The sequence below is a fragment of the Eleutherodactylus coqui genome, chromosome 5 (genome assembly GCF_035609145.1).
Source record: "Eleutherodactylus coqui strain aEleCoq1 chromosome 5, aEleCoq1.hap1, whole genome shotgun sequence".
Classification (NCBI taxonomy): domain Eukaryota; kingdom Metazoa; phylum Chordata; class Amphibia; order Anura; family Eleutherodactylidae; genus Eleutherodactylus; species Eleutherodactylus coqui.
Window position 1 is genome coordinate 252,385,542 of NC_089841.1, and position 64,782 is coordinate 252,450,323.

Consider the following 64,782-nt stretch of genomic DNA (forward strand, 5'->3'; position numbering starts at 1 on the left):
TTCACACGAACGTATATCGGCTCGGTTTTCACGCCGAGCCGATATACGTCGTCCTCATCTGCAGAGGTGGGGAGGATGGAAGAGCCAGGAGCAGGAAATAAGCTCCCGCCCCCTCTCTGCCTCCTCTCCACCCCTCTGCACTATTTGCAATGAAAGAAGGCGGAACAGGGGTGGGGCTAAGTTCCGAGAATTAGCCCCGCCCCCGCAAATAGTGCATAGGGGCGGAGAGGAGGCAGAGAGGGGGCGGGAACTCAGTTCCTGCTCCTGGCTTTTCCATCCTCCCCCCCTGCAGATGAGGACGACGTATATCGGCTCGGCGTGAAAACCCAGCCGATATACATTCGTGGGAATCCAGCCTCAAATGTGATGACAGTTTCCCTTTAATAATCATAGTCAGCTACTATTCTTTAATTGTGAGGCTTCTTGGAGAAGCGTCGACCAGCATGTTCTTAGTTATATCAAACAGGTCTGCTGCTCTGCCCTGTCTGTTATCTGAGTTTGTATTTATTTTGCTCCATCATCTCTGGAGTGAACAGTTCCTGACTCCTGCCCCCAGCTGAAGGCTGTTTGCCAATCACCCCACTATATAGCTCTCTCAGATCTGGTATCCAGTGCTTCCAGGTTGTTGTAGTCCTATGATGGCTCGTGGCTGCTGCTCCTTCAGTACCTCTGTGACAACTGATCTCGAGTCTGCTAAAGCTGTAAGCTACTTGTGCTTTATCCAGACCGTCTGTTCCTGCTGGCATCCTCGGTTGCTGTTTCTGCTTGGTACGCCCTGTTCTGATTAGCACCTTGACAGGATTATTCACCACCCAGGTTCCAGCTCGGGGCCATCCTTGTCAGGACGATTACTCCGCTCTGTTAGGCAGGGACTTTATTACCCCACTCCAGCTCAGGTCTAGCTCAGTCCCAGTCTTTGCCTCATACCAAGCTACGCGCCGAGGAGTGAGCATCCGGTTTCTGGGTTGGCTGTCAGTCCTGACAGATGGTTTCCCCTGGTTGGAGGGACAACACAGTGGTTCCGCACCCAAATACATAACACATGTTTACCAATAGCACGTTCTACTCATTAGCTAAGACAAAATGAAACAAAGATGTAACCAAAAACCATGAATTCTGCAGTGCATATGACCTCTACAGATTAAAATGTTACGCACATAAATTCTTGAAAGTGCTTGATTGAAACTTTGAAACTATAAAAGATTTCCTTCATGGAACCTCCTGTGTAGGATGGTGAACCCAATTTGGGGGGCAGTATTGTAAAAATAACAGGTTATCTAATTTTCAATCAGCTGTCCTTATAATCCGCGTAAAGCATTCTACGTAATAACACACTGAAAGAACCTCTTTAGGCACATTTGAGACCCATAAATTATGGTAAAGAGGGAACCCACAAATATAATAACCAGCTCCCCAGGACCCCCGACCCTTGTGCATAATAACATAGTTAATGTGGCTCTATAACGTTACATTTTTGCATGGTGGGATTATTACTTGAATAACAACTGGAAACAGCTAATTCAGGCGACAGTCGGCCCATGAACACCCAGCCACTGACAGGGCACTGAGCAAGAAACCACGCACCTGCCCGAGCAGCTAGGTTTTTTAGCAAAGCTATAAACCAAGCAACTATCAGCCTGTGTGAGCACTATGAACGACTGCCTGCTTGCAGTGAATGGAGGCATCCAGAACTCTCTACCCGCTCCACCTCTTCTCGGAATAACTATTGCTCCTGTGTGAAGAAAGCACAGGTCTGACAGTCTGTGGGACAGCCCTTATCTGCCTGATGGTTGTCACACCAAAAAGGGGCCTTAAGGTACTGTTGGGTTTCCTTTTAGATTGCAAAAGAGCTTGTTATAAATACCCAAGTTAACCCTTTCCAATCCATTTATTTTTTCTCATTCATTCTCCCCAGCTCCAAATAAATTGGAGCTAGTGAGAATGGATGAGAAAAAATACATTTTCCCTGCACCCTCCTGAACTGACAGAGTTCAGGAGATTTAACAGAGGCAGTGAAGTCCAACTAGTTTGGAAAGAACTGACTATGTGGACCCTAGACCGAAAAATATAATAAAATATAGCTTTTATTAAAGAAATAACTAAAAGGAAGAACATACACACATAAATCTAGATCCAGGAAAACCCATGGAACCGATAAAAATATATTGATACCACTGTCCATAAACAGTAATAGACCGGTCAGTCTGAGTATCGTTATGACTCAGCCATTTAGTGTATTCGGTCTCTTTGCAGAATCTGACAGGATTATCAGAATCTATTGTATACACGTCAACCTAATCAGGAGATGAAAAAGTGACATAAGTCCGACAGTTGGATGTTACAGAACGTGACCCAAAATCCAGAGATCAGGTTCGGTGATGTATACGTCGTTCACATCGAGAAAATAAGCTATGCCGGACCACTAAAAATTGTAAGCGTAACCCAGTCCGACAGTTGGATGTTACAGAACGTGACCCAAACTCCAGAGATCAGGTTCGGTGATGTATACGTCGTTCACATCGAGAAAATAAGCTATGCCGGACCACAAAAAATTGTAAGCGTAACCCAACGCGTTTCTCCCACAACGTGGGTTCATCAGGGGTTTCAATACGCAAAAAATGGTACTTTACTGGTTTAATGACTCCCAGTCAGAAATCGGATAGTGGTACAAAAATAAAAAATTGATGAAGCCTCAATGTCCAGCACTGTCAAATAAATGACACACTGGATATAGAGGGATCAATCAGAGTAGAACTGTCATTTCCACTGGTGACAATTATATTACTAGATAGATCATTGTCGCCATATAAGATAAATGAACTGACAGGACTACGAGAACCCTACTACTACAATGGTAGAAATAAGAGTAGGGTACAGGTAAGAAAAATTTCTACCCTTTAAGCGAGAGAAAATTATAATTTCTCAGGGATAATAGTCTGATAATACAATAGATTCTGATAATCCTGTCAGATTCTGCAAAGAGACCGAATACACTAAATGGCTGAGTCATAACGATACTCAGACTGACCGGTCTATTACTGTTTATGGACAGTGGTATCAATATATTTTTATCGGTTCCATGGGTTTTCCTGGATCTAGATTTATGTGTGTATGTTCTTCCTTTTAGTTATTTCTTTAATAAAAGCTATATTTTATTATATTTTTCGGTCTAGGGTCCACATAGTCAGTTCTTGACAGAGTTCAGGAGGGTGCGGGTGCTCACTGCACTGTGGGGGGACCTGTTTACCTGTCCGGCGTCTTTCGCATTCTCCCTTCTGCCTCCCGACTCGGCGATCATGTGACTGCTGGGGCCAGGTGGCACCCAGCGGTCACATGATCACCGGGCCGGGAGGCAGAAGGAGAATGCGGAAGTATTACTTCCGCATTCGCCCCACAGTACAGGCTCCCGACTCGGCGTGCATGTGACCGCTGGGGGTCAGGTAACGCCGGCAGTCACATGATTGCCGGCCGGAATCTCTGTGCCTTACATAGCGCTAATTGAGTACTAAGTAATGTGTAAAGGAGAAGGCAGAAAGGGTTAAAACCCCTTTCTGCCTTCTCCTCGGGGTCCTTGATGAGGAGTGCATCTCCACCTGATGTGTCTGATGATCGGGTGCACTGCATTCAGTGTCGGACCTGTCCCAACATCGGAACTGTGGAGGGAAATGATGATGTCGGGGCAGGCCCGACATTGGATTGGAAAGGGTTAAATTGCAACGTCCGGGGAGATAAGGGGTAGATAAGGATTTTGTCACGGGTGGCTCTACCATCTCCTCCGATGAGGGTAGCTCGGGACAAGTTACTGCTGGGGAAGGTCACAGGGAAAAAGTAACCAGGAGTTACCTTGAAGATCTTTGTTACTTGTGACACCACCATTCCATCCCCTGCGGTGAATCTCGATGGTGAAATAACTTAATCCGCACACAGGCATACTCTCTGGACAAACCTGAAACGGTCAGTAGTGTCCGTTTACTATAACTTCAGTAAATTCCAACTTACAACAGGAGTTTGGCACAGGTACAACAAGTCAAGGTGGTGTAACAGGGGGGACTCTCAGGCAATCCACAGTCTTAGTTATCTGTATGATCCCGCTCCCAGTGACTCTGAAGTCATTTGAAGTCATTCCGAGGTTTTTGTACTGATTGAGGGATTTCCGGGCTGCTGCGTAGTTTTTCACTAATATGTCGCCCCCGACCCTGTGACTGGACAAGAAAACGCTAATAAAGTACGGGACTTGATTGTGTCATTTCTTCATTCACGTGATCTAACTGTGCGTGTGGACAACTGCAAAAATGCATACGCTCTTATGAAAGAGCCCTTACTTAGACCTGGCATTGAGGGGCATTATTATTAATTGGAGACCAAAAGGGCTATTATTAATCGAGGGGCATTATTAATCGAGGGGCATTATTAATTGAGGGGCATTATTATTCATTGGTATGACGCGGCCGGCGGTGGGTGGGGTCGCGTATTCACGCAATACTTCCGCTGTACTGACAGCAGAAGTATAGAGTGACGGCCGGCTTCCATTGACTACATTCTGCGCTTTATTTCACGCTGCAGAATTCCGCAGCATGAACATTGCACATAGAACCTAATAACTGCGGTGTAACGCAGCGGATTTATACTATATACTAATATTTATCCTGTTCTTTATTTTGACCTTCCAGGAAAGTCACAGTGTGATCGTTTGATGACCTTTACAATACTTTGGTATACTTATTCTGCCAAAGAAATATTCCCTGTGAGTCTAAGGCCTCATGTCCATGGCTAAAATAACATTTAAAATCAGGAGCAGATCACCCGCACCCCATAGGAATGCATTGGATACAACCAGGTAATTAAATACCTGCGGATGTCATTTTTACGTCTCGCAAATACGCCCATGTGATCTGATGCATCAGATCACAGCCCATGTCGGCCGGCTGTGAAATGGAAGGAGCCTCACAGCGAGAGTGGGGTTGTCAGTCAGTACAGGGCTCTCGTCGTGATCATGTGGGTGCAGGACCCATGACACAAATGTCCATCATAGAGGCTTAAGACAAGCCAGTCTATAATTTTCATTCATGTCTTCAAAAATGTCTGGAGGCTTAAAAAAAAAATAGGTGGCACCTTAAAGGGGTATTCCTATCTCGACACTACAGGCAAAGATGGAAACCACTGCCATAGTTACCTGCCACGCGACCGGAGCCAACAAAAGGGCCCGAGAGCTTAGCCCAGTGCTGTTTCCATCGTTCTCATTGAAGTAAATAGCTACAGAAGTAGTACGCCGTGTTCCCTAGCTGCCATTTACATAATGAGGTACGGGAAGAGTGCTCGGCTGAGGGTCGGAACAGAGCGCCGGTTATTTCCTTCAGGACGATGAAAAGCCTAGATAATGATACCCTCTTTATATCTGCAGTTCTAGAAGGTTCTGTGCTTTGTAGAACATTTGCTAGGTGAGCTATGCACGCCGCATGGACTTCTGCCCTCCTACCTCCATCATGGCTGCGGCTGATGGTTTGCTGACCCTTGCCTACTTGCGTTTGCTTCACTCACTGCCATTTGGCCCACCTACTGTACAGCAAGAAGTCATTTTTTTCATGGCCACTTTGGTTCCTAATCCGCCTCTGAAGACCCTTAGGCCTCACATCCACTTGAAAAATACAATCCACGCAGAATCTGCCGCAGATTTCCGCGTGGATTTGCTTTAAATGGTATTTTTTTTGCATGCAGATATCTGCACACATTGCTATCAATGTGATAGTAATGTGGCTGATCCGCGGCAGAATGGAGCAGGCCGCGTTTTTTCTCCCGCACGTGAAAAACGCAATTCTTTTAAAATGCCATCCACGGGTGCAAAAATCAATTTAATGGACCCACAGATGGCCAATGATTCCCTATGGGCAAAATCCGCTGCGGATTCCGCAATGCCATTTAGCTAGTGGACATGAGGCCTTAGGGCTCCCACACACTTGCGTTTTTTAACGCTGCATTTTTTTAACGCGCTTGTCAATGGGACTTTCTAATGTTAAAAACGCAATGCACCAAAAACACAAGTTGCGTTGCGTTTTTAACATTAGAAAGTCCCATTGACAACTGTGCGGACCGATATACAAAAAAGAGATTTTTTCCAAAGGTATTTTTATAAGTAGTGCAGCTGATAAAGATATATAAATTTGGTATCGCAGCAATCATAGCGACTCACAGAACAATGTTATTGGATAATATTCTAGTTTTTCAGTCCATTAAATAGTATCACTAAAAAATACAAGTTGTCTCAGAAAAAAAAACCCTACCTTGATGGATAAATAAAAACAGTTGTAACTTTTTGAAAGCGTGGGAGACTGAAATTTTTTTAAAAAGTGGGCCGGTCGTTAAGGAGTTAATAGGATTCTATTCCAGCAGTCACTCTGGCCGCAGCGTGTTTTAACATCTTCTTCAGCACTTCTGCCCTAATCACCAATCAGGTTGCTGGAATTGTGCATCAGCCAACCCAAACAACAAATCAGGTTGCTAGAATTGCTGAATAGGGCAGAAGTGCTGATGAAGATGCTAATATGCGCCCGCAGCGAGACACGTCCTGGCAGAGAGCAGAGCCCACTACAGGAAGGGGCGGGTCTAGACCGAAGAGTAGGGCGGGGCTACGAGCCGCTCATGGTACGTGTCACTACTACTCCTTGGCGTAGTGCAGTTCGGCCATCTTTGTTGAGGGCAATGTCAATAGTCCGCACATATATCATTTTAGATACGATGTTTATGTGCTCGATGTTGTTTTTTTCCATTTTATATTGTCCTCGTCTGAGTTTAGAGCATTTCAGAGCCGGATATTTTATGTCTAAAATGAAAACAGCGAAACGTTTGCCAATGATAAAAATGGAGTCCGGGCCGCCGTCGCGGTTGTATTACGTCATTCATTCCTCTCGCTGAGTTTTCCTTTTGGAGTGTGCCCGTAGTATTCCGGGGCGCTGCAGATGGCGAGCCCGTCGGCCACGGCGGCCTCCTCCTCTCTGGCGTCTCTGTGGAGCGACGTCAACAAGGCCGGACAGAACGGAGACTACAGCCGGGCTCTGAAGGCGCTGACGCGCAGTGAGTGGGGGCCGGGGGGGCTTGACGGCATCAGATGGTTGGGGGGGGGGGGGGGGGGGGGTTCTGTTATATATTTGCAGGAGTAGAATGTATTCCTTATTTCTACGTCTGCACGTAAGATAATGCTGGCGTAACAGGGTGCGTTCGCACTGGCGGGCTTCACGTGCGCGGTATGTGCGACAGCGATGTGGACGTTGCGCGCGTGGCTGTAGCACGTTGATTTCAGCGCTTTTGTTCGCAAGAGTGATTTTTCACTTGCAAGATGGAAGAATTGCTTCCGGTCCCTATTTTGGGGCGATTCCTCCTAAGGAATTGCGCATTATTTTTATGGGAGCTTTAAAAAAAAAAAAATTGCGTACCGTATAATTAGCTTGCGATGCGATATTTTTTTTTTGGGGGGGGGGGGCTATTTTGCGCACCTGAACATCAGGAGTTTGTAGATGCAATGTGGTTTAAAAAAAATACTTCGTAATCGCAATTTTATATCGGTCCAAGTTCCTTCCTTGCTTCACTTCTGTGAAATTCGGATCCTCCGGCGCTTGTTTCACGCGCGTCAGAGGATCCGCAGGTGTTTTTCCATCGATTTGAATGGAAAGCTCACATCGCACTGGCGGGCGCGTCGTACGGCCTGCGATATGTTTGACCGTCCTGTTGATAACGGGCGATGCGTTCCGGGGAAAGCGAAAAAATAGGACGCGCTGCGATTTTTAACCTGGCAGCATCGCTCATGTGTAGGACCACGTTCCAAAGAATGGAGTTCATATTCGCGCAAGTCTGGGTGTCCCACGGCACACAAAACCGTGAGGCGAACGCTTGTGTGTAAGTAGCCTACTAGTGGTTACAATGGTTTTTCACTGATCGTTATTTTTTCAGTCTCCGTAGGGGACGAGAACTTGTGAGGTTTGATCCCCTGCAGTACGATGCAATACCACGGTATTACAGTCTACGACAATCTGACAAGTCTTGGCTTCATTGGCAATCTGCAATGGCAGCCATGGGGGCTTCTAAAGGCCACCGGCTGCTATGGTAACCGAATGGATCCCTCTGATCTCTTTGCGAGGGGGCTGGTCAGGACCCCAAATTCTGATCCGACACTTAAATGGCGCTGTTAGACTCGACGGCGGCATTTGAAGTATTAGCAGCCGCGATCCTTACGAGGAATTGCCCAACGGCGGACATGCAGCGTTTTTTGATGCTCTTGAAAAGTCGCTTATGTCAATAAATGCAAGTAAATCTGTGTTATTAAGAGGCGCGCGTTCCGTCCGTCTCGCTGACTCGCCCGTGTGAATGCGCCGTAGAGTAACTCTGCTCTCTGCCTGGCTGGACATAAGTTGGAGCCGGTTCCTACAAGGAGCGGTGAGCGGCCGCGCTTCCTGCAGACTCTCCCCCCCCCCCCCCTGTAGCGTTGTGCTCAGCGCCGCGTTTCCCACTTATCGTTGTTCCGTTTTTAGTATTGCAGGTGGCGAAGGACGATGTGAAGGCGCTGCACTGCAAGGTGGTCTGTCTCATCCAGAACGGAAGCTTCAAGGAAGCGCTGGCGTTAATTGGCAACAACTCTAAAGTGCTAACGAGGTAAGAATGTGCACCCGAACAAAGATGGCCGCCCCGCGTCTCTGACTACCTACTGTACTCCAGTATGCATCCCTAGTCTAATGCTGCCTGCACACGGCCGGATTGGCATTGCGAAGTCCAGAGCGGGCGTCCGCAGCAAATACCTGCCATAGCATGCTATGGAAAAGCGCATTTTCCTGCCCACGAGCGGAAATCGATTGTTGTTTTCCGCTCACGGGTGAGAGATCGCAGCGTGCTCTATTTCTAGGCGGATTCCATGCGGACGGACTCCATTGAAATGGCCCTTCCGCAATCATTATTGCGGAAAGGTTGCGGCATCCGTGGCATTACCTGTAATTTGCGCCGGCTATGAATGTGAGCGACTAAACCATCGCTGGTCTCGCACAGCGTCGTACGGACGAGCGGGTGATGATTTTTATAATAAAATGAATGAAGCTAACAAGCGACCGAATTCTCATTCGTTGTTCAATCATTGGCCGTGTTTACACAGAACGATTATCGTTCAAATTCGCACGATCCAGTGATTTTTTTAAAATCATTCTGTGTTAAGCGGCCCTTAGAGTAACGATGCACAGTGCGCATCAGATAGTCCAAGAAGCGCGGAGGCCATCTTTGCTGGCCTGGAGGGTCCCTGATGGGTATTCCTGGGGGTCTCATGTGTGACATCTGTAATTCTGTCCGCTGAGTTTACAGACGCGGCTCCAGGGACTTCTGTAGTCTGCTGCCGCTGCCTGATTGGTGGTTCTGTGCTCTAACCTTCTTTCTCCGGCGTTCCTCTAGTGATGTCATCGCGTTTGAGAAGGCCTACTGCGAATACCGGCTGAACAAAATAGAAAATGCATTGAAAACGATAGAAAACGCTCCTCAGAAGACAGAAAAACTGAGCGAGCTTCATGGACAAGTGGTGAGTCCGCCGCCGGCTGGGGGGGGGGGGGGCTGCGCTTTGTAAAATGCATCTATGCTTTTTTTTTTTCTTTTTTCATAACTTTTCTTTATCCGTCTGAGGGCTCATTTTTTGCGCGACGTCTAGTATTTCCTATTGGTACCATTGTGGAGTATGTACAACTTTTTAATAGCTTTCTAGTTTGTGTTTTTGTTTTGTTTTTTTTCTTGGTGACAGGGTAACCAAAATAACTAAAATTCTAGTATTATGTATTTTAATTTTTTTTTTCTTGTCAACGTTCACCTTTAGGGCTCATGTCCACGGGCAAAATGACATTTAAAATCCGCAGCGGATCTCCCGCGCGCGGATCCGCACCCCATAGGGATGCATTGACCACCCGCGGGTACATAAATACCCGCGGATCGTCAATAAAAGGGATTTTTAAAAAAATGGAGCATGGAAAAATCCGGACCATGCTCCATTTTCGTGCGGGTCTCCCGCGGGGACGGTTCCCGCGGGCTTCTATTGAAGCCTATGGAAGCCGTCCGGATCCGCGGGAGACCTAAAATAGGAATTTAAAGTATTTACCATCCGGCGCGGGCGGGGAAGGTCAGCTGTTCCTCACGGCCGCATCTTCCTTGCTTCGGCTCGGCGGATGTGCCCGGCGCATGCGCGCGGCACGTCGGCGACGTGCCGCCGGCGTCAGGAATTCATCCGCCGGCCGAAAATGAAGATCCGGCCGTGAGGAACAGCTGATCTTCTCCGCCCGCGCCGGATGGTAAATACTTTTAAATTCTTATTTTCAGCGCTCATGTCCGCGGGGCAGGAGGGACCCGCTGCAGATTCTACATGTAGAATCTGCAGCGGATCTGATTTTCCCCGTGGACATGAGGCCTTAGGGGAAAATATTGTGCTACGTTGATCGTATTTTTATGGATGCAGCGATACTAAATGTTTTTTAACATTTTTTTAAAAGTCTTTATTTTATTTTTCATTAGAAATATGTGAAAAGGGGGAGTTCAGCTTTTTTTTTCGTACTAATAATACTTATTTAAACTTTTTTTTTTCCTTATCACACGCAGGGAACTTGAACTTGCAATTATTTGATCGCTCATAGAGCATAATGCAATACCATAGTATACTATATTATACCGTGTTCTGCCTGATGGGCAACTAGCCCTGGGGGCCTTCATAAAACCCCTGGCTGCCATGACAACCGAATGGCACCTCATGATCTCATCACAAGGGGGGGTGATTAGGTCGCCTGAATTCGGATTTGTGCATTTAACAGCCATGATCAGCATTCACACTGATAATGGCTGTTGTGGATGGGTGCCGGCTGTCGTCACCCACCGCATATGAAGCGGGATCGGACCCCGATCCCACTCCATACAAACCTTGCGCACTCATGATGTAAATATATGTCCAGGGGAGTGAAGGGGTTAAACAAATGAAATGTCAAAAAAACTTTATTTCGGCGTAACCCATCTCCATAAGGGCTCACACCCACTTGCGTTTTTTTTAATGCTGCGATATCGCTGTGGTTTTTTTTTTAACACGATTGTCAATAGGACTTTCTAATGTTAAAAACGGATTGCAAGTTTGTGCTTTGTGATTTTTGTGCCATGCACTTTTAAAGGGGTTGTCCCGCGCCGAAACGGGTTTTTTTTTTTTTCAACCCCCCCCCCCGTTCGGCGCGAGACAACCCCGATGCAGGGACGTACAGGCAGCTTACCGGAGCGCTTACCTTAATCCCCGCGCTCCGGTGACTTCTATACTTACCTGTGAAGATGGCCGCCGGGAACCTCTTGCTCCGTGGACCGCAGCTCTTCTGTGCGGTCCACTGCCGATTCCAGCCTCCTGATTGGCTGGAATCGGCACGTGACGGGGCGGAGCTACACGGAGCCGCTCTCTGGCACGAGCGGCTCCATAGAAGACTGCTGAAGACCCGGACTGCGCAAGCGCGGCTAATTTGGCCATCGGAGGCCAAAAATTAGTCGGCACCATGGAGACGAGGACGCCAGCAACGGAGCAGGTAAGTATAAAACTTTTTATAACTTCTGTATGGCTCATAATTAATGCACAATGTATATTACAAAGTGCATTATTATGGCCATACAGAAGTGTATAGACCCACTTGCTGCCTCGGGACAACCCCTTTAACTTTAGAAAAACCCAATGACAATCGCGTGTAAAAAAAAAAAAAAAAAACGCGTAAGGAAAACACAAGTGTGCAGGAGCCCTCATAGCAGAGTGACTTTGCATTCTGCACGTAGCTGAGCACGCTTGACTCATTTACATTTTACTGGATCAAAATCCATGTACGCCTGCGCCTTCATGGAGGAAGCAGCCGCCACCAGTACTGCTTCTTTCGCCTTATCTTCTGCGCCCTAAATGTGTTTTTATAAAAGCTTTGATGAAGTTGAAGTCGATCTAAAGGCCCATTTAGATCCACCGATTCTCACTCAAAGCCATCTTTTGAGCTATAATCATTGCATCTAAATGCACGGACATCGTGCAGTTTTTGTGCACGAGTCGTTCTAGTTTTCTTGAATTGAGCGATGAACTCTTATCAGTGATGCAAGCTGTTATCATAGTCAGCAGCGCTGATGAGATTCTTTCAGCTCGTGTCCCGCTGGTAGTTCACAGCGGGACGCGAGCTGTAAGTGTGGAGAACAATACAGCTGTTTGCATAGGCAAAACAGCTGTATTGTTCGAGCAATAGCTGTGGTGTCCCGCTCCGCCTGCATAGCTCTTTAGCAGCTACTTAGCTACTATAGACTATGCAAGGATGATCGCTCAAAACCGTCACTCAAAGTGTCATTTGAGCGATTTCTGAGTGATCATCTGTCAGTGTAAATGGGGCTTATTGTACAGCAGCTTTAATATTTCCCTTTTTACATGAAGCTTTACAGGCTGGAACGATACGAAGAATGTTTATCCGTCTACCGCGATCTTATCCGAAACTCTCAAGATGATTACGATGAGGAAAGGCAGACAAACCTGTCTGCAGTGGTGGCTGCCATGAGTCTGTGGTCCAAGACCAAGCCTGTAAGTGTCTCTTACAGGGTAACATTCCTAATGGCTCCTGCCCCGAGGGGACTTGCCTAAATGTTACAATCTTCCATCATTAGAAGCCAACGGGTAAGATCCATCAGTCTCTCATCTGTTTTATAGGAAGACCTCGGTCTGCAGGCCACGACTTACGAGCTCTGCTACAATGCTGCCTGCGGCCTAATTGGGCAGGGAAGGCTGAGCGAAGCAATGAATAAGCTGCGGGAAGCTGAAAGTAAGTTCTCCTTGTCCTGCGGAAGGCAGATGCCGACTATATTGTTCCTGCTGGCTTTGTGACCGTGATGGCTACGGGTGTAACAAATAACTATAGGGCCGGATGATTGCCAGCAGCAAGGTCAGATGGGCCAACTGGGGTCTGACATGCCGCCCTTACCTGCGACGACATATTCAGGTGACATCCACTGTAATAGATTTATTGGTGGTAAAATATTTGTTTTACACTGAAGTGACCCAATTTCAAATGTGGTTATATTTTGTAATTAGTTTCTATGTTTGCGGATGTAACCGCCGGTGATCCTGTGTTCACTCGCCTCGGCTTTTGTCTTGTTTAGATCTCTGCAGACAATCCATCTCGGAGGACACGGTGAGTAGGAGCCGCTAATACCAGGCGTCGGTTCTTTAGAGGAGAGTTTACTGGTTTCCAGCTGAGAACTTCTAATATGTTCTATGTAATATGTTGTCAGGATCTGAGTGAGGAGGATATAGACGCAGAGCTGGCCATCATTCATGGGCAGATGGCGTACATCATGCAGCTCCAAGGCTCTATAGATGATGCACTCCAGCTTTACAATCAGATCATCAAACTGAAGTAAGTGTTGAGTAGAAGCGCCCGCGTTCTCCCACTGTGTATGTCTGTCCGCAGGCTGCTTACATGTCCTCTCTTACAGGCCCACGGATGTTGGTTTGTTGGCTGTTGTGGCAAATAACATTATAACGGTTAACAAGGTTTGTATAACGTTTTAGTTCTAAGGTTTTTTTCAAATATATGTTCTGGTGTGTATATGTATATATTATACACGTATGTATATAGATATGTCTGCATATACACTCTGTGTAAAAAAAAAAAAAGCTCCTAGATGAAATTGCCCTGCAGTTCCATCTCCGGCAGATCTGTAAATGATGAGAGTTGTGGTGATTAGATGAACTATCTTGTCACCGGATGCCCTAAACGTGATTCCCCCCCTTGGCCTATAAGAGGCTCTCGGAGGCTCCTTGTGTGTAGTGAACTCTTCTTCAGCTTGTGTAGAGCTTGTTGACACCCACCATCGCCAAAATTTTCAGTATTGTCATGCATGACGAAACTGGACCCTACGGAGTAGAACCGCGTTGTCTTCCGCAGTGAATCCAGGTTTAGTTTGGGCGCTGACAACAACTATTTTCGATTCTGTAGACCAAGAGGTGAGCATCAATCCTGCCTTTGCTGTGGAGCGGCACACTGCCCCCTTCTGGTGTGATGGTCTGGGGGGCCATTGTATATGACAGTTGGTCACCCCTAGTAATGGTACAAGGGGCAGTGACATCTCGGCGATATGTTCTGGAAATCCTGCAGCCACATGTGTTCCTCTCATGGCGGCTTCCAAGAGGCAGCAGGATAATGCTGGACCGCACACACAGGGGGTCACAGGAATGTCTCCACCACATTGTCACACTTCTGTGGCTGCCCGGTCACCAGATTTATTGCCAATAGAACATGGATGGGATCACCTGGGACACCAACTTCAACAGCCTATGAGTTTGCACAATCTAGAGGCTGTTACAGCATAAGTGTGGGATATGCTGCAGTATACCATACAGAACCTGTATGCTTAGTATCCAAGCTAGAGGTGGTACAACAGGGTACCAAAGCTTCCATGCCCACCTGTATCACATCTTGTATCCAAGCTAGAGGCGGTACAACAGGGTACTAGAGCCTCCCTACTGGGGGTCAGTTCTCCACTACAATATCAGAGCAAAAGCATCATTTATAATCACTCACTTATATCAGTGTTACAATCACAGAGATAAGTTTCATTCCTTTCTGACAACTTCTAGGGAGGGATTGTTTTTGACAAGGAGTGTAGATAAATAGATATGATAGATCTAGATATGAATGTGTGTGTGTGTGTGTGTGTGTGTGTGTGTGTGTGTGTGTGTGTGTGTGTGTGTGTGTGTATATATATATATATATATATATATATATATATATATATAGGTGTATATGTACGTATGTAATCTTGTTTCCCCACCCACTAAATGTCAGCTGTGTTTTCTTTCATTTATTAAGGACCAAAACGTGTTTGATTCAAAGAAGAAGGTGAAGCTAACCAATGCTGAGGGGGTAGAATATAAGCTGTCGAAGAGGCAACTTCAGGCCATAGAGTTTAACAAGGCTCTGCTCTCCATGTACACCAATCAGGTACACGGCTGTATACAACGCTGTTCCTTTTCTTCAGAGTGTCATTTCCCCGTATATGTTTGCCGTCTTACTACAGACAAGTAACTGCTTGCTGCTGTTCATCTCTTAGGCAGAACAGTGTCGGAAGCTCTCCAGCAGTTTGCAGGCTCAGAAGCCCGAGAATTTGCTTCCTGTTCTCATTCAGGCGGCCCAGCTTTGTCGGGAGAAACAACACGGGAAAGCGATAGACATACTGCAGGTAAACACGGGTGTGAAGCGCCTTCATGTCATGCAGAACATCAGCACTCTGCAAACCACTGATACATCCCTACGTGGCCGCAGTGGTGTGCAGGAAGCCTGCCACAGTGCAGCCATAGGTCATTTTCATCATGGTTGATAAATACAGTAGGATGTCTGGAAAAGTATCAAGCTACACAATGTATAAACTGTATGTTCATATGTTTGCATCATAATCCGCAGCATATTTTGCACTGTAGATTTTGGTGTGGAGCCGCAGTAAAAAAAAAAAGCCAAATTTGCACTATTTGATGCGTTTTTGACACAGTTGCCAGCGGGTGTCGACTGTAAGAAACATCCGGCACCCACAGTGTATGGAGAGAGCGCGGCTCCCAATCCCCCTCCCTACAAACCCTGCACGCCCAGAACATAACTGCACATCCTGGAACGTTAAAGGGTTAAAGACACCTATATCTGCACTGGATTTGATTAGCTGGACCAGAACCAGTGGGCAGGTACTTGTGTACAGGTACATGGGGCTGCAGGACTGTTGCCTCATGTGAAGGAGCAAACTGAGTTTGGATTTATACATTGGGGCAACACAGTGGATAAGGAAGAAGTCTTAGAATTGGCAGTACCCTTTAATTGTTGGGGAAACGGAGAAAGAAATTGGATTTTGTCTCAACATATAAAGTAGTTTTGCTAACTTGTGTGGAAACCATCAAACTTCTGTAAAGGCGTTTCCTGTACTAACTTTACTCTAGACGGCCTGCAAAAGTACGCCAGATAATGAAATGCTGCTAATCTCTTTTGTGCAGGTAGCTGTTCTGTAGTTTAATGTAAATGGCCCTTTACCCACTAATATATCGTTTGAACGAGGGAACGCTGCCAGATCTTCTTGTTGCCGGCTGTTTATACCAGTAGATACATTGTTGACTCATTCAAACAAGAAACCGTTCAGTCGTTCACATTCGCTGTATGGCTGCGTTCACACGGGGCGGATTCCCGACGGAAATCCCGCAGTTTGGCCGCAGCGAAAAACCAGGAGATTTCCGCCGGGAGAACCGCTGTTTCAAAACCCTCTTGCTCTTCCACTGCGGCCAGCGCTCCCATAGAGGAGTGCGCAGCCGCAGCGGCAAAAAAAAAAAAATGAACATGCTGCGGTCAGCAAATCCGCACCGCATTTGCCGTCCCGTGTGGACGAGATTTCTGAGAAATCTCGTCCACATGGCTGGCTAATGCCAGGATTAGCGGCTGCGTGCGGATTTGTTGCGGCGAAATTACGCACGGAATTTCCGCTGCAAATCCGCCCCGTGTGAACCTAGCCTATGAGTGACTGAGAGGGACTGAACGATCGGTATTTAACCCTTTCCAGTCCACTGTCTGACCTCTGAAGACATTATGATTTAAGGCTGCACAGCTCCGATGTTACTAGACGTCCGTCGGGGGTTCTCTTACTGTATATTGCCAGCCTCTCTGCTGTCGGAGCCTATCCAATGTGTCACCTCATGCAGTACTGGCTTTAGCCAGCAGATAGCGCAGTTGTATAACAGCAGAAAAAGTAAGCCCCCTAGGAAAACCAGGATACAAATTGGATTGGAAAGGGTTAACCCCAACGATAAGTGAACGAGCCAACAATGATTCTTAGCCCTGCAGAAGATGAACGACAAATAAAAAGTCAACGATTACACTGATCTCCAAAAAAAAAAATATTTTTCTGTTACAAGAACAAAACAGACTCTTTCTGGAAGATAAGGAAGATAATTCTTTCCTGAATCCAGATCTTATTTCAGAATTTCTGCATCAGCCTCAGTATTTATGTGATAATGGTTTTTGTAAATGCTTGCGTCGGTGTATGTAGCTATTATATGTATCTGGCAAAACGACACGCTTCTGCTACAAGAGTTCCAAAAAAACGTGTGTCCGTTCACAAAGAAATCAAAGGCTAACTGCATGAGTGATCGGAACTGAAGGAAAATCGTTCCCATTGTGAAGAAGTACTGCTTTCAGATTAACTGTGCTAGAATCTATGAACAAGAGCCGCTCATTTACATTGAGTCATGGCCAAAAGTCTCCATAATGGATCCAATATCATTACAAAAGACCATCTTCCTTGGAGAAATATTCAGAAAAAGTAGCATGTCGGTCACGAAAAACACTCCCTTTCGAATCGCGAGAAAGAAGATTCCATCCTTTTAATCTCCAACCTAAAAGCTCAGCCTGTTGCTTCGACACATATCACGAACAAGATCACCCTAGAGTCAAAAAGTGGGGCTCATGTGATTACCAGAGGTCCTGGAGTGTTGGGTCGGTATTCATATCCCCTTCTCTGTCCTCTGCGTGTCGTCACTGTATGCATCTTCAATCCCATTCTCAGGAGGCGCTGGCAATTCTTCACTGTGACATCCAGGTCGCCCAGCAAATGGGAAGTTCGGATATTGCACAGTTTTCCTGGTTTTCATCATGATTCCTGCTATTTTTGTCAGATAGGAATAACAGTATGTTGTGTAATCCGTTGATTCCCTCCAAATCATGGGAACAGCAGAGGGCATGTGACGTGTTCCTTATAACTAGCCTATCAGGAGTGTAACACATCAAACAGCAAATGTGGGGAGCCCATGTGCGGTCCTGTTCACCAACCTTACACCCGAAATATAGCACTTTTTTACAAGCGGATTAAGTTTTCGTTTTGGCGATTTCAGAGTGAACTTTTCACAGATGTAACACAAAGAATTTGGGCTATTTGCACTAGTACGAGGCATTTCTTCTGAATTGACACAAAACACAAACCTTCACAGACGTAGAACTACAAGCTGTCACTTCAACAGCAATTGTTGGCTGAACTCTCAATGTCTGAGATACAGGTGGCAACCGACACAACAGAACATGTTTGTACAGAGCGTGACTTGTGGGTAGAGATGAGCGAGCATCATCGCTAAGGGCAATTGCTCGAGCGAGCATTGCCCTTAGCGAGTACCTGCCCGCTCGAGACAAAAGGTTCGGGTGCCGGCTGCGGGGGAGAGCAGGGAGGAACGGAGGGGAGATCACTCTCTTTCCCTCCCCCCCCCCCCCCCCCCCCCTCTCCTGCTGACTGCCGCTACTCACCGCTCCCCCGCGCCGGCACCCGAATGTTTTGTCTCGAGCGGGCAGGTACTCGCTAAGGGCAATGCTAGCTCGAGCAATTGCCCTTAGCGAGTATGCTGGCTTATCTCTACTCGTGGGCAATGTTCCCAAACCTCCCTTATTTCCTGGTGGGGGCTTTCTATACTAAGGGTTTTGTATTGTAATTCCTAGTATATTTCAATTGTTTTTCAACAATTACAACTGCTGAATGTAATTAAGCCACACAGAAAACCAAAGTGCAGCATTTTCAAGGATTTCTATAAAAAGGCTAGCGTGTCACAAGAAAACTGAGCCGATAGGCAAAAACTGATTTGATTTTCAAATTCAGCACCCATGACTTCGCTTAGAACCCCATTCACATTCTTTGTAACAGAAATTCTGTTTCCCAGTGTTATCGTTGTCTGAATGCAGCCGACGACCGACCGATAATCGCTGATTTACACTCCTTTGAATGATTATTGTAACAATCTTCGTTCCGTCTACAAGGCCTCTACGGGCATTCGGTAGGTTAGCAGGAAGTGGATAGCCGATAAAAGAAACTGATTACACGGGGTTTGTTACTATGACGACATAAGTCTGCACAGGAGCTGTAAACACAATACGCTAGATATTGTATAGAGTTTTTAAAAAGTTGCTTAATTTTCTTTTTTGTTTTTTTTGTTTTTTTTCCAAAAATCCTCCCGTTCCTCTTAATTTGAAATGTCACTCCCTTTCTGTCACCGAAAATCAATTAGTTATGGAGTGTTTTTAAAACCTGTTTATATTTTCATAGGAATTTGCTGATCGCAATCCGGGCTACGCACCTCAAATTAAACTTACAATGGCGCAGTTGAAACTCGCACAAGGTATGTTGATTATTAACAAAAATGGGAGGAAAAAAAAGTCCGGCTACACACAGGTGTATTTACACGTACAATATGCAGAGAATAGAACACGTGATTTCAAGGGGTTCATTCACAGTTCTGTATTTTGCATTTCGGTTGCGCAAAAAAAAAATAGAGCATGCTCTATCTTCCTGCGTTTTTTTGCATCAAAGGTCCCCATAGAGAAGTCAATGGAGGTGGCTCAAATGCGCGCACAATACGCAAGGAGATGCGTGATAGGCTGCGTAATTACACTGGAAAAAGAACACATCTGCAACTAGTTGGCCATCTCAATCGGTGCGTTTATTTACCGCGTGCAGATGAACATGTCCCTCGGGGACAAAAAGCACAGTAAAATGCGTTTATGGGCAATAAACATAATTCATTCTGCAATAAAGCAGCACTCGGGCGCCCACAAATGCGCTTACGCCCGTGTAAAGGCTCCTAATTGTGATCTTTTAATTCCTGTGGATGAGTGTAGCTGATGTGCTTTTACCGCCGTTCCATTCGTTGAGTGGGTGGTGGGGGGGGGGGGGTGTTCATATGACCCAGTTCCCATGATCACACACTTATCTGCTATTCTGTGGAAATTCGTGATACGGTGCGATACTTGCACAATACCAACGGTTTTTTTTTCTTCGCATACACACATGCCCACTTATCTTTACGTATAAACGCTACCAAGCGAACAAGGGAAATGGCGAGAATTTCAAACGATTGTCTTTACATGTAAACAGTCATCATTTGAAAACAAAAAAGTTGTTTGTTCAAACGACAATTGTTGCGTGTAAATGGGCCTTAGGCTGTGTTCCCACGAACGGAAATCTCGCGGTTTCGCCGCACCGAGCTTTTGGAGCAGTTCGGCCGCCAGCATTTCGTTGCGGCTTTCTCCCTCCATAGAGAGGAGAGATGCCGCAACGGGGAAAAAAAAGAATTTGCATGCTGCGGCTGTCAATTCCGCGCCACAGTACCGGCTCAGCGTGGCTTTGCCGCGACGGATTGGCCGCCCCGTGTGGACGAGATTTTTGCAAAATCTCGTCCACATGGCTGGCTAATCCCAGGATTAGGAGTCATGACAAGATTTGCCACACAGAAATTCTGCACAGAATTTCTGCTGCAAATCCGTCTTGTGTGAACCCAGGCTTAAAGGGATAGGTTTATGTTTTGGGATGACCCCTTTAATTAGAAGCTTATTGTGAGCTAAGTTATTGCTTCCAGGTAATGTAACCAAGGCATGCATGATCATGAAGACGATCAAGGAGCTGGAGCACAGACCTGGCATGGTGAGTTCTGGCCATCTCTGCTTCTGGTTTACATGTGAAGGTTGCGAGATAATGGCTGCTGAGCGGATGAGACGGATATTTGGTTTCACCTTAAAGACCTCTGATCATAATCCACGAATGGGTGTTGTCCGCAATCTTCATTCTATCCTGCTAGGCTGTAAATTCGCGTCACTCCATATTCTTTGTACAGTACTTCGTAATAGCTGCAGCAGAACTAAAACTTGATCGACTGTTTCTCTTGGTATTTTCTTTTGGCAGAATATCTTGGTTCATAGTCGCTTCAGATACACAAACCCGTTATAGTTCAGCATTACTTAGTAATCTCTAATCCGTAAGTAATATTATTGAGACCAACGCTAAAAGTGGGGGTGGGTTCCCTGTAACGCTGGAATTATTACTTATTAGCCTTGGGAGAACAAAGAACACTTGATCAGCCTGAGATGCGCAGAACGACTTCGCCGCCACAAATCCTTTACTTATAACACAATTATTTTGGGGGGGAAAACCTTTCGGAAAGTCTGCTAATAATGGAGAGATGGAGATTCTCCAAAGACAGTGGCTTACCTACCATAGAGACCCACCATATTATGGTCAGAGGGGCTAGGCGCTCAACTGCTGCCTTCCAACATAGACTTAGTGCACTTTCCTTCCGCCATCACTTGTAGGATGTTCACAGCATGGGGATGCTTCATAGGTTCCGTTTGGCTCAATAGTAGCGCTATAAATGCAATGCACTGTGCTCCCCCTATTGGCTGCAGGTAGTTGGAGGTTTATAATGTACTAATGTAAAGGGAAGCTGGGGATTTGCTCTGAATTCCGCAGTAAATTCCGCCCCTATGCATACATGTAAAAACGTGATTTGCGCTACACGAGCGAAGATCAATTGGGATTTTTCTGCTCGCGGAGGAGAAATAGAAGCATGCTGTGATTCTGTGTGGCTTCCCTGCCGACAGCTTCTATTGAAGTCACTGGAAGCCGTCCGGCCCGCAACAGTTCCATAATCATCATTTATTGCGTAAATGTTGCGGGATCCGCGTCATCGCCGAGCTACGGTGCGGCATAATTTGAACTGCGCATGTGCGCCGTCCGGAACATCTGCAGCACAGATTAGAAGGCGGCGGACAGGTACACTGGAGTCATCAGCTGGGCGCAGGGTTGGATTCCGCTGCGGGATCCCACATGCAGGACCTGACCCGGCCGCGTGCAGGCGGCCTAGATTTGATTTTCTACGCACTTTTAATTTTTGTTTTGTAAACTCTCACAAGTCCTATATAACTTTCCTCCTGCAGGTATCGGCACTAGTAACTATGCACAGCCATGATGAGGATATCGACAGTGCTATAGAAGTGTTTACCCAGGCAATCAGCTGGTACCAACAAAATCAAGTAGGTTGTGTTTTGTTTTTTTTTTTTGCTTTCAGCTCTCTTTGTTGCTTAGTGACATTGTTCTAAAATCGGTTACTAGTTGTAAGATGTAGTATTGTAGCGTGATGTAGATCTACACTTATGTTGTATTCATATTGACCTGAAGCGTCTTTGGTTTCTTTTCCACTGGACTTCATGGAGAAGAAAACTGCTTATAAAGGAAGTCTTATAGATGCAAAACTGCTAATGCAATTTAGGGCCGGGGAGCGGGGCTAGATCATCTCTCTGTGCTGCTCGTTGGTAGGTTCATCACTCATGAAATCGATATTCGTTCCTCTCCTCGGCCCACTCCAAGTGCTCTCAGTGATCGCTGTCCAGTGAGCCGCCCCACGGTTGTAGCTGCCAACTGGTTGGACAGTATATAGTGCTGTCAATCAGGTTTGCATCGGCAGCCCCGCTGACGGACTCCCTTTTAAGCACCAGTCCTTTAGCATGCTTGCCGGTGGAAATAAAAAAACTAAATAAAAGTTTAAATAAAAGTATTTATTTTGCATTATTGGCCACCTCTGAATAAGAACTTCAAACGCTATAAAAACAGTTTGTGTGAACCGGCCTAAGTGGTCCCACAGGAGGTCAATGCTATGGAGTGAAGTCTTCTGCGGAAAATCCATTACACTTACAGTGCACGTTATGCAGACGACGTTTAAAAGTCTCACCCACATGGTGCCAAAAACGTCACACTAAATTCACAGCCGAATTGACATGCATTGTGGATTTTGAATCCCTAGCATGTTAATTTATGAGGGTGAAATTTGCACCTAAATCCGTGTCAAAATCTGCCCCAGTCTATACGGTTTTGCAGCGGGCTTTTCACTGTGGACAATCCCCAGCAGCCCCTCCACACGATTACACATACCATGCCAGCCCATAGTCTAATTTCCAGCATGTTGAAGATGTTAACCACATAAATACTGAAAGTAGATTCGCAGCCTGCTCCTTATTTAGCAAGTCCAAATGTGGTTTTCGTCTGGTCCTATAGGGACCCCTTAAAGCACTTGATTTTTCTAAATTAGCAGTTCGTTAAAAAAAATATTGCACGCTGCTTTTCGTAAGACAACTGAAAATACTTGTTTTAACAGCCCAACTCCTCGGCGCACTTAGCCCTAATCAGAGAAGCTTCAAACTTCAAGTTAAAACATGGCCGAAAGAAGGAGGCGATCATTGATCTGGAACAACTATGGAAGTGAGTTCCTTTTGACTTTGACTTTTCTAGCTCTTACCAGTTGAATGAACGATGCTCTAATCCATTGTCATCTGATTACAGACAAAACCCCAAAGACATTCATACATTGGCGCAGCTAATCTCCGCATACTCCCTTGTGGATGCCAATAAAGCAAAAATGTATCCTTTCTAAGGGTTTTCCACTTTACAGATGTTTGCAGAAGTGTGGTGATGGGTTTCATATTGTCTTCTTAAAAGGGGTTCTGTCATCAGAAAACAAATACTTGCCATACTTGCCTCCCCGTCAGTCGTCTTACCGCATCTCCTCCCTGCCAATCTTCCCCTGGGTCTCCTTCCTGCAGGTCAGTGTACCCAGTCACTAATGAAGTAGTGTTCACAGCCTGGCAGGGAGTGCCGAGTTATTGCAGAGACTGCGCATTTGTGCTGTCTTGCTGTAGTAGTCTATGAACACTTGCGGTGAGACAGCACGCACTCACGCACAGTCTCTGCAATGGATCGTCATTCCGTGCTAGGCAGTGAGTGTTAGATTACTAGTGGCATAACCTACACTGACCTGCAGGAAGGAGAATGCAGAGAATGGACATAAGAAGAAGAGGAGGATCCTGGGGACTGGAGAAGATCAGCGAGGAGAAGATGTGGTAAGAAGGCTGCCTGGGGAGGAATAGGCAAGTATTGGTTTTTATCTTTAAATGACAAAACCCCTTTAAGAATGCGTGAGTGTATGTAACGTTCTGATTAGTAACCTCCTTGGTATGTTCATGCTCCTTATATCAGACATTCAGTCTTAGCGAGCATTTGCCTTCATCTGACACTATGCATTTGAAAGTAGATGTTGATGCCTTAGAAAATTCTACCGGGGCAACATTTATCCGGAAAAAAGCAGCTAAAGTGGCTGCAGAGCAGCAGGCCAAAGTACAAGGGTAAGTTCCCTATATACGTTACAACTGGGTTATTATCAGTAACACCTTGTGGTTAAAGAAGGGTTAGAAAACATGGCTGCTTTCTTGCAAACACAGCGCCACCCTTGTCCTTGTGGTTGTGTGTGGTATTACAGCTCAGCTCCATTGGAGCGATCTCTCATAAACCCATACTGATATAGAGTTATACAGCTATTTCAGTTAGTAACTCTAATGGCATCTCTTAGAATCCCCCTCAAACATTTTACCCACAAGTAGAATCCTTTTTAGGTATCGTGAGTACAGCTGCAGCCCCCATGGACATGGGAGAGCAATGTGCACATGCAGTATGGCAGCTCCCCAGTACAAGGCTGTACAGTCTCATTGTGCTAGCATCCATGCGTCATTGGGCGTCTGTGTACGGAGATATTCTATTGTAGGTGGAGTGGGACTAATTACTCATGACTGAAGTATTTTCTTGCTGTGCACTTATTCCCTACTCCTGTGCAAAATGCAACGTCTTTATTAAGCATTGTACAATAGTTTAATGAACTCATCGCACTCTGCGCTGGCACGGCGTAAAAAAACTCAGATGCCTCTCATGATTGATTGGCTCACAAAAGTTACACCAGCTCCGCACTGGGGGGGGACCTGCACAAAAATGAAGAAACTTTTTAGAAAGCTACAAACTTACTCCATTGCAACCACCCCATTACCCCACTAGATACAGAAGTGCACAGAGTGTGCCAAAAAGGCCCATGGCCAGTGATTCCACCCTAAGATCGGGGCGAGAAAAGCTGCCCATATCCAGCATCTGATGGAACAATCTTTTTGTTTTATTAGTATACAGCTTTGTACGGCTCCGTATGAGGCACATTAGAGGCCGTACGCCCCCCTGCGGGAAACCCACTACCGCTCTGTGCATTAGAGCTCATTCTTGAAATTACCCTTAAATTATTGTAAAACTGCAGCCAAGCTTTCTTCTCCATCATAAACCCTTAATACCAGCCTTATGATATCAGATGTTTCTAATATGTATAGAACTCGCTGTATTAGCCATAGGGTGTACTTTTTGTAGCTATACATATAGTTTGGAGTCAGAAACATAGTGTCACAGATATGGGTGTAGGCAAATAAAGAAGATGGAAGAATACTTCTGCAGCGCCACCTATTGGATGACAGCATTACTGCAAGCCAATGTCAGTCCCTATACAAGTCTCTATAACAGTGACTGGGAATTGAAAACCAAAAGCCAGACTCCATATACAGGCAGCTGTTTCGGTGTGCAGTAGGATCCTGGCGTGACTCGTAAGAGGCTTGTGACGTGGGTCCGGAGGGGTATCCTCTCTCCTTAAGGAGAGCACTTAGAAGGTGAGTGAGGAGACTTATAAGGCCATGCAGGCTCCTCTGGAAAATATTTAAATAATGAAGATGGAAATCACCTCTTCAGCGCCACCTATTGGAAGGCAACATTCCCGTAAGCCAATGTCAGACTCTTTATGCATATGTGTGTAGGAATGAAGTTCACAAGAAGCCTCTATTAATGTAATTCAGTTGAGCAAGGATATTTCCAGTGAGAAGTAGTTGGTTCTTATGCAGGGAAGGAGTTGTGAAGAAACCGTCCTTCCTTTGTGGACCTATAAATACATAATAAACAGTGGTTGGCATTGTGCCATATCGGAGGATGGTTTCTGCCCAGTATTACTGGCCCCGGACTCGCTGGTAGTCAGGAAAGATTAATTTAATGATTTGGGACGTCCAATTATAACGCAGCACACCTCTTACTTCTTTTTTTCTTTCCATATCAAAATCAGGCCAGTGGAGATAAAGAAAAAGAAGAAGAAAAAGAAAGGTATTTTTAATGGAACATCATTCAAAAAAGCATGACCTATCCATTGTAAGACCAGGCCCACAGAGGCGGTTTGCTAGTTTTGACTACTTTTAAACTTTTTTTTTTTAAAGTTACTTACTATCATATTTGAGACCTATAAACTACGTTATGGGGCTCCCACATGAGGGAACGGGAAGCCCCAGGAGCTTTGTTTTATACTCGCCAGATCTCTCGTTCCTGCGCGGTGTACCCGGGAGGTTACACACAGCATGACTCTTCGCAGCTGGCTGTGTGCATGCGCTTCGTCATTCATCTCTGTGGCACAGCGCACTTACAATTGGCTGCAAAGAGTTACACGTATGTGCGTGCAGGTACACAGCACTGGAATGGGTCCAATGACTGTGAAACAACAATCCCTGTTCTCTCACGTGTGAGCCCTAGAACATAGTTTATGGAGTCAAAAGTGATGACCATTTGCCTTTAACTAATGGCTGGATAGAGACCCGGTTTTTAAATTGCATTGTGAATTAAGAAGTCGGTGTCTCCATCACTACAGTATCAGGGGGAGCAGAGGATTCTGCAGATCTGTACCCATGGGTACTCTAGACCACCAAAAGACCATGTATAAATAAGACACTGATGTGTCTTTATATCTGCTATGTTAAAGGGCTAGTCGCGCTAAGATTAATGATCTATCTTTAGCATAGCTGATTGGCAGAGGTCAGCCTATCAGAATCCCCGCTGATCAACTGATTGGCGGTGACGATATTTTAATGTATGATGCTGCTTTGTTGCTGAAAGTGGACAGCTCCATACATTGCACAGTGGCCCTGCATGGTACTGCAGGCTGAGTCCCATGTACTTTAATAGTACTCAGCCTGCAGTACCACATGGGGCCACTGCACAAGAGCCACACAGGGGAACAGCTAACCAGCAGGGGTTCCAAATGGCAAAACCCCACCAATCAGCTATTAAGGATGTATCCTGACGATGAGTCATAAATCTTAGAGATGGGACAACCCCTTTTTAAAAAACTCTTGATGCAGACTTCTACACAAGTTCTAAGTAATTAAACAGAACTACATTATAAATGCATTATGACTTTTGGTTTTTGTCTTTTTAGTCAAATTCAATAAGCTATTTAGCATTATAAAATTGAAACCTACATTGTATAAATGCTGCTGCTGTTTAATTTCCTTTATTTTCATAAAATAGGCAAGTTGCCCAAAAATTGTGATCCCAAGGTTACCCCAGATGCAGAGCGATGGTTACCTATGCGAGAGAGATCCTATTATCGTGGTAAGAAGAAGGGGAAGAAGAAGGAACAGATCGGAAAAGGAACTCAAGGAGCCACATCTGCTGCCACTGCTGAACTGTAAGTGAGACTTGCCTCCATTTAACAGCGTTGTCTTCCATATTATAGGCAAGTCCAATAAAAATGTTGACTGGCCTATGTTGTGTTGCATATAAAGACACTGCCACTTGCATAAACCTTCAAGGCTAAAAAAGTGGTTATTAGCAATCATGTTATACAGCCGTACTGATCTGGTTTCTCATTTTTTTTTTTTTTTTTTTTTTTTTTTTTTAAATCCTGCACATGTTTTTGGTGAGTCACATGATAATGAGAGGTTTGACTTGCATAGGCATGCACATAATGGTAATCCTTCAAATTTGTATAAGAGGTACATTTTCACAGGCTAAAATTTGCCTGGTTGGCATGGAGAACTCGTTATTTTCCCTTTCTGTTATGTTCTTTTAAACTTGACGTTTCCAAAGTGATAGAAGTATAAGATGTGCCCGCTCTTACTTGCCTCGCAATGAGAACGGATGGGTTTTTATTCTGTCACTTATCTTTGACCGTTTTAGGGATGCCAGCAAAACAGCCAGCAGCCCCCCGACCTCCCCAAGGCCCGGAGTGGCAACAACAAACGTCCCTTCATCAGCAAACAGCAATGTTGTTCCACCAAGACACCAGAAGCCGGTGGGCGCTGCGGGCACCAAGAAAAAGCCGCAGCAAAAGAAAAAGAAAGGAGGAAGGAGCGGTTGGTGATGGCAGCAACTGGAAGTGTGGATTCTGCAGCAAGTCCATGTCTTACCATGTGTTGCTTGATGCACTCACGGTTTTTTAGGAAAACTAAAAGGTTGATCTTGGAAGCTGTCTTCTTCTTTTTTTTTTTTTTTTTTTTCAGTTTTATTTAATGTTGCGATTCCTGCTCCCTTTTCATTTTCCTAATCACGGCCAACATGTTTGGTTTTACCTCTACTATTCCTTAAATCATGACATTTGTTAGGACCACCTTCCGCCTGGAAGTCTTTTTAGTTGTATAAACTATGGTCTTTAATTTAATTGTGCATTAAACCAAAATCCGCAACATTTAGCCGTACGATTGATTTAATTCCTTCTTCTTTTAATGGGCACATCCTTCAAATTCCCCGGTCACACCATTCATTTCATCTCCAGCAATGCTTGTAGGAAGTCATTTTATTTCACATCACACTTTAGGTTAAAACCCAGAAGTATCCACCATTACTGTTTGACCCAACACGCTTGCCAAGTAGAGTACCTACTTTACAGAGATCTAATGCCTTCAGGCTGGGTACATGGGCACACTGGTGGCAATGCAGATGTAGGGTACCTGATGCAGTACTCGGCATGAGTCATTCATCAGTTCTTGCAAGTGGGATTATATTGGTCACGAGAATTAAAGAGGTATTCTGGTCAGAGGATACCCCTTACTATGGGATAGATGTGTTAAAAGTAAAAGGCTTACTAATGGACTAATGCTTTGGTAACGTAGTGCTTCTGTGGGGGTTTTTTGTCCCGCTGGTGCCCGGCGAGAAGTCCTGTAACTTCTAATTTTGTACATGTTGTCCCAGGCTCCATTCAGTGAGAGCAATGTTAATCTCCCTTCAAATGGGAAGATGGAACAATACTTTTGCAGCGCCACCTATTAAAAAGGCAGCATTACTGCAAGTCAATATTAGACTTTTTAAACAAACCTTATTACAATGGCTAGGAATTGTAAGCCAAAGCCAGAATAACTATGCACAGACAGCTGTTTGGGGGTGATTGCCCCTCATCAGTGGGTTTCTGGCTTGGCTAGTCAGAGGCCTGTAGATATTGGTCAGGAAAGGTATTGTTTCTCCTTAAGCAGAGCACCTTGAAGGTGAGTGAGGAGACTTATAAGGCCATGCATGCTCCTCTGGGAAATATGCAAATGTGAAGATGGAACAATACCTCTGCAGCGCCACCTATTGGAAAGCAACATTTAGGGACGCTATGTTGCCACTCGCTGAGCCCTGTCCTCTGTGGGTTACGTCAGTTGTAATGTGCCTGCTTATCCCTAATGCTAGAATGTGAAGATGTACCGCTGATGCGACCCAGAGGAGTCTGTGATCTGTGACGTAGTGACCCTGAAGGAAGCGGGGGAAATATCTTCAAATTTTGCAGATCATGCTCTGTGCAATGAGGGTAGTAACATTCTCAGAAGTGTCCTTCGTACTTCACCTGGTGTCGGTGAGGTGTATGGCCATTTTGAACGACTTTCTCATCTGTTTCATGGGCTAAAATGTATATGGCCAAGTCTGTGAAACCAGACTCAACCATCAACCAACCTACTGCTATCTAATGTGTGAGCCCCTTTATGTTGGCATAATGGAGAGCATTAGTAGGGTAGTAGACAGATGAGGGAGGTGTAGCACTTTGGACAGTGTTGTGACTGAGGGTGATGGGTTTACATTGCCTTCTATAGTGGATGGGCCACCAGTGCAGTGACTTGCATATTGTGGAGGCATCGACATACTGGATGAACAGAAAGATGAGTCAGACTGCTGGATCCAGGATAGACTAGAAGGAAGAGAACAACAATGCGTGATGAATACCGATAACCAAGATGAGAAGGAATCGGAGCAACAATAAGAGTTTGGGCTGTTTTCTCTGGTTAAAATAAAAGGTATTTTGGAGACCCTTTTGAGGTGCAGGTGACATAAGTGTTCAAGTGATTGAATTTAGGGAGTGAAGAAAAGATGAGTCAAACAAAACCCCAAGACAGCGGGCCTGCGGCTTAGGAGATATGGCAGTACTACACACTGAGTCAGCAATGGCCTCCTTTTTTTTTTTTTCCTCTTCACTTTCAAAAAATCGTGACTCTTTAATTTTTCCATTTTACATAGCTACGTGAGGGCTGAGGGTTTTTTGTGGGCTGATTTTTGTATTTTTTTTTCAATTCTACCATTTAATGTATCGGATAATTTACTTGAAGACTTAAAAAATGGAATGAACTGGAAAATACAACTCTGACATCTTTGTGGGTGAGGGGTCTTGTTTTCACAGTGGCGCAAATGACACAACTTTATTTTGTGGGACAGTAGGATTATGACAATACTGAAATTTTTTTTATCTTTTATTTTTAATATGTGAAAAGGGAGGTTTAAAACTTTATTTTTTCCAATTAAAAACTTTTTTTTAAACTTTTTATATAGTTTTTTTTGTTTTGTTTTTTTTTTAAAGTCCCCACTGGAGACTTGAACTTGCGATTGTTTGATCGCTCATGCAGCATAATGTATAGCAGGCAGCCTATGATTAGATGGTAGATACGCCTTCTTAGGCATTTATTCATGGCAGCCATGGGGGGCCTTCAGAAGGTCCCTGGCTGCCATGGTGACCGAACGGCATTTGGGACCCCAAACAATGATCAGGGAATTTAAATGCCCCAGTCAGAATTAACAACCCCATTCTAGAGAGTTAATGGTTGCGATCAGCGTTGGCACTGAGCGTGCCTGTTATGGGCGGGTGTCTGCCATCACAGGCAGCAGTCACACGCTTTGTATGAAGCAGGATCAGCTTGTGAACCCTCTCTGTATAAACCCTGCATACCCAGGCAGCAACTGTTCGCTCTGTGGTGGTAAGTAGGTGATTAGATGGCAGAAACGGGAGAAGACCTGTTGGAGACAGCGGACGGACAGCTGGTGGAATTCAGAATAGTTGCTATTAGACAATCATTTGGGACTTTAACAAGGGCAGCTCCTGTAGAGGGAGGCTACCGGGTTGTAAGGGGTCAAGAACAGAGTCAGCGGATTAGGTGAGGGCAGACCCAAACCTTCCAGCGGCTCAGAGATGGAAGGGAAATTGGAGACGGATCAGTAGTTAGCAGGATCGGGTGGATCAAGAGGTGGCTCTTCAGTTATGGGGTTATGACGAGGGCCGTATTTGCCACTAGGTACTGAACGTCCAGTGCTTGGGACGTACATTTGTGGGGGAAGGGGGAAATTTAATTTTTTTAATAAAAAAAAAATGTATATGGTGCCGAAATTTTTGTTTTCCGCCAGACCGGGGGTGGGGGCTGCTGCACCACCCGCAGCCAAGTCTGTTGCTCCACCAATTGGAGAGTTACTGTCACATAGACTCCCCTGCCGTCTACAGGGGAAGCCTGTGGCTGGGGAATATTGCTTTGACAGAGGCAGTAGCGGCAATGTCCCAGGAGGCGGCTTTCCTGCCACAAGTGGTAGAAGTGTTCATGGCGTCAACCTTCCAGGTGCCAACAGCAACCAAGGACCCGCATCTGAATGCCCTGTGCTGTTCCTACAGTACTTCATTGAGGGCGAGTGAGATGTTGGCAATATGGTAAGTATGTGTCCATGAATACTGCAAAATTAGCCTTTTTTTTAAAGCTTTATTCACACTGTATGTCCTGGAGGTGAAAACCTTAGCTTCCGCCTTGTCAACCTACCGGTCTGGACTGGATGTATGGAAAGAATGCTCTCCATTTATTCTTGCCTTCCTCACAAGACGAATGTCTGAACAGCTCAAGAGGAAATGAGAAGGTGCTGGAGGAGAGCGGGGACAGCGCTGTTATATGGTTTTACCATCTCAAACCCAGCAGTGTGGATACACCTTTAGCATATTGCTGGCGTAATAGTGCTAACTGCTTGGTTGTACCTGTGCTTGCAGGTTCAGCCTGGCAATTGTCGGGCAGAACATGAGTGCTAGTAGCAGCTTCTAGCTCGTGTAAGAGCACCCTTAGAGCTCGTTCACACGAGTGGATTTGCACCACATATTACATGTGCAATACGCAGTGACCACAAGCCATTGATTTCAATGGGTTCACTCACCTGGTCATGTCTTTTCATATGATGTGTGATTGCGTGAAAAAAAAAAAACATAATATATACTCAGGTATATTAGCCTGCTCAAAAGAATGGGGCTCATATTAATGTGAGAATCGTACAAATCTTATGGCCGTGTAAAAACCATGAACGCCGCTTCATGTCCACAGCATGCGCGGATTCCGCATGAGGATGCACTGCGAGTGATCGCGGATTTGATTTTTATTAGCTTGCGGGAGATCGCTGACCCCCCTCCCCCTCCTTCACGCACGGACGTTTACCGATGCAAAGCGCTCATCCGCACGGGTGCCCCAATTCAGTTTTTCCTGTGGAAATGAGGCCTTGGTGTGAGAGTACACTCTAAGGCGATGGTCCATTTACTGAAGTATGTAGAATAGGTTTTCCAGGCAGTTATTATTGAAGATCTATCCTTCGGCTTCTTCAGTCGGTATGTAGATTTGGCAGAAGTCAGGTGACCTCTGCAGCCAATCAGAGGCCACAGTATCTTCATTCTAAACTCCTGGCATAATGGCACTCAGAATGTGAGTGCTGATGCTCGGAGTTCAGACCGTTATACTGTGCTCTCTGATTGGCTGCAACAATCACCTGACTTCTTCTGGATGCACACATCGCTGAAGGAGCCAGGGCTACTCCGCTGTATCCCAGGGGGCGCTGAAGACGGGCGATTATGGCCTTTTTTTTTTTTCTTTCTCTCACTAAATGCGGTGCCCAGCAGCTGAAATTTTTTCAATAGTGGGGAAAACCCCTATAAAACCTTTCCCCTTCTCTGTGTAAGGCCGTATTTACACGGGTGAGAGTGATATCCGCCTATGAAACGCGGACAGATATCGCGCTTATATTCCTGCAGGTATAATGTGCTCTGTGAGAAAATTGCATATTATTTCTGTAGGAAAAATTAGAAATCACTTCGCACTCCTATGAAAATTGCATCTGCAGGTAAGTGTGAAAGAAAAAATTGCAACTCCCATGGGAGATTATGGGTGATATCGGCCAAAAAAATAGAAAAATCTCAGCATGTTCTATCTTGTAGCATTGCTGTGAGAAGGATCGCCCATGTGAATACACCCACTGCAGAAAATAGCTTCTACCAAAACTCCCGCGATACAATCGACCGTGTAAATATGTCTTCATGCTTTTACCTGCATCTAAGGCCATTCTTCCATTCAGTTCTTCAGTTTGTGAAGTTCTCCTTGTGTGTAAAAGGGTCATTACAGAGTCATAAACAAGCTGGCACATTCTCCCTGTTGTGCCCAGTCACACATGACATAGTTTTGTAGTTCGCTGCCCCTCCCTGTCTGTCATACCAGATTGGGCATGTTGGGTGGAGCACTCGGTGCCAATCCTTGTACTGCTCAGCCATAGCTCTCTTGTGTGCATTTTGCAAACTCAGGTGGGGCGACCTTACACATACAGCTCTGCTGCATAAACGGAGAACGAGAGCTGCACTGTAGATATATTACACAGTAGTCCGTGCACACAGCAGTAAGCAGGGGCAGACTGGCCAGTCAGCCCAACCGGAGAATTCCCGTGTGCTGGTCGGGTCCTGGCCGCTGGTGGTGAACACATTTTTGGAGAAATGTAAAATGAAAAAAACATTCTACTCTTCTGCGCTGCTCCACCCACTCCTGGCCTCTGCCGTCTGCGCCTGCACAGCTCACCCGCTCAGTTCTAAGTAGAACAATCGTGACCTGCACACGTGATCGCTGCAGCCGGGAAATGGCCTCGGCGATCACATGCTTACTCTACCTTGAGCTCACTCTCCCCGGCACTTATGTGGGGCCTACAGGTAGCACAAAAAGGGGGATACTGTTACTGTGTGGGTCACCACAGGTGGCATTACTACTATCTGGGGCACCATGGATGGGGAGGTTATGTATAAGTTTGTAAAACAAAGCTAGGTCCTTGGAAGATTGATGAGTCGTAGATGTCTGTGTCAGATTCTGAGGAGACAAGTTGTGATCGGAAGAAGACGACATGATGGTCAGGGCCAAATGAAAAAAAAGGAAGAGTGAACAACTCCAGTCATCCAATGGTTATAACGGTACTTATAAGGGGGTAATATTTGGTGTATGTAATGGGGAGGGGGGTGTTTCAACACACTATGGCGGTATTATATGTCTATGGTTTGGGGGTAGTTCGCCCCCATATTGTGGTGGTGTTGGTAATATTGATCATTGTAGTGCTATTCAGTAACACCATGGTAGTATTATGTGGTCATGGTCTTGGGGTATTGTTTGGCCCTCATAGTGTTAATATTGATCTTTGTAGTGCTCTGTATTCAGTGGCAGTATGTTGGTACTAATCACTCTGTGGTGGTAATATATGATCATGGGGTGGTGGTATAGTTTGGCCTTTATATAGTGTTATCGGTAATGCTGGCCTTGGTATAGTGGGTTTTGTTGAGTGACAGTATGGAGGTAATTGTTCGGGCCCTGATAATCACAGTGGTGCTGGGTGTGGTTTAGTTTTCTTTTTTAATTTTTTTTTTTTTTTAAATAAACTTTATTAATATTTCTTCTGTTATTTAGGGACGTCACAATGTGATCTTTAGTGGACTCAGTATAGCAAAGAATTATTCCTTGTGCGTCTAAAACTGCCAAACCATTTATTAGGTGGTGCTGAAGGATCATCTAACAGTCCTACAGCTGTGGCATGCCTGGGGGTCTTTCCTAGGCCTCTGGCTGCCATAGTTACCCATCGGCATCCCATGATTGCATTTGTGGGAGGCTGATGGACACGAAGGGAGTCCCTGCCTGTCTTGTCACATAGGTACCACGGTCGCCAATGACTGTGGCATGGCATCTAGGGAGTTAAATGACAGGGATCAGAGTCTTTCTGATCCTGACCATTACAACGCGAGCCCCCAACAGACCACCAGTAGAGAGGATCGTCCAACAAGCAGGAGCAGCTCCAACTGTTTTGTTGTCCACCATCCAGAGACAGGGGGCGCCATCATTACACCCCTGTGTCTGTCAGAACCATATCCAGGCGCTTGGCTGCAAGACATTTGGTCTTGTGGTGCCTGTTACATGTACGGCCTCCGACCCCACCGTCACCGCCGTTTGCAGTGGAGTCATGAGCCATGAAACTGGCCGCTACGGAGTGAAACCGGGTTGTCTGCCGCGATGAATCCAGGTTTAGTTTGGGCGCTGACAATGGACGTGTTCATGTCTGGAGACCACCTCCAGCTTGGATACAAGATGTAATATGGGCATGGAGGCTCTAGTACCCTGTTGTACCGCCTCTAGCTTGGATACAAGATGTGACACGGGCGGGCATGGAGGCTCTAGTACCCTGTTGTACCACCTCCAGCTTGGATACAAGATGTGATACAGGTGGGCATGGAGGCTCTAGTACCCTGTTGTACCACCTCCAGCTTGGCTACAAGATGTGATACGGGTGGCATGGAGGCTCTAGTACCCTGTTGTACTGCCTCTAGCTTGGATACAAAATGTGATACAGGTGGGCATGGAGGCTCTAGTACCCTGTTGTACCGCCTCTAGCTTGGATACAAGATGTGATACAGGTGGGCATGGAGGCTCTAGTACCCTGTTGTACCGCCTCTAGCTTGGCTACAAGATGTGATACGGGTGGCATGGAGGCTCTAGTACCCTGTTGTACCGCCTCTAGCTTGGATACAAAATGTGATACAGGTGGGCATGGAGGCTCTAGTACCCTGTTGTACCGCCTTTAGCTTGGCTACAAGATGTGATACAGATGGCCATGGAGGCTGTAGTACCCTGTTGTACCACCTCTAGCTTGGATACAAGATGTGATACAGGCAGGCATGAAGGCTCTAGTATCCTGTTGTACCACCTCTAGCTTAGATACAAGATGTGAAATGGGCGGACATGGAGGCTCTAGTACCCTGTTGTACCGCCTCTAGCTTGGATACAAGATGTGATACAGGAGACATGGAGGCTCTAGTACCCTGTTGTACCGCCTCTAGCTTGGATACAAGATGTGATACAGGAGACATGGAGGCTCTAGTACCCTGTTGTACCGCCTCTAGCTTGGATACAAGATGTGGTACGGGCAGGCATGGGGGCTCTAGTACCCTGTTGTACCGCCTCTAGCTTGGATACAAGATGTGATACGGGTGGCCATGGAGGCTTTAGTACCCTGTTGTACCGCCTCTAGCTTGGATACAAGATGTGATACAGGGGACATGGAGGCTCTTATACCCTGTTGTACCGCCTCTAGCTTGGATACAAGATGCGATACAGGGGACATGGAGGCTCTAGTACCCTGTTGTACCGCCTCTAGCTTGGATACAAGATGTGATACAGGCGGGCATGGAGGCTCTAGTACCCTGTTGGGCAGCCTCTAGCTTGGATACAAGATGTGATACGGGTGGCCATGGAGGCTTTAGTACCCTGTTGTACCGCCTCTAGCTTGGATACAAGATGTGATACAGGGGACATGAAGGCTCTAATACCCTGTTGTACCGCCTCTAGCTTGGATACAAGATGTGATACAGGCAGGGATGGAGGCTCTAGTACCCTGTTGTATCCAAGCTAAAGCCTTCATACAAGGGGTTAGTTTTCTGCAATAAGTTATCCTATTTCTGTGATCCCTAACAGTATTTTCACACTTTCGTTGGGGGGTCCGTTTTTCTGTTTTTTTGGGCGGTTCCGTTTTGCAGTCTGGGAGCAGATAAAGGAAATCCCGGAGGCCGGACCGTGGAATGGAAGTAGTACTGCATGTAGTGCTGTGGCCGCCTGCACACGGACGGATTTGCATTGCGTTATATAGCACAGGCGTCCGCTCTAAATTCGGAAGCAAATACCGCCATAGCATGTGGGGTCTGACCCTGTGCCGGCTGGTGACCACACATACCTGTCGGCAGTCTTCATATTCTGTACTGCAGATGTGTTGGCACTAGTGCGCAGTACTGATTAGGGCGCGCCATTGCTAGGCAATGACAAGGATCCTGCAACGTTTCCACAATGATGATTGCGGGCCGCAGGTCAGACGGCTTGACTTTAATGGAAGCCGTTCGCACGGAATCCGCCTAAACGGAGCATGCTGCGAGTTACCGCTGTGATTGACCACTGCAGCGGAAAATCGCAATTGGTTTCCGCTGGCGGGCAGCAACAATCTGTCCTCCATAGCATGCGATGGCCGGTATCCTCTGCGGGCAATGCGGACCCGCCCGTGTGCAGGCAGGCAGGCAGCTGCAGGCAGGACACACGGACCGCCTCCATCAGATGCACGGGGTGCCGCCAGTCCGCCGCTGCTCTTCCTGCAGACACTCCCCGGTGACTCCTCCCCCTGACGTCACGCAGGTCCTGCAGCCGCCCGGCGGTAACATACAGGCGGGGATGGCGGCGCTCCGGAGCATGGCGCTGCCCGCTGCTCTACTGGCCGCTACCGGCGGGGTTGCGCTAGCCGCATGGAGGTACCTGAGACAGAAGGAGGGGGGCGTAAGAGCGGCAGGAGGGGGTGAGGGGAAGGCACACCTGGGCACCTCACCTGTAGAGCCCGAGGAGGAGGGGGCAGCGCCAGTCACAGCTATACCCACCGAGGAGAAGAGGGGCGCAGCTGCACTCGCATCTGTAGCACCGGAGGAAAAGAGGGGCGCAGCAGCTGCAGTCACATCTGTAGCACCGGAGGAAAAGAGGGGCGCAGCAGCTGCAGTCACATCTGTAGCACCAGAGGAAAAGAGGGGCGCAGCAGCTGCAGTCACATCTGTAGCATCGGAGGAAAAGAGGGGTGCAGCAGCTGCAGTCACATCTGTAGCATCGGAGGAAAAGAGGGGCGCAGCAGCTGCAGATACATCTGTAGCACAGGAGGAAAATAGGGGTGCAGCAGCTGCAGTTACATCTGTAGCACAGGAGGAAAAGAGGGGTGCAGCAGCTGCAGTTACATCTGTAGCACCAGAGGAAAAGAGGGGCGCAGCAGCTGCAGTTACGTCTGTAGCATCGGAGGAAAAGAGGGACGCAGCAGCTGCAGTCACATCTGTAGCGCCAGAGGAAAAGAGGGGCGCAGCAGTTATACCCACCAAGAAGAGGGGCGCAGCAGCTGCAGTCTCATCTGTAGCACCGGAGGAAAAGAGGGGCGCAGCAGCTGCAGTTACATCTGTAGCACCAGAGGAAAAGAGGGGTGCTGCAGTCACATCTGTAGCACCAGAGGAAAAGAGGGGCGTAGCAGCTGCAGTCACATCTGTAGCACCAGAGGAAAAGAGGGGCGTAGCAGCTGCAGTCACATCTGTAGCACCGGAGGAAAAGAGGGGCGCAGCATCTCTAGCCACCGAGAAGAGGGGCGCAGCAGCTGCAGTCTTATCTGTAGCACCAGAGGAAAAGAGGGGTGCAGCAGCTATAACACCGGAGGAAAAGAGGGGCGCAGCAGCTATTCCCACCAGGGAGAAGAGGGGTGCAGCAGCTGTAGTCTCATCTGTAGCACTGGAGGAAAAGAGGGGCGCAGCACCTCTAGCCACCGAGAAGAGGAGCGCAGCAGCTGCAGTCTTATCTGTAGCACCAGAGGAAAAGAGCGGTGCAGCAGCTATAACACCGGAGGGAAAGAGGGGCGCAGCAGCTATACCCACCAGGGAGAAGAGGGGCGCAGCAGCTGTAGTCTCATCTGTAGCACCAGAGGAAAAGAGGAGCGCAGCAGCTGCAGCTATAGCATCGGAGGAAAAGAGTGCAAATCCAAACTCTGCCACATTACCGGAGAGTCCAACATCCCCAGAACAATGTAACCCCTCCTGCCTACAGACCAGAGAACCAGCGGAGTCGCCCCAATCACATGTGGGTGCAGGTGTGCAGAGAGCCGACAGTGACGCCGTGGTATCAGCTGGAGTCCAGCATCAGGTGAGCGCTCTCTGAGGTGTGTGTGTGTGTGTCCCCAGCCCCGTCTAGCGCTCTCCGAGGTCCCCCCCAGCCCCGTCTAGCGCTCTCCGAGGTCCCTCCCCCCCCCAGCCCCGTCTAGCGCTCTCCGAGGTCCCTCCCCCCCAGCCCCGTCTAGCGCTCTCCGAGGTCCCTCCCCCCCCAGCCCCGTCTAGCGCTCTCCGAGGTCCCTCCCCCCCAGCCCCGTCTAGCGCTCTCCGAGGTCCCTCCCCCCCAGCCCCGTCTAGCGCTCTCCGAGGTCCCTCCCCCCCAGCCCCGTCTAGCGCTCTCCGAGGTCCCTCCCCCCCAGCCCCGTCTAGCGCTCTCCGAGGTCCCTCCCCCCCAGCCCCGTCTAGCGCTCTCCGAGGTCCCTCCCCCCCAGCCCCGTCTAGCGCTCTCCGAGGTCCCTCCCCCCCCAGCCCCGTCTAGCGCTCTCCGAGGTCCCTCCCCCCCAGCCCCGTCTAGCGCTCTCCGAGGTCCCTCCCCCCCCAGCCCCGTCTAGCGCTCTCCGAGGTCCCTCCCCCCCAGCCCCGTCTAGCGCTCTCCGAGGTCCCTCCCCCCCCAGCCCCGTCTAGCGCTCTCCGAGGTCCCTCCCCCCCCCCAGCCCCGTCTAGCGCTCTCCGAGGTCCCTCCCCCCCCAGCCCCGTCTAGCGCTCTCTGAGGTCCCCCCCCCCAGCCCCGTCTAGCGCTCTCCGAGGTCCCTCCCCCCCCCCAGCCCCGTCTAGCGCTCTCCGAGGTCCCTCCCCCCCCCCAGCCCCGTCTAGCGCTCTCCGAGGTCCCTCCCCCCCAGCCCCGTCTAGCGCTCTCCGAGGTCCCTCCCCCCCCAGCCCCGTCTAGCGCTCTCCGAGGTCCCTCCCCCCCAGCCCCGTCTGGCGCTCTCCGAGGTCCCTCCCCCCCCCAGCCCCGTCTGGCGCTCTCCGAGGTCCCTCCCCCCCCCAGCCCCGTCTGGCGCTCTCCGAGGTCCCTCCCCCCCCCAGCCCCGTCTGGCGCTCTCCGAGGTCCCTCCCCCCCCCCAGCCCCGTCTGGCGCTCTCCGAGGTCCCTCCCCCCCCCAGCCCCGTCTGGCGCTCTCCGAGGTCCCTCCCCCCCCCAGCCCCGTCTGGCGCTCTCCGAGGTCCCTCCCCCCCCCAGCCCCGTCTGGCGCTCTCCGAGGTCCCTCCCCCCCCCAGCCCCGTCTGGCGCTCTCCGAGGTCCCTCCCCCCCCCAGCCCCGTCTGGCGCTCTCCGAGGTCCCTCCCCCCCCCAGCCCCGTCTGGCGCTCTCCGAGGTCCCTCCCCCCCAGCCCCGTCTGGCGCTCTCCGAGGTCACTCTCCTCCCCAGCCCCGTCTGGCGCTCTCCGAGGTCACTCTCCTCCCCAGCCCCGTCTGGCGCTCTCCGAGGTCACTCTCCTCCGCAGCCCCGTCTGGCGCTCTCCGAGGTCACTCTCCTCCCCAGCCCCGTCTGGCGCTCTCCGAGGTCACTCTCCTCCCCTGCCCCGTCTGGCGCTCTCCGAGGTCACTCTCCTCCCCAGCCCCGTCTGGCGCTCTCCGAGGTCACTCTCCTCCCCAGCCCCGTCTGGCGCTCTCCGAGGTCACTCTCCTCCCCAGCCCCGTCTGGCGCTCTCCGAGGTCACTCTCCTCCCCAGCCCCGTCTGGCGCTCTCCGAGGTCACTCTCCTCCCCAGCCCCGTCTGGCGCTCTCCGAGGTCACTCTCCTCCCCAGCCCCGTCTGGCGCTCTCCGAGGTCACTCTCCTCCCCAGCCCCGTCTGGCGCTCTCCGAGGTCACTCTCCTCCCCAGCCCCGTCTGGCGCTCTCCGAGGTCACTCTCCTCCCCAGCCCCGTCTGGCGCTCTCCGAGGTCACTCTCCTCCCCAGCCCCGTCTGGCGCTCTCCGAGGTCACTCTCCTCCCCAGCCCCGTCTGGCGCTCTCCGAGGTCACTCTCCTCCCCAGCCCCGTCTGGCGCTCTCCGAGGTCACTCTCCTCCCCAGCCCCGTCTGGCGCTCTCCGAGGTCACTCTCCTCCCCAGCCCCGTCTGGCGCTCTCCGAGGTCACTCTCCTCCCCAGCCCCGTCTGGCGCTCTCCGAGGTCACTCTCCTCCCCAGCCCCGTCTGGCGCTCTCCGAGGTCACTCTCCTCCCCAGCCCCGTCTGGCGCTCTCCGAGGTCACTCTCCTCCCCAGCCCCGTCTGGCGCTCTCCGAGGTCACTCTCCTCCCCAGCCCCGTCTGGCGCTCTCCGAGGTCACTCTCCTCCCCAGCCCCGTCTGGCGCTCTCCGAGGTCACTCTCCTCCCCAGCCCCGTCTGGCGCTCTCCGAGGTCACTCTCCTCCCCAGCCCCGTCTGGCGCTCTCCGAGGTCACTCTCCTCCCCAGCCCCGTCTGGCGCTCTCCGAGGTCACTCTCCTCCCCAGCCCCGTCTGGCGCTCTCCGAGGTCACTCTCCTCCCCAGCCCCGTCTGGCGCTCTCCGAGGTCACTCTCCTCCCCAGCCCCGTCTGGCGCTCTCCGAGGTCACTCTCCTCCCCAGCCCCGTCTGGCGCTCTCCGAGGTCACTCTCCTCCCCAGCCCCGTCTGGCGCGCTCCGAGGTCCCTCTCCTCCCCAGCCCCGTCTGGCGCGCTCCGAGGTCCCTCTCCTCCCCAGCCCCGTCTGGCGCGCTCCGAGGTCCCTCTCCCCCCCCAGCCCCGTCTGGCGCTCTCCGAGGTCCCTCTCCTCCCCAGCCCCGTCTGGCGCTCTCCGAGGTCCCTCTCCTCCCCAGCCCCGTCTGGCGCTCTCCGAGGTCCCTTACCCTCCCCAGCCCCGTCTGGCGCTCTCCGAGGTCCCCCCCCCCCCCCCCAGCCCCGTCTGGCGCCCTCCGAGGTCCCCCCCCCCCCAGCCCCGTCTGGCGCCCTCCGAGGTCCCCCCCCCCCCAGCCCCGTCTGGCGCCCTCCGAGGTCCCCCCCCCCCCCAGCCCCGTCTGGCGCCCTCCGAGGTCCCCCCCCCCCCCCAGCCCCGTCTGGCGCCCTCCGAGGTCCCCCCCCCCCCCCCCCCAGCCCCGTCTGGCGCTCTCCGAGGTCCCTCCCCCCCCCCAGCCCCGTCTGGCGCTCTCCGAGGTCCCTCCCCCTCCCCCCCCCCCCCCCCCCCGCAGCCCCGTCTGGCGCTCTCCGAGGTCCCCTCCCCCGGCCCCGTCTAGCGCGCTCCCTCTGTTAACCCTGTACGTTTTGTGATCTGCATAGATGAAACTCAGCACTTTTTGAGACAGTAAGCTGAGCCCAGTGCTAGAACAATCACTTGCCCTCTTTTTAGAAAACGTTTTTCCAATGTGTATCTACAAAGCCAGGCCTGTGTAATTACTGTTCAAAGCGACATGTAAATTAGGAATATCGGTCCTGTGGCTGGGCCAGACCGCCTCTCTTCTCAGCAAGCTTCGCCCATAAGCCTGCGCCTTTCTTCTAAGGCATCGCTGCACCATCTCATGATCCATTGAGTCACGGGGTCAATTTTCTGTAAGTCCCTAAGAACCCTCATTTTTGACAATTCATCTCGGAAACTATTGGACTGGAGAAGATGCTCAGGATGTCCTTCTTGTCATGATGTGTAGATTTATAGTCATTCCAATACAATTACAGTAAAATTGGGACCAAAATTTTAAGCTTTTCTTGGAACTGAGCCGCTCCAGAGAGCTGAAAAAACATGTATGTAAAATTATATATATATAAATCGCAGACACTGAAGTTGTTTACCACAAAATTTCAGAAAGGCGTTCTTTGTTGCTTTCGAGAAAGAAAAAAATTATCGCTGGCGACAATACACACTCGAATGTGCTTCATATCAAGGACTGGGTGAGAAATCTTTCCTTTGGTCATAAAATGTGTTCAGCTAAACAATCAATCAAACAATCGGTGAGCCCCCATGACTGCTGACCATTTGAAAAATGGGTAAGGGGAATCCGCCTCGACGCTTGCTGCTTGACCAATCAATGAGCTCACAGGGATGTGGGGAATCTATATGCCCTCACTGACTGACTCGCTGCTAATTCTCTAACTTCGCGATGTCTTACAAACATAGGAGCATTCCATAGGTCCTAAGTGAGGAGAATGGGAGGGGTGGCACATTCTGCAGAGGGACATCGGTACATGCAGTCTGAGGAGAATCGAACGCTCCTCTATGTGTATACATATTTTATTCCTCGGTTCCTCTGCAGTAACCCCGACTTTATAAAAATTTCCATGTGAACAACAGGTCACTTGTACCAAATGATCTTAGGTGAAGCCGGGTATATCAGCTAGTCTCCATATAAAATGCAGACGATTAGTAGCTACATGGTGTTGGGATAAATCGAAATAGATTTATATTCCACAAATATAATATATAATGTATTGTGATAACGTAGGGGCTGTTAGCTCATGGGATCGCCATCCTTCCTCCACCAGATAGATGGACCCACTCCAGTAAACCACCTCCAGGCCAGAAGTTTGGTACAAACGTTGCCTGCTCATGCCCCCTAGTGTCCACTTCTGGCACTGCATTATCATAGATGCTGACTATAGGACACACCCAGGCTTTAGACAACAGACGATAGGAAAAGAATACACTAACGTCAGTGACTTGTCCAGAGGAGTGTCAGTTTTGTGGTGTTGGTAGATAGGGGGCTAGTATTTCATTATACTAGTATTTTATCATCTGCAGTAATAAAGCCGATGGGAGGGACACAGCTGAGCGCCCGTCTGAGCCCTATGTAGTTCTCCACCACTGATGAAGTGTCCGCATGGATTTTCTCTTTGGATGGCAATCCTATGTCTTTAGCCAGATTTTCTAAAACGCTTGTTATTAAACTTCCATCGTGCTGGAGGAGCAGATACTGGTGTATATCTGTCTGCACACTTGTACGAGGACTACATACCGCTGTATATCTGCCGGCACACTTGTACGAGGATTACATACTGCTGTATATCTGCCTGCACACTTGTACGAGGACTACATACCGCTATATATATGCCTGCACACTTGTACGAGGACTACATACCGCTGTATATCTGCCTGCACACTTGTACGAGGACTACATACCGCTGTATATCTGCCTGCACACTTGTACGAGGACTACATACCGCTGTATATCTGCCGACACACTTGTACGAGGACTACATACCGCTGTATATCTGCCTGCACACTTGTACGAGGACTACATACCGCTGTATATCTGCCGGCACACTTGTACGAGGACTACATACCGCTGTATATCTGCCGGCACACTTGTACGAGGACTACATACCGCTGCATATCTGCCGGCACACTTGTACGAGGACTACATACCGCTGCATATCTGCCTGCACACTTGTACGAGGACTACATACCGCTGTATATCTGCCTGCACACTTGTACGAGGACTACATACCGCTGCATATCTGCCGGCACACTTGTAGGAGGACTACATACCGCTGCATATCTGCCGGCACACTTGTACGAGGACTACATACCGCTGCATATCTGCCTGCACACTTGTACGAGGACTACATACCGCTGCATATCTGCCGGCACACTTGTACGAGGACTACATACCGCTGCATATCTGCCGGCACACTTGTACGAGGACTACATACCGCTGCATATCTGCCGGCACACTTGTACGAGGACTACATACCGCTGCATATCTGCCGGCACACTTGTACGAGGACTACATACCGCTGCATATCTGCCGGCACACTTGTACGAGGACTACATACCGCTGCATATCTGCCGGCACACTTGTACGAGGACTACATACCGCTGCATATCTGCCGGCACACTTGTACGAGGACTACATACCGCTGCATATCTGCCGGCACACTTGTACGAGGACTACATACCGCTGCATATCTGCCGGCACACTTGTACGAGGACTACATACCGCTGCATATCTGCCGGCACACTTGTACGAGGACTACATACCGCTGCATATCTGCCGGCACACTTGTACGAGGACTACATACCGCTGCATATCTGCCGGCACACTTGTACGAGGACTACATACCGCTGCATATCTGCCGGCACACTTGTACGAGGACTACATACCGCTGCATATCTGCCGGCACACTTGTACGAGGACTACATACCGCTGCATATCTGCCTGCACACTTGTACGAGGACTACATACCGCTGCATATCTGCCGGCACACTTGTAGGAGGACTACATACCGCTGCATATCTGCCGGCACACTTGTAGGAGGACTACATACCGCTGCATATCTGCCGGCACACTTGTAGGAGGACTACATACCGCTGCATATCTGCCGGCACACTTGTACGAGGACTACATACCGCTGCATATCTGCCGGCACACTTGTACGAGGACTACATACCGCTGCATATCTGCCGGCACACTTGTACGAGGACTACATACCGCTGCATATCTGCCTGCACACTTGTACGAGGACTACATACCGCTGCATATCTGCCGGCACACTTGTAGGAGGACTACATACCGCTGCATATCTGCCGGCACACTTGTACGAGGACTACATACCGCTGCATATCTGCCGGCACACTTGTACGAGGACTACATACCGCTGCATATCTGCCGGCACACTTGTACGAGGACTACATACCGCTGTATATCTGCCTGCACACTTGTACGAGGACTACATACCGCTGTATATCTGCCGGCACACTTGTAGGAGGACTACATACCGCTGCATATCTGCCAGCACACTTGTAGGGGGACTACATACCGCTGCATATCTGCCGGAATACTTGTACGAGGACTACATACCGCTGTATATCTGCCGGCACACTTGTACGAGGACTACATACCGCTGCATATCTGCCGGCACACTTGTACGAGGACTACATACCGCTGCATATCTGCCTGCACACTTGTACGAGGACTACATACCGCTGTATATCTGCCTGCACACTTGTACGAGGACTACATACCGCTGTATATCTGCCGGCACACTTGTACGAGGACTACATACCGCTGGATATCTGCCGGCACACTTGTACGAGGACTACATACCGCTGGATATCTGCCTGCACACTTGTACGAGGACTACATACCGCTGTATATCTGCCGGCACACTTGTACGAGGTCTACATACCGCTGTATATCTGCCTGCACACTTGTACGAGGACTACATACCGCTGCATATCTGCCTGCACACTTGTACGAGGACTACATACCGCTGCATATCTGCCGGCACACTTGTACGAGGACTACATACCGCTGCATATCTGCCGGCACACTTGTACGAGGACTACATACCGCTGTATATCTGCCGGCACACTTGTACGAGGACTACATACCGCTGTATATCTGCCGGCACACTTGTACGAGGACTACATACCGCTGTATATCTGCCGGCACACTTGTACGAGGACTACATACCGCTGTATATCTGCCGGCACACTTGTACGAGGTCTACATACCGCTGTATATCTGCCTGCACACTTGTACGAGGACTACATACCGCTGCATATCTGCCTGCACACTTGTACGAGGACTACATACCGCTGCATATCTGCCGGCACACTTGTACGAGGACTACATACCGCTGTATATCTGCCGGCACACTTGTACGAGGACTACATACCGCTGTATATCTGCCGGCACACTTGTACGAGGACTACATACCGCTGGATATCTGCCTGCACACTTGTACGAGGACTACATACCGCTGCATATCTGCCGGCACACTTGTACGAGGACTACATACCGCTGTATATCTGCCTGCACACTTGTACGAGGACTACATACCGCTGCATATCTGCCGGCACACTTGTAGGAGGACTACATACCGCTGCATATCTGCCAGCACACTTGTAGGGGGACTACATACCGCTGCATATCTGCCGGAACACTTGTACGAGGACTACATACCGCTGTATATCTGCCGGCACACTTGTACGAGGACTACATACCGCTGCATATCTGCCGGCACACTTGTACGAGGACTACATACCGCTGCATATCTGCCTGCACACTTGTACGAGGACTACATACCGCTGTATATCTGCCTGCACACTTGTACGAGGACTACATACCGCTGTATATCTGCCGGCACACTTGTACGAGGACTACATACCGCTGGATATCTGCCGGCACACTTGTACGAGGACTACATACCGCTGGATATCTGCCTGCACACTTGTACGAGGACTACATACCGCTGTATATCTGCCGGCACACTTGTACGAGGTCTACATACCGCTGTATATCTGCCTGCACACTTGTACGAGGACTACATACCGCTGCATATCTGCCTGCACACTTGTACGAGGACTACATACCGCTGCATATCTGCCGGCACACTTGTACGAGGACTACATACCGCTGTATATCTGCCGGCACACTTGTACGAGGACTACATACCGCTGTATATCTGCCGGCACACTTGTACGAGGACTACATACCGCTGTATATCTGCCGGCACACTTGTACGAGGACTACATACCGCTGTATATCTGCCGGCACACTTGTACGAGGACTACATACCGCTGTATATCTGCCGGCACACTTGTACGAGGACTACATACCGCTGTATATCTGCCGGCACACTTGTACGAGGACTACATACCGCTGCATATCTGCCGGCACACTTGTACGAGGACTACATACTGTGCGAGCTCTCCAACCACCGCAGGCTGTTATCAGTGGATGTAGACTGAGACCTCACACAAATATCAGTCATGTTGGTTAGTGTGAGCAGTATATTGGTGTCGTTGGTACGTGTGGTCAGTCAGCGTAGTAGTTATGGCCCATTTACACAGGACGGTTATTGCTCAAAATTCGTTCAAACAACCTTCAGTGTAAATGCAAAAAAAACGCTCGCTGTTCCTAAGTCGTTATCGCTAACTTTCCGTCTGCATAAAAACTATCGCTGGACCGCGGGCTTCTTGTTCCGTGTAAAACTTAAATGTGAAGCGCTGAGTGTGAAGCCAACGGTGAAGTCTGTTGGTGTAAACACTCTGCACGAGTGCCAATGACCTTAGCGGCGACGTCGGCGCTCGTGCCATCTTTTAGCCGACTGTCGTCCCGTGTAAGAGGACCTTAAGTGTAGTGTGATCAGTCAGTGTATTTAGTGTAGCGTCTGATCCTCTCAAAGTTCCCGTCCCTGTCCCGTGGCCACCCCCATCCCAGTAATCACCCAGTCTGCTGTAGTCACCCGTCCAATACAAATAATTTTTTGGGTGCTTTTTTTGGGTGCATAATAAACCTATATATCTGCAGTATAGCCCGCAGGAGGGTCACTGCTAATACCGTATTATGGCTGATCAATGTATATAGTCAAGGCTTTACACAGAAAGAGGGATTAAAACAAGTTCTATCTCCTATCTTGTATCTCATATCTATCTCGTATCCTTCTTCTATCTTATATCCTTCTTATATCTCATATCTCTCTTATATCTCATATCTATCTTATATTTCATATCTATCTATCTCATATCCATCTTATATTTCATATCTATCCCGTATCCTTCTAATATCTTATATCCTCCTTATATCTCATATCTATCTTATATCCTTATATATCATATCTATCTCATCTCCTTCTTATATCTCATATCTATCTTATATCTCATATCTATCTTATATCTCTTATCTATCTCATATCCTTCTTATATCTCATATCTCTCATCTATCTATCTCATATCTCTCGCTGGTGTTTATCTCAAGCTCCATATATAATCTATATCCTCTTTTATTACTAATTCCACCAATCCTGCTCTACATTTCCTTCTCTCCTGCTCCCATGATGCCCAGTATACATGAAGGTACGTAAAGGTGTGTCTGCTTTTAGGTCAGAGCTGGATTAGATTTAACTGCATTAACCAAATCTTATTAATGGCGGCTCCCCGTCATCACATTAGCGCTCTGCCTCTAGTTTCCACTTGTTATTGCCGTAAGTACAACAGCAGGTGATTCGGACATGACTGCACGCACGAAGGGATGGAGAGAACAACGGTAACGTGTATTTCTCAGTGTTATGGTGGGGTTATGTGTCAGAGGGGTCTTCTGAACTGCATTCCTTTTCTTGCGTGAGCGTACCGTGAGTGAGCCCCTCCAAGTGAGGGACTCTTATTATGTACTACGTAAGTAGCAAATGGAGTGCAAGGGCCTCTCCTTCCTGGACGTCTGAAGTGTTGGGCCCCGGGGGACCATACTTTTTCTTACATGTTTCATTGACATGTCTTAAAAAGTTGGCAGTGAGAACCCGTTTATGAATGTATAAGTGATGGCCGACAATGTGTATGAGATCTGTAACAGGAAAGGAACCAAAAGAATCCAAGCTTAGCTTTTGGTGAACGTCCACAGATTTACTAAGGGCCTTACATAAACAGCAGTTCCCTAATATGTTGTTTTATTGAAACTGGAGGGTTTAAAAAGCTTTTTTGTCAGTGTTCTAGTTGGAGAAGTTGTTGCAGTTTCCGATAGTATAGAATGGTAGAGTTGAAAGGGACCCCCAGGGTCATCGGGTCCAACCCCCTGCTCAGTGCAGGATTCACTAAATCATCCCAGACAGATATTTGTCCAGCCTTTGTTTGAAGACTTCCATTGAAGGAGAACTCACCACCTCCTGGGGTAACCTGCTCCACTCATTGATCCCCCTCACCATCTAATCTGTGTCTCCTCCCTTTCAGTTTCATCCCACTGCTTCTAGTCTTTTCTTGTGCAGATGAGAATAGGGCTGATCCCTCTGCACTGTGACAGCTCTTCAGATATTTGTAGACCGCTATTAAGTCTCCCCTCAGCCTTCTGCTCTGCAAGCACTATATTCCGACATTACAGTATCCTCCGGGATTAGTCCATTGACAAAATTCTGCCTGTTCAATAGAAGCCCCTTCCCCCGCAGTCCTACAAGGTTATTACTGAATTGTTATAATGGAATTCGCACATTTATTCTTGGCTTAAAGGTGGAACTTTAGAAGAAAAAAAACCCTTTTCATTTACTTGTAACAGATTTGTATTTCCTCCACCGATGATGTTCCTGGCATTTATACTTGGTGCAAGGCTGCATGTATAAACTAAAAAGGTATTTAGGAGGGTCGGTAATCCGAGGATTAGTCCGATTGCCGATTGGAGTCGGGAAGGAATTTTTTTTCCCTTAAATGGGGAAAATTGGCTTCTACCTCATTAATTAGTTTTTACTTCCTCTGGACCAACGTTGGGGGTAATTGGCTGAACTGGATGGACATGTCTTTTTTTTCAGTCTTACATACTACGGTATGTTACTATGTATTCTGTCATTTTAAGGACTGTCTCACGCATTGAATTTTGTAAACAGTGTCCATGTCATGGTTGAGCAGTGTTTGAAGAGAGAATCTGCAGTACTGTATCACAGGCTTAAAGGCGTTCTCCAGGCAGCGCGGTCTTGGAGCGGAAGCACTGCTCCGACCCCTGTGTAGTGGCCAGCACTTGTAATTGCAGGTGCAGCACTGATTGAAACCAATGGGAGCTTCTGTGCTTGAAATTGCAGCCTGGGGTCCTATTGATTTCAATAAGAGCTGTGCCTGCAATTATGAGCGCCGGCCACTACACAGGGGTCGGAGCAGTGGCTTCCGCTCCGACCCCCATGTATCCTAACATCAACAGCCGGCGCTGCCTGGAGGACCCCTTTAACATTTAACTTTACTTTCTCAGTGGGTCTGCTTAGTGTGTAATTGCTGTAAGCCTTGTATAAACAATAAATAGTGCGTGTAGAACGTTAGACTACATACTTATAGACACTTGTATCATTGGTGTCCCATGTATTGGCACTCTTTACTGACTGCAGTCTGCTTTACTTCTTTAATAGGAGAAGCCCGCAGCGTGCAAGCAGGTGTTAGTGCTCGGACTGGACGGGTCCGGGAAGACCAGCATCCTGAACTCTATAGCAGCCAATAAAGGAAGACTAATTCCAACGCCTACAGAAGGGGTTAATGCGATGTGTATCAGCAATGGCAATTACAAAATGGAATTCCTGGAAAGTAAGTATCATTCCTTATCTACCCAGAACCAATGCTGTCCTTCACCTGCGGCAAGGATTCGGTATCTTACCCCAATATCTAAATACCCTGACCTGCAGGAACACGGAGAGCTGTATCCGGTATTTGCGGCGTTGGGTCATTGCCTTCTTTGTAAATGAGATGAAAGGGAGGTCGCCTTTATATCTGTCTGTCAGCTAAATCATAGGAATAAAGTTTGGGTTATAAGTCTGACATATGGAGAAGCACCTTGGGGCCTTTGTTAACTTCCCATTCTTTAACCCCATAAGGACCAGGGTGTTTTGGTCCAAAAGGACTGGACACATTTTAGGAATTTTACCCATGTGGTTGTTTTACTGCCCTACATTCTTGTTTTCTTCAGCTACCAAAATTTATTTTTGCTTTTATTTTTTTTTGTGACATATAGGGCTATTTTTTTAATATCTTTTTTACTGACTTTTTTTCCATTTTTTTTTGTTAAAAAAAAATATATATATATATATATTTGTTTATTTTTAAAATTTGTATATTTATGCTGAAATAAAGTACAGGAATGGGTTAATGGGTTCCTAATTTTGCTTCAGAAGTTTTGATGTATAATTTGTATAGTCTCTGATCACAGGGCACATACGGCGATGGTTTTCATTGGCATCAGCGGTCAGTCATTTTCTTTTTTTGTATATATATTTTTCTTTTATTCTGTAATTTCTTTTTTCTTAATTTTTGTAACTATTTTATTAACTTCTATGTCCCACAAGATGCCTCTGAGGAGTCATTAACTTTTTTTTTTGTAAAGTTCACATTTTTGAATTGTAGTAACAATAGTCACTAACAGAGTTGATCTATCTGGGTCTGCTAGGACCCTGCAGCTGTGCTGTGGCAGGGGGCACCCAATGGTCACATGATCGCCAGGTTGAATAGCCGCAGGAACACTTCAACTTTGCACTACAAAGCACTCATTGAGTGCTATGTAACCTGTAAAGGAGAAGGCAGAAGTGGTTAAAAACTGCTTCTGCCTTCTCCTCCGGGTATTTGGCTGTGTCTAACACCCAAGGATCCATCCTGGTCCTGCTACATTGCAGGAGCTTTACTCCTGGTCCGAATATTTACTATTGGCCGGAATTAAAGCCCAGGACCAAGCTATAAATTTACAGTGCTTGGTCCCTAAGGGGTTAAATAGCGCCGACATATTCCACCATATTGGCATCGGTCTGTATTAATCTTTGCATGATATGTCTTCTTCATCCCACAGTTGGAGGAAGCGAGCAGCTTCGTCCTTATTGGAAAATGTACCTCTCTAGAGCTTTCGCTGTTGTTTTTGTGGTGGACGCGGCGGATCGCGCTCGGCTCCCACTCGCTAAAAGACATCTTCATCAATTGATCCAACTAGACTCCGTTCTTCCTCTTATAGTACTGGCTAATAAACAGGTATTGATGCTGCATGTTGTTCTTAAATGTATGAAAAATGTACCCATTTATGTTAAACAGTTTGTCCTTCCTGGTTGCCGCTGAGCAGGTCATGTGACTGCAGCCAATCACTAGCTGAAGAAGGTCACTGATGTGGTTGTTGATTGGCTGCAGCAGTCACATGTCCTGGTTAGCAGCAACCAGGAAGTACAGAGGGGTTGTGGAGCAGTTTTAAGTCCTGTGAAATCCCCTTTAATGTGTCATTGGCCCAGCGTGTCAAGCAGTCTTATTACAATCCCGTAGGAGTGGGATGTGTCGTACTTATTAGCAGAGACCCCTCCCAATAAATTTGTCACATCTCTGTACAATTTACGCTAGCTGTGCATTGGCATAGCTTGGCACTGTAACTTACACTAGGTTCTGGCATAAATGATTGTGAATTTGTCAGGCAGTGGGTGGTCCGCGTCTTTCCGCCAAACCCCACCCACTTCTTAGAAAGGAGGTGAAGGTGGCAGGAATTTATCTGTATTAGTTATTTGCTTCATTTCCTTTAATCTACATTTTATGATTTTCTCCCTTTTTGGAGGCTTCAGACCGGATTGCCAGTTTTCCACAGAGTTATGGCTTTAACATACAATATTTCCATCATGCCTCGGCCGTCCCGGAGCTGATGATGCTGAGGGGACGCCGGACATCTACATTTTGAGTCATATGTTCCTGTTTTTTTTTTCCTGACTTTTATGTGAACAGAAATATGAAAATTCCTGATTCATCTGTAAAAAGAGATGAAATTCAAAATATCACAAAAGCCAAACATCAGGGAGGGGATTAATGGCAATTCTATATACAACTGCTCAGTATTACTTGTATAACCCAACCGGAGTTGTATCGGCTCATCCCACACTTACTATAATAGCATCTGAATAACACTGGAAGTCCTAAACCTAACGGTACGCTGCCATGTGCGCAAAATTAGTGTCAGTATCCTACTGCAAGACACTTTTAATGTCTCTTCCTTTTATATATATAATGCCTACAATGCTTTAGACATTATGCAGTAATAGTAAAATAATATGTTAGGCTGAAAAGATCACCGACCGTTCTGAAGTAATCAGTGACTATAATATTGTATCGCCCAGGCTCCTCTTGTACGCTTTCACCGTCAAGACGTCCTCAGGAGAGCATTCCATTGTCTCCCTGCTCTTACAGTAAAGGACCCCCTTCTATGTTAGTGTAGAAATCTTCTTCCCTCTAGACATAGAGGGCGCCCCCTTTGTTACAGTCCTGGGTATAAATAGATGATAGGAGAGATCTCTGTACTGACCCCTGATATATTTATACGTAGTTATTAGAGCGCCTCCTTGTTACAGTCCTGGGTATAATAGATGATGGGAGAGATCTCTGTACTGACCCCTGATATATCTAGACATAGTTATTAGGTCGCCCCCTTGTTACAGTCCTGGGTATAAATAGATGATAGGAGAGATCTCTGTATTGTCCACAGCTATATTGTACATAGTTATTAGAGCGCCCCCTTGTTACAGTCCTGGGTATAAATAGATGATGGAGAGATCTCTGTATTGTTCCTCCGTTATATATTTATACATAGTTATTAGAGCCCCCCTCTTGTTACAGTCCTGGGTATAAATAGATGATGGGAGAGATCTCTGTACTGACTACTGATATATCTATACATAGTTATTAGAGCGCCCCCTTGTTACAGTCCTGGGTATAAATAGATAATATGAGAGATCTCTGTATTGTCCCCTGATATATTTATACATAGTTATTAGAGCGCCGCCTTGTTACAGTCCTGGGTATAAATAGTTGATGGGAGAGATCTCTGTATTGTCCCCTGATTATATTATATATAGTTATTAGAGCGCCCCCTTGTTACAGTCCTGGGTATAAATAGATGATGAGAGATTTCTGTATTATCCCTGAATTTATTTATACATAGTTATTAGGTCGCCCCTCAGATGTTTTTTTTTTTCTAAAGTGAATAACCCCAATTTTGATAACCTCTCTGGGTATTGTAGTCCGCCCATTCCGTTTATTAATTTGCCCGCTTTTGAATCCGCTCAGGCTAGAGACTATACTATTTCTTCCTGCTGGAAGGACAGTAAAATTATCATTACCTTCTATATTTACCTAAATAAGCTGCAGACCACACTGTCAGGAGGGTGAGCTGTGATCTCCTCTGTTATAACTGTGAGGTCATCATCAGTAACCGTGCTGTAAGTGTCTATATTGCATCATATTACACCTTGTTAGTTTTTTTTATTTTAAGACGCAGTAATACCCAATCAACCTTCCTGTTTTCTCTGTAGGACCTACAAGATGCATATCACATCCCTGAAATCCATGACGCCCTTGCACTATCGGAGATCTGTGAAAATAGGAAGCTGTTTTTAATTGGGACCTACGTAATAAAGGATGGCTCTGAGATGTCTTCTGGGATCCAAGACACAAAGGAATTTCTTGCGCAGCTGCTTTTAGAAAACTGCTAAAATTAAGTAATTATACGGTATTTGTCCTACCCATTAATATGATCATGTATGAGACGCTGGGGGTGTCCTATTTGGGTGACCCCCTTTTTTAAACTTTTAACTCCTCTGGCAAAACTGATCACCAGCGGCTCTCACTGATGGAACCCGCGATCAGATGCACCATTTTTTTTTAACCCAGCGTCAATGCTTGTTATCCAATCAGCGGTACTGAAAGGAAAACGAAGCGCTCCATCGAAATGAGCCTCTATGAGTCTTCTAGTAGGTGCGAGCAATCCTCCAGAACAAAGAGTCGCAACATTTTGCATTCTGGACAGGATTGCATTGACCAAGAGGACGAATCCCACGGCATCACGCCGGATGGGGAGTCCTGAGGATGACGCTTTACAATGTTACTGAAAAGTCTTCAAAAACAGAAGTTACCCAAAGGCATTCTACTAACATGGCCAAAGCTTTTAACTGTGGTGGCTGGTAGGTGGCCGTCACTTCCCAGGGGCTCGGACCGCTTCTAAACAATACAAGGCCGGTAAAATGTTCTATTACAACACTTTAGAAAGGCTTTCTTCACCAATTGGCCCCTTTTTATAACAATTATATGCATTGGGGGCATAAAAAGTGCAGTAAAAGACGCCGATGCTAAAACAAAAAATTGTTCATTCCGCACAATCGCTACACTCATGTGCGCGCAAATACACATACGCTCGTGTGAAGGGTGTTAATAAGCAAATGACTGCAATTAATGACTGGTGCACTGATGGCTTCTGTATCTTTCACAGGAGTCCTTGATGCTACTATAATAGCTTGACTTGAAATATTAGACATGCTGAGCTTTTATTGCGCAGTTTAACTTGACTATCATGTTGTATCTCTAACATGAAGGTCCAAGCGATAAGCCATTGTGTGGTAGAGTACAGTGTAGGGTGTTGGTGGGGGGTATGGGAAAAAATGGTGGTAGAAAGTTAATTATTTACATCCCTTCCCCTTTGGCTTACTGCAAAACCATCAAAATCTGGTAATTTATATAGAAAATCGCAAGCAGTAAGGCACCACGGGGCACAAATGATAGACAAACATTAACCTAAACTATAGTTGTAGGTAAAGAAGTTATAACATAACTGTAACTGTTCTTTACATGTCATTTTCCTCCTAACTCTGGAGGTGATGTGGACACTTGGGCCTCATGCACATGGCCATATTACGGCTCTGTACAAAGCGCAATAAGGCACCCACTTCATACAGAAGTTTACTTCTCTGTGTCATTCTGTATGAACCCAACGAGGAAAAACAAAATGGAGCTGCTCCGCAGGATGGCGTACTACAGAGCTGCTCTCGTCTACGAGAGTCGCTTCTGGAGGACCTATGGTAACGCACGGGGTGCCTATAGAGAGCCTAGGACAGTCGCTGTGGAACGCCGTACAAGAGGCCTTCACAAAGAATGCCAACACTGCCTTTGACAGGATCAGCCTGTACTTGCCTAGCTTTATAGTTCTTTACCAGCAGTCCATTCTAGATACAGACTGTTGTGTATTCATCACTCAGGTCAGATATACAATATCCGCTCACCAAAGTGACAGATAAATGCACTGAAAGGAGCAAAGATGCACTTTTTCTCAGAGGTTTACTGTCCTAAGCGAGGTAGCTGATACGAAAGGGCTATTCCTCTTTTGAACATATTTTTGGATCTTTGTGTGTTCCCTCAGGTTTGGTAGTATCTGTCTAAACTAGTTAATGCTGCTTTCACATCTGCGGTGGGGGTTCCGTTCAGGGAAACATGAAAAGGGGCGTCCCCTGCCCAAACGGTCCAGTCTTCTGATGGAACCGAAAAGCGACGATCGGACCCCATTTACTATAATGGGGCCCGTTCCATTTCTGCTCAGCTGTCCGGCACTTTATCAGAAGACACGCTGCATGCAGCACTGTTTTTTCCGGTATTTTGTGCCAGGTCTACAATGGAGGTTCCAGCGCAGATCTGAACCCAGCTTAATAGGATATTTTCTAGTAGATTTTGGAGTACTGTACACGTATGATTGCTTTATTTTGGTGGATGGTAATCACTAACACTTGCTGTTACAACTTGGGATTTGGGACAATTGGTTTTCAAGTTTGATTCAGTTAAAGAGACTCAGACATAACCCACAATCTAAAGTAATGAATCAATAGTAGAACGGAGGCCGGACATACCGACTGTTCCCTGCATGCTGAAGCATAACCAGACTAGTCCTTCCCATTACATGCATGCACTCTGTAGTTCTATACGCAGCAAATACCTTGTTTGTGGAGGGAAATGTAGTGAATGTATAAATGGCAGATTTCACGTTCGTGCAGGACGTGTGAACAGTGACCTACACAAACATAATATATTTGTAGCTAAAGGGATGGATAAACACTCAAAACACCGAGATCACTAAACGAGAACCAAACTAAGGGAAAGAGGGGTTTAAGCATGAGATACTACATCTGATGGAATTCAGACCAAAGTAGTCAAGTACTTACCCATATACTATTACTAAAAGGCAGATATAATTACCACTAGTTACGAGGTATCTGTTAACATTTTGGCCAAAATACACAAGCCTATGTCAAAGGTCCTCTTGTGAATCCCTACATTAACGTAACTAAAAAACACAGAAAAAGAAAACCCTGCCTACAAGCGGGACGATCGTCCCAATAAGGACGGCCCGACACAAGAACCTAGAGAACCTGACTCGCCCTAGATAGAAGTAGGGAAAGAGTCAGGGAATATCTAACAGGAAAGGAGCAACTACAGACACAGCGAACTACAGACAGGACAAAGTTCACACCAGTTGTCTGCAATCCTACAGATTGAGTGGATTCAGACATAGGATGTAGTTCAGACACGGGCGTCCGCTCATATACAGTCAGAGCGGAGTTCAGACAGAATATAGTTCACACCAGGTGTCTGCACACCTACAGATGGAAGGAACACCAAACAGAACATCATGCATGCAATCACCAGGGTTCTGCAAGGAAAAATAAGGCAAGTATAATGACCAGCACCCTCCACCAAGGAGGGGCCTGTATTGATATGCACAGACTGTTGGTGATTGGCTGGCTCAAGAAATCCACACAATGAGCCAGCCAAATCAACCACACCTGCAGCAGTGTGCTACAAGCCCCAGGAGCGTAACGTGATCATTCATTACTTTGGGTTATGGGGTTGGTCCGAGGCAATGGATTCCCTTTAAATCATACATTAGTAATATGTTAGTAATTTTTGTTTTAAAGACGCTGCCTCAGATCTTGCGGGCCCGTTCACAATGGACAATTGTGGTGAATTACTTGCTTCTGAACAAATATTCGTTGTAATTATATGAAAAGATTAATGACACAAAGTAACTGTTTCCGTCGATCTTGCTACAAACTCTCAAACCGCTGATCATTCATTGGTCGGGTGAAAAACAATCTGTTCCCTGTAAAAGGGCCTTTTATCCCACGCATCTATAGGAGACACTTTCTTCCCTTTCGCATTCTCTACTGTTTGGTTCAAGAGTATTTAACAATTTAGCAGTTTGCGCAGCTTTTTAAGATGTCTGGTTTGGGGCAATACAGGCTAATATTTTATGTATCGTGTGCTTCAACCAAAGCGTTATATGTCCCCCATCTGTTCAGTTTTCCATTCTCACGTATGATCTTACTAATGTAGCTTTATGTCCCCCATCAGTCAGGAACCGGCTGTAGTGTAGCTAACTTTCATGCCACCTGTGATGCAGTAGGAATTTTTTAGCTTTTCTAACTTAAAAAGGTATGTGCAACCCGAATGGGTGACCCAAATGGGTGACACCACTCAAAGTCACTACTGTTACCGGCTTGCTTAGATTTTTGACAATAAATGTGATGTAATAGCTTGTTAAATTATTCTCACTCAATAGTTTTTTTTCCCTTTTTTGTTAGAAATTTTATTTTGATTATTTTAAGAGTTTTAACGATTACTACGTAATAAACTTATATAGTTTTGGTTTTTTTTGCTGTACTATTTTTTTTTTTCAAAGAGATTTAATTTTTTTTAAATTATTTTCTGCCGCCATCTTCTGAGCGCAATAGCTTTTTTATTTTTACGTCGACATAGTTGTACGAGGGCTCATTTTTTTTGTGGAACGTCCTGTAGTTTACGTTGGTTCCATTTCTGAATACACCTGACTTTTTGATCGCTTTAAATTGCATTTTTTTTCCTGGAGACAGGGTAATCAAAAAGGCGCATTTCTGGCTTTCTTTATTTTTATTTTTTTCTGACGACGTTCATCGTGCAGGGTAAATAATGCGTTACTTTGATCGGACTTTTACGGACGCAGTGATACCAAATCTGTATTTTTTTTTTATTAGAAATATGGCAAAAGGGTGTTGTTTTTAACTATCCAGTTTTTTAAAAAGTTTTATTAATTTCTTTTCTTTTTTTTACTGGTAAAGCTTTATTGATCGTGCTTTTACTTTTTTTTTAAATGGTAAAGCTTTATTAATCTTGCTTTTTTCCTTTTTCCTTTTTTTTTCTTTTTTAAGTCCCCAGAGAGAACAACAGCTTGCGATTCTTTGATCGTTCCTGCAGTATGATGTAATGCCATAGCATGGCATGATAGGCATTTTGTCATGACAGCCCTGGGGCCTTTTTTAAAGCAGCAGTCTGCCAACACACCCGCATGGCTTACTGTGATCTCATCGCGAGTTCCTGTATGGGACCCCCAAGCAGCAGCAACATTTAAAGGGTTAACAGCTCTGATGAGTCACGCGACTTATTGGGGCTGTTGCTGTCAGGTGTCAGCAATAAGAAACAGTCGGCAGCCTCGATGTATGAATGGAGATCAGGATGTAAAAACACGATAGGCAGGTCACTAAGGGGTTAATTTTTCCTTGTATTTGAGGTACATTTTCGTACATTATTCCAGCATGTATGCCGAGTGTATGACCCCGATGTATACAATAGCATACATTGCCAATTAATTAGCACTACAAAAAAAGAATTCCCACCAAAAATGCACTTTTTTTTTTTAGTCCCATCATATTTAAAATCTAGTTGATGCTATTTGATACAGTTAGTCCTGCATTAGTTATGCCAGAGTATACTGCCCCGAAAGGTCACTGTTTTTCTATATGTCAGGTTTATTATTCTGTAATTTGAGCATTTTCTGCTGCATGCCAAACAAAGCGAGGCAATAGAAAAGTTACATAACAAAACTCCTATAATTGTTCCGTATAATACCAGTGAAATTAGCAGAATATAAACTGCTTCTTTGGTACAAGAAATCCGCTGAACAAACCTGTGTGGCTGTTCTCAATGTATATTAGAGGTGCTCTATCTTTTGGAATAAAGTGTTTTTGAGAAATATGGTCTGTTACTTCTTTATGTTTACTAGCAGATATCTTTACTATACAGGACTGTGGTCTCTCGCTCTCTTAGGCCGGCTGTCCACGCGCGATGGGGTATCCCGCCCCCAGGGAGCAGGAGCCACCGCCAAATCTCCGCCAGTCAGCCCTATCTAATAAATAGGCTGACCGTGGAGAATCGGGGCAATTCGCAGCATGCTGCGAATTGCCCGCCACGAGCGGAGAATCGCAATGATTCTCCGCTCGTGAACAGGGGCCGGCGCTTTCCATAGCAATGCTATGGGAAGCGTCGGCCGGCCTGATTCGCCAGCGGTTTACCGCCAGCGAATACACTGCTGTGGACAGGGGGCCTTACACTATGTGACAGAAGTATTGGGAAACACACAGAAGATGATGAAACTCAATACGGTGTTGGGATGCCTTTTGGCCTCAATGACTGCAGTAACCCTCCTCGGCCTCTTTAACCAAATTCCGATAGATGTGTGGAGGGATTTGCCTCCATTCCTTGTAGTGATGCGGAGGGTGATGGGTGTGTTGGGCATTCTAGTTCTTCCCAAAGATCCTTCATAACATTGAGGTCTGGACTTTGGCATGGCTAGTAAAGTTTGCAAATGTTCTGCTCCTCAAACACTGCGTTCTGTATGACATGGTGCTTGGTTATGTTGGTAGGTACCAAAGGATTACTACAGGCTAGGTAATGCCACGTTGTCTGGAATATCTCTGTACCCAATAGTTCCCATTCATTATAACCAATGGCCCTAGTTCTTCGCAGCAGAACCCCCCCCCCATCCCCCGTAACATAACAGAACCTCCTCCAAACTTCACTGTTGGGACAATATAGTCGCGTAAAAACCGCTCTCCAGACGACCGTCATACCCAAGTACAGCCATCCGATCGGGAGATGGTGTGCTGTGATTCAGCTGTCCATAACACTTCTACTCATTTGCAGTCCAAGAACGACACTCCAAGCACCATCGTAGGCCCCTCTGTGCATTCACTGCTGTGATGTTGTGTTTGGACACTTGTTCGTGGTAACCCTTTGCATTCATTTCTCCATGAATTGCTCTAGTGCTAATTGATGTGCCAACGGCCTGAGAGATCTCCTGAGCGAGTTTATCAGCAGAAGAGATATGTGATGCCTTCACAGCTTGTACAAGGCTTCGTTGCCCATGTTCTGCTAGTTGATGAGGCCAACCCGAACATGGCTGCACTGCGCACACCAAATATTTTCCATCTCCGTAAAAGATTGCCAACAATGGGAGGTCCCAAAGCCCTGCAATCTCATGTACTGCTCGGTTGTTCAGCTCACATCCCACCACCATACGCAATTGGAAGTCTGTCAGCTCTAGACCATGGGACATTCTCATGACTTCGATACTGGGATATGACTGTTTGATAAGGTTCCACATAAGTGCCCAACAGCCGTCCCACTGACTATCACTCCTGTACTTTAGACAGAGGCAATAGTCATTAAAGTGAATAGAGACAGAGCAGCCAGTATCGTTCGGCCCAGACAACTCCATTCACAGTAAAAAGGAGTTGCTCAAACAGTGGCTCCTGTTTACACAGCCCAACAGCCTTGGCTTTTAGTTCTGTTAAAAACCAATTGCCTCCGACAAGTAAGCAATATCTCGCTCAGTGCCCGGTTTGTGACCACGGGTACTTGGGATGATTATCACCCAAATTCACTACGTATGGGTACCTATACTCCATACCTAATGCTCACACATCCGGTTTGCATATCAACATTGTCAACATAGTGTATGTCTCTCTTAGGCTTCGGTCAGACGACCGTTTTTTGCCGCGATTTGCGTATCGCATGTTGGATGCGCATCCGCAAATCGCGTGACCGGGGCCGACGATTCGCCGAAAAATCTGCAGCTAGCAGCGTTTTCGGCGAAAGGGGCCCGATCAAAGGAGCGCTGTCCAACCCATTGAAATTCAATGGAGCCGGCAAGCGCGGGATGAATTTGCGGGAAGGGCTTAAAAATATGCCTAAAATGTGTAAAAAAATAAAAATAAAAATTTTATATATATATATATATATATATATATATATATATATATATACACACACATACTCACCTTGTCCCTGCAGCCGGAGTTCAGCCGCGGCCGACCGGCAGTTCTGAACTGCTCTGTAGTATTCAGCAGACGGGGATTTAAAATCCCCGCCTGCTGAATGGGCTGCCTCTGATTGGTCACAGCCCTCACCAATCAGAGGCAGCTCTCACTCACCCGGCCCCATTGAGCGCATATATAGAACACAAGGAATCGCAGAACGCAGATAGGCGCGATCTGCGATTCCTCGTGTCCTATAATTTATTGGACATTCGCATAAAAAGCGGCCATGTATCCGATCCCATTGCAAAGCAATGGTTCTATATATGCGCAGATCTTATGCGCAAATGCACGAAAAAACGCCCGTCTGACCGAGGCCTTAAGGTACGTTTAGATGTAACGATTATAGTTAAAAAAAAAAAATCATTAAAAAGGTGAAAGGGACCGATAATCGTTTGGTTTAAACCTAACCAAACGATGAAGGAGAATCGTGCACGTCACTCGTCCAGTTTCAGCAGGACTAAAAATCGCTGTTGACTCGTTCACTCCTCATTGCATTTAAACATTCCCCCGCTCAGAGCTTTACATAGAAATGTGGAACACAGGACAAGAAGGGAGCGATTCTCAACGATGATCTTACTGTCTAAAGCATTTACATGAGTACAAACAAGTTACCGGTGACGTCATTCGCTCGTTCAATTGAGAATCGGGCTCGTCTAAAAGGGGCATTACTCTCTGTCTCTCTTTTGCATTTGTCATCAAAGAGCTATTGTCGAGCAAATAATTCCAGAATGTTATAAAGTTTCACACTATCTGAGAGTTGCTTAGAATATACAATTCATCAGTTTTTTCTACATGCTGACATTAGATTGGCCTGGCAAACGACCTCATATTCATTGATTAGCAGTAGAGATTAGCGAGCACCCAAATGCTCGCGTCCGCGGGATTCGAGTCGAGCTTTACGTAAAATTCGAGAGCTCAACTCGAGTAACGAACCCCATTGACTACAATGGGAGACTCAGGCAATTTTTGTATGTGGGACGCCAGGTGCCGAGTGGTTTTTTTTTTCTAGGTTCGTTCGTCTCTCCCTCTCCCCCTAATACTCGAACCAGCATGTTCGCTCAACTCTATTTATAATACATAGTTGGCCAAAAAGAATACATGATGCCCTGTATGGAGTAGTTGGCCTGACTCCGATGATGCCCTGTATTGAGCATTGCATTTGCAAATAGAATCATATCGGCTACTTAAATAAAGGTTGAGATTTGTCTTTGACATCTAGTACTGGGTGTAACTTCAGAAGGGTCTTTTCCCCGACGTCATCATGACGGCAGTACCTGGAGATTTGCTTCCTGTCCCTACAAGGTCAGAGGGCAGAGACTTGAAAAGGCTCCTCCTGCCTCCCATTCTCCAGTGCTTCCTGTCCCTACAGGGACATGCAAGAGAGCTCCCTCCAGGGAGCCGAAAGATCGACAGGGAGAGGGGAAGCGTGGACCACAGGCTCGCCTCCCCTCTTACCTCCTCTTCATCCGGGGGAACGGCAGGCCACAGATTCTGCCACTGCGCTTCATCGCGGTGCCAGGGAGAGCGGCAGGCCTGAGGCTCCAGGACCCCTCTCCCACCGGCAGCAGGTCCCAGCGCGCAACGTGGGGGCGGGGCTAGTGACGCGTCACGACGCGGTGACGTCACGCGCCGGCAAACCCGGAAGTAGAGCCCGGGAAATTTTAAAAAGCCCCCCGCCAAGCTTCCACTATAGGACGCCTTCACAGAAGGGGTAACCCAGGACGAAGGTCTGTCTTACAGCTCCATTTGCAGCATGACCAGCAGAGAGACCGATGTGGAGGCGCTGCAAACCGTGAGTGTTCCACCTGAAACCAAAAAAGGGTGCAATATGTACAAAATGGGTTTTATGGGCGGGCAGTATATGCGTGTTTATGTGCCCTATGCATGTATCGTTGCAGGACAGGGAATCTGCCAAAACAAAGCAGGATCCCAAGAAAAGGCACAGGAAGTGCTCCCTGTGTTTTAAAAAACTAGAAGAGGCATACAAAAAATCGTTATGCCCAGAATGCACGGCAAAAATCCTCAAAAAGGAACAGTCGGCGTTCATGGAGGACATACGGTCCCTTGTCAGAGAAGAGGTCCAAGCTTCCATCTCTAGCCTTCCCCCGGCCCAGCGGGAAAAAAGAGCCGCCAAAAGCCCCAGTCACGCGCCTTTAACAAGCTCAGACTCCGAGCAGTCACTCGGCGAACTCTCGGAAGGTGAGCTATTTGACCATCCCCCCAACGCTAAAGACGAAAATAAGAAGTATTATTTTTCGTCAGGTGACCTCGACGAACTCATAAAGGCGGTGAGAGACACCATGAAAATAGAAGACACGGTCGAGCCAAGATCAGTTCAGGACCATATGGTTGGCGGACTTAGAGCAAGAAAAAAGACCGTGTTCCCGATGAATACCACCCTAAAGAAAGTAATCTCCGACGAATGGGCCTGCGCAGATAAACATCTGCCCCGGGAATATAAGGAGAGGCTCCGATTCTCGGAGGAAGACGTGCGGGACTACGAGGACATACCAAAGGTAGATACGCAGGTGACCAGGAAGACAGCGCTTTCCTTTGACGACTCATCCCACCCTAAAGATCCCATGGACAATAAAGTGGACATCCTGATGAAGCGGGCATGGCAGACGTCAGCCTATATCCTGGAGTCAAACATCGCGACCACATCCGTGGCAAGATCTATGTTTCTCTGGCTGGGGGAGTTGGACGACCAGGTCAAGCAGAGAGCGTCCAGGGAAGAGATCCCAGAGTGCATACCC

General features: G+C 47.3%; 2 protein-coding genes across 3 annotated transcripts; both read left to right on the top strand.

Moving 5' to 3' along the window:
- The first annotated feature begins 6,887 nt into the window (after window positions 1–6,887).
- On the top strand, window positions 6,888–28,186 carry SRP72 (signal recognition particle 72). Its single transcript, XM_066604487.1, has 19 exons — window positions 6,888–7,068; window positions 8,520–8,640; window positions 9,421–9,544; window positions 12,431–12,574; window positions 12,701–12,812; window positions 13,150–13,181; window positions 13,282–13,406; window positions 13,486–13,543; window positions 14,862–14,993; window positions 15,103–15,231; window positions 19,105–19,177; window positions 20,414–20,478; window positions 21,768–21,863; window positions 22,982–23,085; window positions 23,167–23,244; window positions 23,868–24,005; window positions 25,796–25,833; window positions 27,028–27,187; window positions 27,679–28,186. Exons 1-19 carry the CDS (start codon window positions 6,954–6,956, stop codon window positions 27,860–27,862), a joined length of 2,028 nt encoding a protein of 675 aa, XP_066460584.1. The 5' UTR covers window positions 6,888–6,953; the 3' UTR covers window positions 27,863–28,186.
- Window positions 28,187–37,185: 8,999 nt separating this feature from the next.
- Window positions 37,186–59,901, top strand: LOC136628522 (uncharacterized). Of its 2 annotated transcripts, XM_066604497.1 has the most exons (5): window positions 37,186–38,234; window positions 38,268–38,750; window positions 50,483–50,654; window positions 51,904–52,079; window positions 54,389–59,901. In XM_066604497.1, the coding sequence occupies exons 1-5, from the start codon at window positions 37,263–37,265 to the stop codon at window positions 54,566–54,568; spliced, it is 1,983 nt and encodes a 660-aa protein (XP_066460594.1). In that variant the 5' UTR covers window positions 37,186–37,262; the 3' UTR covers window positions 54,569–59,901. The 2 variants fall into 2 exon arrangements, with proteins under 2 accessions (XP_066460594.1, XP_066460593.1); XM_066604496.1 differs by having other exon boundaries at window positions 37,186–38,750.
- Window positions 59,902–64,782: the final 4,881 nt, after the last annotated feature.

What these genes read in the sequence shown, in the direction of transcription:
- SRP72 (XM_066604487.1), top strand. Translation starts at nt 6,954, where the DNA reads ATGGCGAGCCCGTCGGCCACGGCGGCCTCCTCCTCTCTGGCGTCTCTG. An exon ending in GCGAGCTTCATGGACAAGTG is followed by an intron (nt 9,545 to 12,430) that starts GTGAGTCCGCCG and finishes TTTTACATGAAG; the next exon opens with CTTTACAGGCTGGAACGATA. An exon ending in CAGCAGGCCAAAGTACAAGG is followed by an intron (nt 24,006 to 25,795) that starts GTAAGTTCCCTA and finishes TATCAAAATCAG; the next exon opens with GCCAGTGGAGATAAAGAAAA.
- LOC136628522 (XM_066604496.1), top strand. Translation starts at nt 37,263, where the DNA reads ATGGCGGCGCTCCGGAGCATGGCGCTGCCCGCTGCTCTACTGGCCGCT. An exon ending in CAGCTGGAGTCCAGCATCAG is followed by an intron (nt 38,751 to 50,482) that starts GTGAGCGCTCTC and finishes CTTCTTTAATAG; the next exon opens with GAGAAGCCCGCAGCGTGCAA. An exon ending in CAAAATGGAATTCCTGGAAA is followed by an intron (nt 50,655 to 51,903) that starts GTAAGTATCATT and finishes TTCATCCCACAG; the next exon opens with TTGGAGGAAGCGAGCAGCTT.